Genomic DNA, 72,089 nt, shown 5'->3' with positions numbered 1-72,089 from the left:
CCCAGATCGTTAAACCATCTGAGTTTTTATTAACCTGCAACCTCATGAGTGTCAGTCCACGTGTGAGGGGTCAGAGTTCAACCTCTTTTTTGAGATCTACCAATAAATAAGCTCACTTTGCTCTACTTCTAATTTTTTCTCTTCCTTCCAATTTTTCTTAACCTCCCCCTCTGGGTTTGGTAAGGGTGCCAAAGGTGGTAGGTAGAGAAGACAGGGAAAATGATAAGCTTTTTCTTACTCATTCTAAATTTCTTTTCTATACTAAGAACTGCCTTTTTGGTTCATTGCAATATATTTTATCTGTTCCCCAAATAAGGATATAATATATTGGCTATTTGGAATAAAAGAGTCATAAGATTATATAAATTACTAGAAATGAAAAAATGCATTATAATATCAAAATCCTATCTTATTCCAAGTGTACTGGTCAGAGTTCTCAGGTGTAAGCAACAGAAACCATCTCTAGCTGATTTAAGCAGAAAAGGAACTTATTTAAGAAGCAGAAAACCAGGCTTGGGAAAAAATAAAGAGTTTATACCCAGAATCCCAGGCAAAATTATTCAAACTAACATAGCTTTTGTTGGATAATGAATCATTCCAAAATTTAGTGGCAACCATTTGTTTAGCTTACAATTTTGTGGTTCAACAATTTGAATTGGGTTCTCTCATGGGTCTGTGATCAGAAGCCAATGAACTAGGTGGCTCTGTATCTGATGTTTGGCTGGGTATTGGTGATGCAATAGGTCTATGTGATTCTCATCAATCAGTAGGCTAGCCCAGGCTCACCTACACAGCTGCTCAACAGGGTTCCAGAGAATGAGAAGTATGCCATTCTTTCCCCCTTACAAAAGACAGATATAATTTTCACCCACCTTTACTCTTGTGGTGTATCAGATCCCACAATGCAAACTATAATTTAATATGATGAATTTAAACAACTGGTTTCAATTAATTATGATCATTTTATCCTCCTAGGGTAGAGATGTGCTGTTCAAATTCATAACTTTAAATGTAATCACTTTTAACTATAAAAGCTATTAACCAATTTTTGTGTAATAATTCTCATGTCCATTTTTCTGTTCATTTGTTTTAAATTTTAAAGGACTCCGGGTGGCTCAATCAGTTAAGGGTTGGTGGCTTGGGTCCTGATCCCAGGGTCTTGGGACCTGAGTGGGTGTCCCCGCGCAGGGCAGAGTCTGCTTGTCCCACTCTTGCTGCTTCTCCCCCCACTCACGCGTGTACATGCGTGGGTTCTCTCTCTCTCAAATAACCAAATAAATAAATAAAATCTTTTTTAAAAAGTATTCTGTCATTTGAAATAGATAAGGCATAAATATATGTTTTTACTTGAAGTTAATAGACAAACTCAAAAAATAATGTCTAATTTTACAGAGTTCCTTTTACTCTTATGTAAATTTCACTTGATAAACAAAGTGCTCCTAATTGAATGAATAAGGTATAGTTTGGTAATTTGCTATGTCTTTGTAATATATTTTGATATACTCATAAGAAATTGAGAAAACAAGTGACTGTAATGTCTAATTATCAAATCGTTTTCAAGATAGGCAAAATTCTTTTCATATAAATTTTAAAATCAAATTGTCAAATTCTTCTAAGAAATATTTTGGAATTTTTATTGGGACTGCCTTAAATTTACAGGTGGTTTCAAAGAGAATCAACAAGTTTGTAATATTGAGTGTCCCGCTCCATAAACGTGTATAGCTCTTCATTTATTTAGGCCTTTAATTTGTCTCATTAAAATGTTTTAGCTTTTACTGTAGAGATCTTGCAAAACTTTTGATTAATTCCTATGAGACCTTAATAACTTTTTATTCCATTGTAAATTAATATAGCTATGTCAGTTTCTTTGGGCAAGTTTTTATATGGTGTATTATTTTGCTTCTTTCCATTTTCAAATTTTCAAAATCTTCTGCAAATGGGACATAATTAATTTTTAAATCTGATGTACTAGTCCTCATGTTTTAACTAAAGAGCAGTCAACTTGAAGGCCTGCAATTATATATAAATAATGATATAGTATATACAGTATGCATTATATATTACATATTTACATCTTCCATTTTCCTATGTTCTTTTTATTTGTTCCACCCCATATACTCTTTTTCACCTGATACATTTTCCTTTCCTCTTTTCTTCCTCCTTCAATACAATGAAAGAACCTTAGAACACAATAGACCTATTTGACTTTTTCCTGGCTTTCATGCTTTTTCCATCCTTATGCTTTCATGAGGGTCTAATCAGTTGTTAGACCTATCTGTATAATGTTTCAATTATATAATTTTTAGATAGGTCTTCTTCAAGTCTGTATACTTAAATCCCTTGAAAAAAATTAAGTTTGACTTTTATCTCTATACACAGAATAAGTTTTTTTTACCCTAGTGTGTGTCTGGTAAATCCAGTATCTGGAGTTCTTTTGGGTCATTCTATTGCTCCTGCTGATTCTGGCTCATACAAACTTATCTTATTATATGCCTTGTAATAGTAAATTATATGATGGTCAATTTTATTTGAAAAAATATCTTTTAGATAAAGTGTGTCACTTTGTGTGATATTATATTCTTCAGAAAGGATTTTATCTCCCACTTTCAGTTACCTGTGGACACTGGCAGTACAGGCTCAATGCTTTAAGGCATCTCTGAGCTGCCTAGGGAGTCCCCAGAGTAATCTTTACACCCTGCTTCCAGAGTTCAGCTCTTTGAGGTGTTTGCTCATAACAGGGATGGGTTATTGCCAACTTTGGCAGTTGCTGAGCTCAAGCTCAGTTCCCTGCCTTGGGAAACCTACCCCAAAGCACAGCTTGCCTCTCTGCTGTTTATGGGGTGTTCTCACTCAGTCACCCTAATCCTCTTCACTGAAGTGTGAGTTGCCTCCTTGCCCTGGGCGAACACCTCTGGTGTCAACAACTCTAGTTCACCTCTCTGTGGTGTTCAGCCTCACTAGTCCAAGATTGGTTATTTTTTACTAACTCGTTGAGTGTTCGATGTTATTAGGAAGATATTTTCCTGTATTTTGTCTAGCTTTTTTACTTATTCTCAGCAAGTGTTAGTCAAATCCCCTAAATAACCATTACTGGAAGCATCTTTTTTCATTTGTATTACTAGTGAACAAAGGCAGGTATCAAATCATAATGGCAGTTAGATTCTACTGGACACACATTCTAAAATGATCTCACAGATTTATCTATTATTACCAATACTTACAACATGCCAAAATTATATCATTTTCACTAATTTAAAAGATCTTAAAATTTAAGATACTAACATAAAACGGACAAGGAAAAGCTTTTTTCATATTATTTTAAGAGGCATATAAGAAAAATTTTGAAGGCTAGTGTCTGTTTTCTTTTTTTTATTATTATGTTATGTTAATCACCATACATTACATCATTAGTTTTTGATGTAGTGTTCCATGATTCATTGTTTGCCTATAACACCCAGTGCTCCATTCAGTACGTGCCCTCTTTAATACCCATCACCAGGCTAACCCATATCCCCACTCCCCTCCCCTCTAGAACCCTCAGTTTGTTTCTCAGAGTCCATAGTCTCTCATGGTTCGTCTCCCCCTCCAATTTCCCCCCCTTCATTTTTCCCTTCCTGCTATCTTCTTTTTTTTTTTAACATATAATGCATTATTTGTTTCAGAGGTACAGGCCTGCGATTCCACAGTCTTACACAATTCACAGTGCCCACCATAGCACATGTATAGACACTAGTGTCTGTTTTCTAAGTATTTGATTTCACGTAACTTCAGTTAGTATAGTATAAACTTGTTTAGAACAACAGAACTGACCTCATTTATCTCTACATCTTTAGTATCTGGTATAGTACCTTGTATAGAATAGTCCCTCAATAAATATTTCTTGAATTATTAAATTTTTATTTTTTTCCCAAATTTTAAAATTGTATTGTGTATGATGTCAGTGAGTAACTGACCAGCAATGGAAAACATTATTTTCATTAACTCTAGTCATTTTCTTTTCTAATCAATACAACAGTTGGTTTCAGTATTCAAATGACATTAAGACCAAGGTTCCATCTGCTTTTTCTGAAATATTTTTCAGAAAAATATTTTCTGAAATATTGGTTATTTTACCCTAATTTGCATGCCATTTTAAGTAACCTTGAAAAAACTCAGCACAGATTGAACAAATGAAAGATATTTGTATAATGTGGCTTTTGCCATTTTATGACATTTTAAGGTTTAAAATTTCCTCTGAATAGTATTTACAAAGGCAAACAGATATCTGAAATGTAAATATAATATTAAAATTTTCTCTATTGAATTTTATGGCATATTAGGGAATATTTTTAATTTCTGCCAAATATTTTGTGAAAAATAAACTATAGACTATTCTGTGTGTGTTATTTCTGTGTGTCTGAAGTCATGTCATAAGTTCACAGTTCTCCATGAATTCACATCCATAGATGTAACATTAAAGAGTCAAGACCAGATATTGCAGTGGGGGAGAAGTTTGTTTATGAACTCTGCTCTGAGAGTGATTGGTGAGAAATGGTATATGCAGAAAAAGTCAGGGTCTATCCTGCAGACAATAAGATCAACCACTTGGGCTCAGAGTAAACTCAGAGACTAAAATTGGGAATTAGTGAGAATTAGAATAGATGGGGTGAAGGGAAATTCTGAAGGCTGTTTATATCAGGCGTCAACACAGTTTTCTATAAAGAAACTGAAAGTAAATATTTTACGTTTTGTGAGCTACATAATCTTTGTGACAGCTACTTGACTCCGCCATTCTGCCACTGTAGTGCCAAAACAGGCATAGACAGCACGGAAAGGATATGTGTGGTTGTGTTTCAATAACACTATTTATAAAAGCAGCCTGGGTTTGGCCTGTGAGCTGGTGGCTCACCAACCCCTGCTGAAGAGGGGTTCCAGGACCCCAGGAGCTAACTTTTTGCTAGAAGGGTTCAGTCCACTTTCAATGCCCGAAGAGAGAATCAAAAGCCTTGCTTTTTCTGTGGCATCTTGGCTCCATTTGCTGCCAGACCCTGGTCCTCCATAATCCAATGGAAGTTAGTCCAAGGCTGCTGAGATTCTCTCAGTGACTTGGAACCCTGCAGAGCCTGCAGCATTGCCCATTTGGAACATTCATTAGTCTCAAAGCACAGCACCATGCCAGGGTCAAGTCCAGAGGGGCCTTCCAAACTTACTTACATATCCCTCCAGAACTAGTTCTTCCTTAGCAACTCTTGAGTCCTATTATTTTAGATTTGGGTCATGAAACCAGAGATATTTTCCCTTCTCATGGGTTCCTCTTAGGAATCTTTATGACTCCTCCTACCTGAAGACCTCTTGTTTAGAGACACCACAGATCACCTTGAGAGTTGCCCTTATTTTTTTAATTTATTTATTTTTTTGCCCTTCATTTTTAAATTGGGGTCAGAGTCCGGTTCTTTTTCTTTCACCAAGACCTTAGCTTTTTATAAAGCTGATTCATCTATCAACATACCAGAGAAAATAGAAAAGTAGTCCCCTGGCAACAGAAGTTGTTTGATACCCTTCTGTAAGGACAGTGGGTTCTATTCAATTTACATTTGCCTATGTCAACCCTTCTCAAAGCAGAGATCTGCTCCAAGGTGACTTCTTTCTTTGCCTATAGAATGAATGTGCAGTTTGTCTTTATAAAAAGAAAATTTAGCCCTGTCTAAAAGAAGCTCTTATTCAGGTGTGAGGTCATTTTCTTGGGATGTAAGCAGCTCTTTCTGGAAGAGCTAGATTTTCTAAATTGAATAGGAGCTAAATTATCTAAAACGCAAATTAGACCAACACTACATATCTTGATTATTTTAAATTGCCAGTGCACCACTTATCTTTATTCTGGCATCATCTCACATGGGCTGACCCATCACACAATCTGCACAGTTCACCAACCAAAATCTTTTAACCTCAGTTAACCCCAGTGAGCTCCGTGCATGGACAAGATGTGTATGCCTGCAAGTAGTGAAACTCCAGAACCAGTGCTTAGAAGAGGTTCATCAACACTTTTGTCATCTCCCCTTCTTGCAGATTGTGGGTGACAGCAAAAAAATGCAGTGGTAGACAACTTGCGTTGAGGTTTAATTTATAGTCTATTGGGATACATTTCAGGATGATGGCACGGTAGGACTCTGGCTTAAAATCAATTAGATACTGCCCATTAACACCTCATACTTTATTCCCAGAGAAAAACTCTTACAATATCATTAGTATCAATCTTATAGAGTGTGTATTACAAAGTAGTTTTTGGTTTATAAGTTTATAAGTTTCTTTATAAGAAAAGTAACTTGGGCAAAAGTGGCTTGGAAAGAGGTGATTACTGAATCATGTAGCTGAATCCCAGAGAAGCTTGTGTTGCTGCTGGCTTTGTGGTAATTGAATTCAAGAACTCAAAGCTCTCTTTTATATATTCTTCTCCCTTAACATCAGCTTTTTTCTCTTCTACTACTATAAGACTTTGCTCATTTGGCAGAGGAAATAGGACCATGGGCAGCTTGGGACTTAAATTGGCAAGCCTTGCTACCTAAAGAGAGGGAAGGGCACACTTCCCTCCACCTCTAATTAGGAAGCCCCTGTGAGGGTACTTTGATAGGTTCCTGTTGGTTTTATGACCATCTCTGGACAAATCTATTGCCAGAAGGTAGGATATTATATATGATAGGTCTCACTTCAGTCATGTGCTCACTCTATGACCAATATGCTGAGTACTGAGACAGTAAATGTCCCCAAGCCTTGTGACCACATATTGGCTTGTATGTGGAGAAGAGGTCCTACCTCAGAAGAAAGGATGGATGCAAACCAAAACACTAGATGTTTCCAATGCCTGGAATCTACAAAAGATAAACAATTGATGAAATAATAGTTTACTAAATTATGAATCAGTGACATATAATTCAATGTAAAGGGTGAACCAAAGAATTCTAGCATTTAAATGGGCACCATCTCCACATTTGCAAAGATCTGTCATGTGTGACTCCATACCTGTGTGAAATCAACTTTGTATTAATTTTGTACATCAAAATAAGGTCCAGCATTAATATACCTATTTTTCAAATACCAATGAACAAATCTTTATCAAAGGTATAACTGAAGGGGTAAAAATTATTTTAAGTGCATAATTTTCATGTAGTTTATATATTACTGTGAAATTAAATTGTAATCCTATTTGTTTTATTTTAAAGTTATATAATATCTTAATTTTAAGAACTATCTTGTTTTAGCTCTTTTCACAACTGTTTCCAGAACATACTGAAAGAACAAAAGCGGTGTGAGTGGCAGCAAAGGTTAAGAACTACTGGTTTATCGCATCTTACATTTTTTTCCATGTCTCTTAATAATTCCTTCTAAAATCTTTTGGACTCTTGTGCTAATTTTTTTCATAATTTATTATAAAACATAAACATGGTGACTATAGTTAATAATACTATATGGGATACTTGAAATATTGCACATTTGAAAGTTGTTAAGAGAGTAGATCTTAAAAGTACTTATCACAAGAAAAAGAAATTTTAACTATGTATAGGGATGGTTGTTAATTAGACTTACTATGGTGACTGTTTTGCAATACATACAAATATCGAATCATTAGGTTGTATACCCAGAACTAATTGAATGTTAAGCGTCAATTACATATCAGTAAAAAAAAATCATAATGGTTATTATCATGACATTCAAATCAAGAGGGAACATGGAGAAATTTTAGTTTAGTATGACAAATAAAATATAATTCCCAGTCCACAGAGGAGTTCAGCAGCCAAGGAGACCAGGATAGGTGAAAACATATACAAGAGGCACCTAAATGCACAGGTGTTCAGAGGAAAAAGAGAACAGCTCAACATTTGGATTCTAGAAAACATCTGGAGCTGTTAGAGACTGGAGATAAGGCTGGAAAACTTCACAGCGGAAGTGAGTCTTCAGTAGACTTTAAGAGAATTTGAGATGCTAAGAGAGTGCATGGTTAGCCACACACTAGGAAGAGAAGAGATGAAGATGCAGAGCTGCTTTAATGGAGCACAGTTTTCTGCAGCTCCAGAGAGAGGCTCAAAATTCTCATGTTGGAATAATTATTATAAAAACTCTATGCAATCAATGGGTAATCAAAGGATCAAGAGAACTAGAGTCGCTCTGGACTAATTAAAATAGGTTCTTATTTGTGTGTCAGATGCCTTTCACACTCCTTGTGAAAATTGCCAGTGTACTCGAAGTGTTGAGAGAGAGAAGAGAAAGAAGAAAGAGAGTGCTAATCCCAGTAGGATCATAAATCATGAAACACTAAATTAATCAAAGTATTCACTCAGAATCTTTATTGTTCCAGGGTTATACCAACCAGTGTAGGGGAGAATAGAAATTATGGAATTTAGTTATTCAATAGGTATTCACTGAACTCTTGAAATGTATGGAATACGATGCTAAGGGTTGTGTGTAGGATCTATACAGGGGACAATGGGAGATGAGACAGAAAGATTGGTGGAGGCCAGAACAAGGAACCTTAAATGCCAGGTAAGAGACTGGAGAACCATGGAGTATTTTTTAGCAAATAAGTAACATGATCAAAATTGTGTTTTGGGGGAATTATCTTGCTGCAAAATTAAAGAACTGGTCATAAAATGAAGTAATGAAGCCAGGGAAATTGACCCAGAGGCTATTATAACATCATAGCGATAATGAAGACTGGAACAAAATGGTGAGAGCAGAAATGTAACAGAAGGGATGGATAGAAGAAAAATGACCTGTGTCATTCTCCAAATCCACTCCTACAGGTGGAAATACAAGGTTCGAATATATTAAATAAAACAAAATAATCAAGGTCATAATCAAGTGTTACATCGTGCAGTGCAAAATAGGTTCTGCTGTTCAGACGGAGGTCACTGGAAGCATGGAGTAGCATCAATAAAACTCAGAAATGTGAGGTGTGCGTGTGTTCCGGAATAGGGGAAGACCCTATGAGTGGACTCAGATGCAGAATGAGCATGATCCAAGTATGGCTCAAACAAGCGCATCACAGGAGAGGACGGACACAGTCTGCAGAGAGGAAAGTGAGGCTGTTTAACAGACACAAGGGGTGTCCAGTGGAACCCTTATCTAGAGGTGTGCTGTATGGCAAAAGAGCTTGGAGGACACAGCAAACTTTTGTAGGAAACCAGGTATTAATTGATGCCAGTGGAAATAGAGGAGACACAAGTACGAAAGAACAAAATTTCACTGGAAATTCAAAAGGATTTGGAGACTAAATATAAGGGATGAGAAGCACGTATAAATCCAAGAGGATAGTGAGCGAGATTTTTAGACTGAGTGGTTGGGTCCATCTTACACTTTAATTAGTTGTTGCTTGTTACCCACTGGTAAGATAGTAGAGAACAATTTGCCCAGTGTGACACTGAAGGAAAAGGAAGCATCAATTTATATTCGTGTATTTCTCAACCTTTTGACACATAAAATAGTGTATTCATACAGCACACTAGGGTAAAGTAAAAGAAAATTAAAGGCAGCTATATAAAACTTGGTGGGAAAAATTAATTATATTTTTACAGTATGTAAGCATGAAGACAAATCAAATGAGAAACTCGAGCCTACTGTCATAAATATGATTTTGTACAGGGAATGGCTCTATACAATTAAAAATTTTGATCTCTCTAACTTTGTGATAACTACCATTGAAAAAACTCTTTGTATAGTAGCTAATAAAAATCTAAAATCATTGCTTTACAATCATTGAAAATAGAACAACCCTTGAAATGACACTGAAAGAATCCAACAGCTATGTTTTTGTTGACCAAAGTCATGTTTAAATTTCTTGTGATAACTGCATGTTTTCAAATCCAGTTAAAATTTTTATATCAAATGTCTCAAAACAAAAATTTTGCTCTTATTTCCAAAATGTGCCTGTGTTTTTAGGGCATTCGCACCCCCATAAAAGAGACATTGGTCACCATGGGCAAAATTAACAGACACAAGACAGAGAGGTATTAGTCACTGCTTTTATTTTATTTTTATTTTTTTAAAGATTTTATTTATTTCAGAGAGAGAGAGAGCAAGCACGCAAGCATGAGCAGGGGCAGGGACAGAGGGAGAAGCAGTCTCCCACTGAGCAGAGAGCTCGATCCCGGGACTCTGAGATCATGACCTGAGCAGAAGTCAGACGCTTAACCGACAGAGCCACCCACGTGCCCCGTAGTCACTGCTTTTATCTGTACCCACAAGGAAGCTGCTGGGTCTCTCCACTCTGTCACCACCCCCAACAGACCTGGGGTTGTGCCCAGTGCCCCTTGGGCAGTAACATGCTCTGCGGCTGATTGTCTGGGGGGTATGTCCAGTGGGTTTCCAGGTGGTGGGGCTCCTTCCTGGCTCTGTTCAGTGAACTGGGGTGGAGCAGCTGTTTCTGATGCTCCTCCTCTCTTCCTTTGGCTCGCAGCCCTTTGAGCTTGCTGTCATATGATGCTCTACCCAAAGCAGAATGCTTGCAAACAGAAGCAACCAGCACTGAAGTTCCCGCACAGACCCTGCCACACCCCTGAACAGGTAAATATTTTGTGGGGCAACTGTAACCCATTCTCAACACAATACATATCAATGTACACCCACAGCAAAGCTCAGCAATGCAACTTTTTGTTTGGTTCCTTCTGTCACGGTATGGGATTTCTTAGGATAGCCACTACTCTCAGAGCAAAGGCATGTTCCTGTGGAATGGGGCTCACTAGAACTGTGTAAGCCACCTTTTACCGTGCCCTCATGGGAAATCACAGGGGACCATAGTGGGCAAAAGTCACTGACAGTAGGAAAATGTAAAACTCAATTAAAAAGTCTCTCCTGACAGAGAATACTGTTAGGTGTCAGATTTTTTTTTAAAAGGTCTTAAGTTAATCCTTTAGTGAATAAGTGTCTTTGTATTCATTAGGGGTTTTTGGTTGCAGCCACAGAAGTGGATTCTGGCTAACTTTATGGGAGAAAGGGAGAGGGGAAGAGGGAGAGAGAGACAGAGACACAGAGAGACAGAGACAAGAATTTATTTGAAAGGATATGGGAATTTGCAAAGGAACAAAAGAAAAAAGAAAACCAGACTTCTAAAAGGAAAGGAACAGGTCAGTTCTGAGAATTGAAAGACCAACATTAATTGCTGTTCTCTCTGCACCTGCCATGGATCAATACCAAGAGTTTTCCATCTCCGTATCACTCCCTTCAAATTTCAAATTCCTGAGGAATTGATTGCATTCGTTTTTACTTGGGTCCCCATCCCTACTGCCCCAGTTGGCCTAGAGAGGACTGAACACCTTCACTATAGCTTTGAAGGCAAGAGTAGACAGTTCATCATGAAAATTCAAGACACTGTCACAAAAAGGAACAATGGATCTTGGACCAACAAAAACAACAGATGTTCATTTTACCATTCTAACTCCATTTTTAGGTGAAGAAACTGAGTCCCTGAGGTAAAATGTTCTCCTCAGTCCATGATGAGGCCAGAATTAGAACATCACTTTCCCATCTGCCAGGACTTTCCTCATTTTACTACTTTTTCTCCTTCACACATTCAGTCCTTTTAAACCTCTCTCTTTTAGGAAAATGAAATAAAATCTTACATTGCCTCCCCAAACTGCTTTGAAGTGGGCTGATGTCTGAGAAATACATTACTAAATTAAATACACCTTTTTTCAACCTTAAAGATAAATGCCAGACAAATATCCCAAGGATGCATGGTTACCAAAAAACTGAGGAAGAGTTTGTATTTGGCTGTGAGCACCCAAAACCAACACATAGGAAAACGACTTCTTTCTTATCTCAGGAGTCTGACAGTTTTAATGATCATGTCAAATGCATTTTCAGTCATATTTTTTCCAGGTTATTTGTGCTATGAAGTACTCTGTCTTGGGAAATGTCAGAGTGCTGTGCTTTCAGTAGGTGCCATTTTTCATTTGAATGCACTGGAACAGGATTTCCACTGAAAAATATTCAAGTTCTGTGAGGCACATTAAATTGTTTTTAATGCCGCTATTATTGTGAGAAGCTGCAACCAGCAAACCTGAAGCAACACTCAACATATAAGTTCTGCCCTTGGCGCAAACACGGACATACATGGTGAGTGTGGGGTGGAGCATTTTTAGTTCAGGAATGTCCTCTAGTAGCCTCAGTGCTGGAAGTGGCTCAGAGGTCAACTCTTCCCGAAGCCTTCCTTGGCCACCACACTTGAGAAGTTTCTCCATAGTAATTACAACTGCATCCTAATTGTTTCCTTAGTAGCATACATCACAAGAGGTAATTATATGTTTGTTATGAGAGGCAGTGTGTGTAGTAACCCCTAAGATCATAGAGCTTGGAGGGGTGCCTAGATGGTTCAGTTGGTTGGGTATCCAACTCTTGATCTCAGCTCTGGTCTTGATCTCAGGGTCATGAGTTCAAACCCTGTGTTGGGCTCCACACTGGACATGGAGCTTGCAAAAAAAAAAAAAAAAAAAAATCACAGAGCTTGGAGTAATCTACTGGGTTCAAAATCTCAGCTAATTGCAGTTGTTGCCCTTGCGTACAATAATTAACCTTTCTGAGTCCCAGGTCCTGTAACCGAAAAATGTGACACAGTGCTATGCAGTTCTTAAAGATGTTGTAAGATTTAAATGAAGTTAACTGGTGCAAAGCATTTCTAAAAGTGACTCATCTGTAGTGGGTATCGTGTAAGTGCTTTCTATTGTTATGATTAATTTGTTGTCCTGCGTCTCTCCCCTTCCACCTGCATTAGACTCTGATTTCTGTGAGGGCAGGAACCATATCTCTTATTTTATCCAATGGGTATCCAGTAAGAAAAGTGCCTCCCACATATTAGGGGGGTCAATCAATATTTGTAGGTTGAAAGGATGGATAGATGAATGGATGGACCAATCTGATAATGTCCCAAGTGCTTTCACATATATTGTCACATTCGAGCTCCCAAGTGGGGCTGTCATATGGCACCAATACATCTCTCATTTTATGTATTAAGAAACTGAAATGTTGGGGCACCTGGGTGGCTCAATCGGTTAAGTGTCTGCTTTGGCTCAGGTCATGATACCAGGGTCCTGGAATCCAGCCCACTTGAGGCTCCCTGCTTAGCAGGAAGTCTGCTTCTCCCTCTCCCTCTGCTCGTCCACCACCTTAATCGTGCTCTCTCTCTCTCAAATAAATAAATAAAATCTTAAAAAAAAAAAAAAAGAAAGAAACTGAAATGTGGAGTAACTTGCTTGAAAGCAGATTTCAAATATAAATCCTGGGCTTGAGCTCTGGTCTCTGACTCCAAATTTCATTCTCTTCTGGTTCAATCTTTCATTCCTTCTTAATGTTTTCCACCTCTGAATCCCATCTACAAGATTATTCTATAGAAGAGGGAAATAATTTGTCCTGTTCATTGCATTGTTTTGAACATCAAAAGTTAAAGAAGGTAAAATACATCACACTGTTACCCCAATGTAAAATTATTATTGTGTTTAGTATTTGGGGGATTGCATAAGGTAGCTGGATTGTTTTGTGAAATGACTTTAGAAGGGAAAGAAAATATTTTAAAAGAGGTGGGAGAGAAGAAAAGAGACTCTGGTAAAGGGAGGGATAAAGGATTTACAATAGGAATTGGCTTTGAATTTGAAGTATTTCCTGATCCCAGACCATGTGGTCAGGTCACGCTGGTCAGGCCACCTAGAGAGAAAAGGAAAGTACCTTTCTAACGTTTCAATAATTTCTTGAATTATTGAGGTGTGGTCAGCATGCATCTCTGACATTTTATCGCAGGTTTTCAGCTCTTGCCTAATGACATTAGGGAGCTACAGTTTTAGCCTTCTGTTTCACCTTCCCTTCATATAGAAAAACTGAGTTTCTTGGATGATAAATTCAGAAATCTTATTTTTTACTGCTACCGCAACAGAATCACAAATTCTGTTAAGCTACTAAGAGAGTTGAAAAAAGGAAACATCCACAAAAGAACTTTGGTAGTAATGAGAAGTATAATTGCCGATTAATAGCATGATGATTGATAAACAGAATCGACTAACAATTATTGAACATTTAGTATGTGGAAGAAACTACGTTACATGGTTTTATATGCGTTGCTTATTTCTTTCTACCCATATCTCCACCTACCTCCATCATTTAATTTAATTGATTCATTCATTTCTTCGACAAATATTTACTGAACGCCTATATGCCAGGCACAATTTCAGTTACTAGATAAGACTTACTGACCTTTTAGAGCTTATATTCTAATGGGACATAAAGTCAATAAAAGTCAATGAAAAATTGACCAATAAATACTGGATAAACTATCAGATAGTGACAAATTCTATGAAGAAGAACAAAATAATGTGTAAGGATAAAGAGTAATGGAGGCCTGAGGTGATTAATGCTATTTAGGTGGAGTGAGTGGTCCTGAAGAGTTTAAATTTGGGCAAAGGTATGAGTTAAGGAAGAGGTTAAGCCATACAATGTTGCCAGAAGCGCATTCCCGGAGAAAGAAACAATCAGTGCAAAGTCCCTGAGGCTGTACAAAGCTAGGCTGGGATTTCCAGATCATTAAGGCATAGAGCAATAAATCAGGCAGAGCCCTGGGGTAGGGCTTTAAGGAAGATATGGGGAGGTTGGATTTTCTCCTGAGTGTGATGGAGAGCCTTGGAGGGTTTGGACAGAGGAGTGACACAACTGGATTTACTTTTCAGAAGATCATTCTGGCTCCTCCTGCATAAGAAAAGGTTTGTAGGTTATAGGGCTAGCATGAGTAGAAGCTGGTAGAACAGTCAGGAGGCTGTTGTGCCAGTCCAGGAAAGAGACAGTGGTAGATGTGGAGGGTGAGGGATGGGGGCAAGTAGTCAGCTTTGGAAGGTAACATAGTTCTCTTCTGATTACTTCCACTCTCTGGGTGAAATGAGTTGATGTCATTAGCTAAGAATGACAAGATTTGAAGAAGAAAAAAAAAGTGTGAGTTGGTCCCCAGAGAGTGAGAAAGTGAGCAGACTTTGGAAAAATACTAGGATTGTGGGGTAGTGGGGCCCGTTTGAAATGGTCATCAGTTGAGTGTGAGACAATGCCACATGGTTGTGTGTTTTTCTCTACACACCTTCAGTTGCTCTGGCAAGGGCAGAGAATCCGGTTTAATTGGGGCTGGGATTTTGCTTGCTTAGGAGTGGTGCATAGGGAGGTGGAAATGAAGGTTTGTACAGCTGGGCTCTGGAACCCAAGAAAAAGAGGGCATAAGGTTATACTGCCTGTGAAATGTGGACATCGGTGGATCAGATTGTCTCGCTGCTGCCAAAGATCTACTGAAGTGTGCTGTGGACTGAATTTCTGTGTCCCCTCAAAATTCTTAGGCTGAACCCCTAACCCCCAATGTGATGGTATTTGGAGGCAGGGTCATTTGAGAGGTCATTGTTTAGATGAGGTCATGAGGGAATTGGAATTGGAGTCAGATGCTTGAAATGGAGACCTTGAAGAGATTGGGGCACGTGATCATGGAAGTGGGTTATCTTTATTAGTATAATACAGTATGTACTGTGTTTTATATTTGCTGGGTGTTTTTCTCCTTTGTATCACTTGACCCTTCTCGGTTGTCAGAATAATCAAAAAGTTGAGACCAGCCAAGCTCACAGTCAACAAGGTGAAGGACTTATCCTAGATTAAATGTCTGAAGAGGTGCCTCCTATTACAGTTAAGACTGTGATGTTGGCTTTGTTCTGGAGGTGTGATGATGCGGTTAGAACATGCCCTGGCCTTTGGGCTCAGTAAGAAAGCCCACCACACATCTGCCTCCCTTGATGCAGGGAACCCTCACCATTCCCAGGCAGGTGATGGTGTTTATCAGCAGGAAGGTGTTGTAGGGACCCAGGGAGTCTCCTAGGGGCCCTCATTCCTGGAGAGCCGCCAGCTCTCAATAAGTTCCCACCACGGCCTACTTTTCAGAATGGGATCCAAGTTTCAATTTCATGCAGGTAGAGATCGGTGTGCATGCGGTGGGTCAGTGCGCAGGAGCTGGGCTTCTGCTCTCCAGCAATCCTTAAGTAAGCGCCTGGAGCGGCCCAGGAGACTTTCCAGGGGGGCGTGGGTGTCTTAGCTCCTCAGCCTCGCTGCTGCAATATCCAGGGGTGCGTCCCCCCTTTTCCGATTCTTGACGTCAAGCTCTGACAGCGCGGAGCCGGGCAAGGGCGGTGGAGAGCGGAGGGAGGGTGGCAGGGAGGGGAAGCCATTGCAGCAACAGCTTGTAGGAGGGAGCTGGACGTCTCTCGGTGGAGCAAAACCCGGAGCGGGGGCCAGAGGAGGGGGAGGAAGGGGACCTGCCCGTTTAGGGAGCCGCCGGGTTGCTGCAAAGAGGGGCGGGGAGAGGCGGGGGCGCTGCATGCAACGCGCTGGCTCCAGCGGCGCCCGCGGGGAATGTGACATCAGCGGCGCCGGGCGCTTGCGGCTGGAGAAGGCAGCTCGCCTCGGCTGCGCGGTGTACACCTCGCCCGGGGGAGGACGCGGACTAGGGCAGGCGGCCGGGATGTCGGCGAAGGAGAGGCCAAAGGGCAAAGTGATCAAGGACAGCGTGACCCTCCTGCCCTGCTTTTATTTCGTGGAGGTGAGTTGGTCCAGCTCCTTGGCATAATGCAGATCTTGCGAGCAGCTCCGGAGCGAATTCGGGTCTTGGACGGTGCTGGAGGCGCGGAGACTGTGCCGGGGCGCGCGCCGCTGCCCTAAATGCCCGACCCTCCCCCTTCCCCTAGGTTTCTCCGGAGCTCCCCCGAGTGTGCCTGTGAGTGTCTGCCAGCCAGGGGTGATTATCACTGGTGGTGTCGCTGCTGGGTGGCCTGCAGGGAAGAGATACCTGTGTGAGTGAGTGTGGGGCTAGTTCCCTGGCCCTCCTGTTCTGCCGGTGTGCACAGCGTCCGTGGCCCACGGGGGCCATGATGCCAATATTTCGGGATTTGTGTTTTCAGTCCACGAGTACGTATCTAGAACTCTGTGAGCTTTTGGTAAGAATTCACATACAGCCATGCTCAGGACGTATGAGGTCTGGGGATGTTGATAGAGCACTAGAATTACTGACTGCTTTATTAATACACACACACACACACACACACACACACACACACACAAACGTTCCCCTATTATAATTACTATGGTGCTCACATCTGCTTCTAAAATTGGATCTGCATCTCTAGGCATCAATCTATTGGCCCTTTTCCATGGCTAACAAAAATTATACATACCTAGGTACATATATGTATGTGTATACGGATGTATATATGTATGTATAACATTTTAAAAATATGTGACACAATCTGCTTTTGCATGATTTCTGCATGTACATTTATTTTGTGCTGAGCAGCATTAAGGATAAGCAATTAACACGCAGATGCAATCATAATGAACCTCTAACTTACCAAAATGCAGTATTTAAGAAAGGAACAATTTATGGGAGGGTCATAAAGATTGACAGGTACAGTGATTCCATGCACCGTAGTCCATTGCATTAGGAAGACATTTTTTTGGGCAAGAGGTTTATTAAGTCAGAGGTAGAAAAGAGATACAATGGATAGGGTTAGAGAAATTAAATGGTTTTGGTCATAAAATTACGTTCTGTAATTAAAACCTGGATTGCAATAGAGAATATTAGAGTGTTGCTGAATTATAAATATCTTTCACTGGCCGTCTTTTCAGCCAAATATGGAGGTTTAGCACTTCCAAGTACAGATAGTAGAGTCTGTATTTGATGAGGGTGAGGCTTATCTATATTGAGGGATAGCCATTGCCTTGAAACTTGGGGGAAGGGACATTGTCAGATGGTTCTTGTAGAGGACAGTGTATTTGCAAATTTCTCTAGGTGTCCCAAATTCTAAAAATGGTTTCAGTTTTAAGAAGGATGTATGTGACTTGCATAAGTCTCAGAAAAATGATGGGTGACTCCTTCATCCATGACCCATAGGAAAAGAAGGAAAAGGAAAAAAAAAAAGAGGTATCCTGTTTATTTAAAGTAATTAATTGATTCATTTATTTTTGCCCTTTCTCTTTCACAAGGGATTTTGAGGTCATGGTTTAGATAATTTTGTTGAAAGATTATAATAGTTTCTCCAGAAAAAATGTGGACAGCAGAAGATTCCATGATGAAAAGGGAAAATAAATAGAAAGAAAATGGGATACCTGACTTTAAGCTAAATCATATCAGGTCACTTGTCGCGTTGCTAAGCCACTGTGGTTTTATACTAAAGCACTTTCATCCATGTCCGGACCCCTTATGTGTTCTAGGAGAAATCCATTCATTTCTGGGTTCCACCTCCAGGATGGAGCACACCTGAGGTCAGCTAGAAGCTGACCACATATGGATTGCAGCTGTATGGCTTCAAGGAAAACACTTTTATGAAAGAGGATGCAAACCAGAGAATTAAGGATATGCCTTTAAAGAGTCTATGTGTGCACTTTTGAAGTACCTTTCACAGCGGTACATACATATCACTTAATCTAAAATTTTATAAGCAAAAATGCCTCATAAATGCATTTGAAATGTGTCTCTAGGACCAAACATCTCACAAATGTCACTTCTTTTCCATGAGTGGAAACAGCCCCAAATCATTGCATTCCCTTTGACCCATTCAAATTACCCTCTACAAATTCCTTAGCAGGGCAAGCTATAGAATAATTACTTGAAGACTATGCATGGAGTTTGAATGAGCATTAATGACATTTATATCCTGGGGGTAACAGATTTCAAAGTGAGAGCCACAAAAAGTGGATTACAAATTATGTCCCTGAAACTTCAATGCATGATGAACCACTAAAGAACCTCTAGAAAATTGGAGAAGACATTAGTACACCAATTATGTAAAGGGTTGAAAGGATGCACTACCAAGCTTCTTTGGAATGACTCATTTTGAAGCCAGTGAGAATGAGCTTAGTATCTCCTTTGGAGGATGAATAAATAGCAGGAATTAACATGTCAGTAAAATGCTTTAGAAAAATGACACTTTGTTTTACACATAGTTTCCTAAGACCTTAGTAATTAAAATGGAAAAGTGAAACGTGAGCGAATCTTCCATCACAGACCAGCCCAAAGCATGTATCTCAAGCCTTTCTCTGTTACCTCAGACAATAATTTAAGCCCCCCCTCCTCTCCAATTTCTAGAGGTGGTTCGGGTTCCAGAGCATTCCTGAAATGGACCTATTTTAATGGACAGGAAAAGAGAGAGTAACCAACGGAGTGCTATTTACAGTTTGTACAGTAATAATGACAACCATTTATGAAGCACTTAATAGATACTAGGAATAAAGCTAAATGCTTTACCTGCACCATCTCATCCAGTTTTCAAAGGTTCTCATTAAGAAAAACGCCATTATCATCTATGTTTCAGAGAAGAAGAAACAGAAACTCATGGAAATTGAACAACTTGCCTGGGGTTTACAAAGCCGGGTCAGAGGTAGAGCTGGGTATTGATTCAGAGCATGTGCTCCTAACCACTGCACCAACTGTCTCTCCCCACACACTGAAAGAATATTCACAGGGGCAAAGTTACTGCCTGTGGTCTCCCACTGGTAAACATAGGAATATATAGTTTCAAATAAAGGCACATCGACAAAGATGACAGTTTTTTCCATAGTTTTCTTCCTCAGCTAAGCTCCTCCTCCACAGGGACCCTCAAGACACAAAGGTTGGTGGACAGTGTCCACTCCCCATACTCATTCACTAGTTAGCTGCTAGGGTCCCCTCAACAAGTCCCCATGACCAGGTATAGAGAAAGAGTGGAGACCCTGGCAGTCCAGGTGCCCAATGTCAGAGGGTGGAGATTACATCCTTGTGGGCACTGGGTTAAGTGGTTCAGCCCCTAAAATCAAGTATTCTTGTCCCAATTCACCACCAAACTCAATGTTAAGCAAACACTAAATTAATGGATAGAATTCGTTTCTCTTACATCTTTGGTTTATGCTGCCAGCTGTCTGCTGACAAAGGGGTTATGTTTGACAGTAACTAAATATATTAATATTACATGGTGATTTGAAAAGCACATGATGATTTCCAGCGGGGTACCTCGCTTTATGAACAAGTTTGTTAATTTGGTTTTGCATTGTTCAACTTGAAAGAAACTCTCAAACAAGCATATCCAAGGCCTTATCAGGTTGAACAGAAAAGCAGGTTAAAAAGGAATGTTCCATTGAAGAAAAGGTTTCGTTTGCCTTTAAAAGTTCCAAAGCACTCTCCGACTGATGGTTGTGTCACTTGGTGGCGATTGCAGCTGGCAGCACACCTAGAATTAGTAAAAGGTCCTTCAAGCTTAATCATCCAACATTACGTGTGATAAGCCTGATTGTCTGGGTGCCGAATGCATTTCTTTTATACAAGGCATCATAATGGTTGTGCTTAGACTCACCATTTTGTTCTCATCAGTCATCCTATTCAAAGATATGAGTTCACATCAATTCAGTAGGTAATATAAACAAATGACAAATACTTTTTAAGCCAAAAAGGTATATATTCTTAATAAATAAATGGGAAAGAGCTTTTTTTCATTTAAATGTTCTGTTTTATGACTTACACTTTTATTACTAATCTAATGTTCTTTTTAGGGAGGCCGAAGAGCTGTGTTTGACCAATATGCCAGGATATTTTTATAGGATCACAGAGACAGATCGTTTGAAATTCTTGTTTTTCTACACACACACACACACACACCTGTACACATAGGCAGGCACAAACCCAGGTCGAGTGAGACTATCATCTCTCTCCATTAAGCATCAAATAACAGTATCTGAAGCATTCCAGATTCAGAATATTTTAAACACAACGAACTTGAAATTATACAAAGTTTTTACCAGTTTGAATGTTGTACTTAACAATGGCTATGTTTCAGGATTTTCTTAAGGCAGGTTAATTACTGTAGGGTTGGTAACCAGACAGTATGTTCGAGAATAAAAGCCCTTGTTTCTCGGTTGCTGTCCTACCTGGAGAATTTCCAAAAGCCTTTATTTGAGCACAGATACCCTGGTTAGGTCAGTCTGAACGCCACGCCCAGACATTCTGGTGTCCTGATAAAACGTTAATCTGAATTTTGTTTTCTTCCCACTGGAAAGTGTCCACAGATTCTTAATTGTGGCAAACCTTAATTCACACAATTTCTGTTCTAGCTCATGATCTGTGTGAAAATTATATAACTCACTTGATCTTCTCACTGGGAAATATAGCTAGCTTATTTCCTTCTACATAAACTTTGGCATCAGTAAGAAGTACAAAATCACATTTCTGCATTGCACATACCAAAATAGTACCCGAAGGCTTTTCCCTTTTCTGGATGGCATGGTGAAATAGTCTGCTCAAAGTAGTCCCGCAAACCTGCCAACAGAGATGAGCTGACAAATTTTCCTCCTCTTTTAGAGTCACAGTGCACAAAGTCCTCTGATGAAAAACCAGAAGGAAATAAAGAATAGATTCCTAAATTTTAGAGAGACTAAATGAGGACATTTCCACAAATACCAAGTATTGGTAAATGTGCAGAACCTGCAACTAGGGAATTCTGTGCTGTTCTATGCACCATCACCATCCAACTGGGTGTCCATGGCCAAGTCACTCATAATGTTCTGTGGTCTACTTTTCTCTAACAGAAAAGAAAAAAAACACAACCCCAAAACATTTGGCTTCTACCAAACTCAGAGGAGATTAACAATAACAACAATAATAATAAATAGAGAAGGAACAATTTCAGTTCTCCTTTATGTGACAGACCCTATTCATACATTATCTTTAATCCTGAGAACTACCCTAGAACTAGTATTAATATTGTGATGAGGTAGTACCAAGAAAAGATTACTATCCTTTTGGATATTTTAAATCAGCAAACTGGAGCTCAGAGAGCTAAATGTTTGTGCGGACACACGGCAATGAAGTGAAGCAGCCAGGATCCGAGTGCTGGTGCATCTCACTCTCGCATTGCCATCACACTGCTCCCCATCACTCATGCTCTACTAAATGTAACAAAGCAGTGTGATGGGGATACCCACCTCTACCATGCTCAGGCTAGCTTCATGGTGTCTGAAGGCAGGTCCTTGAAAGATGTCTGGTCAGGGCTCCTTCTGAGTTGTGGAATAAAGTTTTTCTCTTTTATTCGGCTACTGAACTTGGCTCCGTTAGTGCCATCTCCTACTCACAGGAAGAGATTTAATCGTGACTCGAAGGTGTAGATGACACGGTATCTGTCCGCCTAAAAAGGCTCTTCCTTTGGGAAGGCACAGGGCACCCGTGAGTCTCCTGTGGAGACCAAAAGAGCAGCTAGCGATGGAGTGAGGAGGAGTTGGAACTGAAATAAAGCTTAGAAAAGGAGAGTATGCAGGTCTGTGGAAGAAAGAATCACAAAGAGACAACAGAAACAGAGAGAGGCCCGGCCATGGGGGGATTAGGAGAAGATGCATGAGAAAATAGAAGGTAGGCGTGAAATGCATGTGAGGGAATGGGGTTCCAGTCTGTGAACAAACCATGGAGATTCCTTTAGGCATTTGGCTTGTCTAAGCTCGCTTGCTAAATACAAAGCATCGAAGGCACAATTGTCAGTGTTTCTGTCAGGAATGTATTACAGATATCACGCCCAGAAGATTTCCTACCAGCGTGTGTATACAGCCCAGGCTATTTTTCAGGCAAACTCTGTTTTTAAAAAAAGTGAGGAAATGTTGTATCACAGAATTAAGTCTAATAAAATCATGCACTCCAAGAATGTCTGGTTTGGTTCCTCTATCACAGAGGAAGAAATTGGGCCTTGAAAAGGTTAACTGAGCTACCTAAAGACACACTCTGGTTAATATCAGCTCGGGAATAGAACCTGAGTCTCCCGCCTCCTGTTCTAGTGCTCAGTCCTAATTATTACTATTTCTAGAATTCCTCATATTAGAAAATTTCCCCCTGGATTATAACACTAAAAATACAGGTCATTCTAATTGTACATGTGAGCAAATTGTGCTAGTTGTTTGAAAGTTACATCTCAAGACCTAGGGTGCACATTTCATGACATCTCATTGCGTTAGTCGACATGTTAAAGCAATTGTGAATGGATCTTTTGCTTTTCCAAATTGTTGGGCTCTTTGAAAAGCATGGTTGCTAAAGATTGTAAATTTGGAAGTGATATTTTTCTTTCTCATTGCCTAATTGTCCACCTATAATTTCACAACTGCTTCCTTTGACATGAGGTCTCTGACAGACAGGAAAAGAAAGGAAACATTGAAGGAATAAGAATATAATTTACATGACCAGTAACAAAATAACTGAATTTTCTATTATAATGCAATGTAATTTTTCACATACATTGTCTTTTTTGATCCTTTAAATACAACTGAGCAGTAGATACTAACTCTGTTCTACAAATGAAGTAACGAAGACTCAAGGAGGTCCAAGAATATGCCTAAAACCCAAGTAGTACTATACTCCTATGTTGGGCACAAGAAAAAAAAGAAAGAAGTTTGTATTTAGACTGTGAAATGTCTGTCTATTTATGAGCATCTTAGCTTCTATGGTTTCCTCTAGAATTAATTAGCTGAGAAATGTAATTCCAATAATTTCCTCATGGGCAAGTGGATTTTGGAATATGGAAGCCAAGGACAGAAATGTTAATTTTGACACAATTAATGTGGAGGTGTTTTTCAGTAATTAGACACTGAATCGGTTGCCCTGTAGTTCCATTATTCTTTGGTTGTTTTCAAATCACAGAACATTTATGTTAACTCAACATAAAGGAGGATAATTGCTTCCTTATTTGCTGTAACAAGATGGCTTCTGTATATTTTTCTAGAACTGGCCTTAGACCATTGAGGTATAAATTAAAGAGAGGAAGAAATATAGGTAATTAAAATCAACGTATTTAGAGGAAAAGGTAAATGAGGTATCAGATTGTTTAGCAGATTGTTGTTTGGGAGTGGGAACCATGAAACTATGTGTGAATGTGCTGTTTACAATTTAATGTCCTCACCAAAAACCTGGGCTATGTAATTGCCTTAGTGGTAAAACTGCTATTTTATAAAGTCTTAATCATGATTCAGAAACCAGGCCCACGTGGACAGAGCCCAAAAGAGACCAATCTTATATTAAGTAGTCTCCAAAAAAGGGGTGCTAAAATGAAGTACCCAGGTATAATCTGTTTGTACCTTCATGACAGTTCCTTTATTCATTGAATAAATATTTATTGATTGCTTATTATGTGCCTTTTAGTTAAATTAGTGGAAATGATATGGAACCATTACTGGCGTTCTTCCTAGTCCATAGTAGAGTTTCAATAAATTTTCACTGAATGGATGGAATAAAACAGCACTAATAGGAACATAAATTTGTCCTTAACTTTCTTTTTTTCAGCTAATGGAGACATTTTTATTTATAAAGTAAGTGCTGATGAACGTCCCATCAAATATGTTGCTCTGTCTCATGAATTATTGAACGATGGAAGATTAAATCAATCTCCAAGGTCTATATGAGTCCTCAGTTCTTATACTCATTTTATGATCTAAGGCATACCTATGGAGTTTTTGAGATTTGAGACTTCAAATCGGTGTCATTTAAACAAAGAACTAATTGTTTTAATTTTCATAGATAATACTTTTAGGTACATAAGGCACACCTTCAAGCAAACTCTGGGTAACTCACTTTCTCCAAGTCTCAATTTCCACATTTGTAAAAAGGTGCAAAAACTGTGGGTACACTTGTTTTTGTGACTCTTTGATTGTGTACAAATTATATAATGTGGCTAGCAATTTCTAATAGAAACTGAGTGCTTAGTAAATGAGTTTTCTCTTTCCCATTTGCCAACACCCACCCACTCACCCCTCATCTTGTCTAAAGTTAACTTTTTATGTGGCTTCAGACTTTACTAGATTCCCCAGAAAGGAGTTTGTTTTCCTGATTTTCTTTTTTTTGTATCACACATTTTGGTATGTTTTATAATGTGCATATAGTGATAAAGTAATCCGTTTCAATATATAAATACATATAGACTAAAGCTTATTGGACTTTAGTCTATGCTAATTTTTTATTGATAGAAGCACACACCACACACACACACACACACACACACACACAACACAATCACAAAATGGAAACCGCATTTACTGAACATCTTCTATGTATTAGTGTAACACTCTACTGCAAGTCTTCACTCCAAGGATGTTGGTAGGCCTATACTTTGTGAGACCCTGCCATTCTTATCTTTTTAGAATTCTGTGGTACCTTATATGAACTCAGCAGCAGCTATCCAGTGCAAATTACATATCTTCTCATGTTTCATTTCAGCCATCTATGAAATTTAAAAAAAATTATGTTCTACAAGAAAAGATGAATCAAAGGGTAATCTTATCTTCGGGAATAAGTGACCTCACTTAAGCTATTAGAGTGAAATTCATTGGAGTTTTTTTTTTGAGACAGTTGGATACACCCCAAAGAATTAACAAATTTTTTGCCTCCTGTGTGATGATGTGGAGATGCTTGTATTGTAGCAACTGAGATCTGAGTGATTAAAACACAGCTTCCAACTGTAAAGATTTGGGTTTAGATCATGAGTCTTCTCCATGGGAAAACATAAAAAGATAGGCAATAATCTGTTACAAACTGTATACTAGAAAGAAATGAACTTTTGAAACTTTTCTACCCTGGGTTTCTACTTCCAGTTGAATGTTATACATACATGAAGAAATTTATTCAATGATGCTAGATTCTTTGATATTTAAGTCTCATGCATATATAGGTATTCCATGGACAATATTGGTTCTAGTGACTTTTAGATAATTAGACCAGGAGATAATTAAGATAATTAATTTTTTTTTCATTTTTTTTAAACTCCAACCTCTAGAGCGATAGAAATAGCAGGGAGAAGATAATAGGCTCTCATAAATTTGTGTTGCATTAAAGTCACATTGGTCAAGAAATCTGTCAGTTAATGGAGATGGGGAGATAGAGACTGTACTGAGCCTCAGCTTTAGTTGTAGCTTTGGCCTCAGTCTTCTCTGCCTGATTCCAAAGGCTAGTGGTCCTTCTAGTCCAGTTCAGAAACAAGGGAAGAAATCGCTAAGACTTCATCACCCAGATAAGTGTTCCAACATGTCCAAGAAGGGCCAAGTGCAGCACCTCCCAGAAGATGCCTGCTCTCTGGGGCTATAAAATAATTTGACAGACTGTTCATTCCAAAGCTCCCAGCCCACCTGACTCGACAGGCTGTCCCTTCCTCCATCACCAATCTTGCATTTTAAGATTGCAGAGGTCAACACAACAGAGGAGAGGAGAGATGGGTAATAGGAGATGACCGCAAGAAGCACAAATACCTTAGTGAGCTGTGCTTCAGTCTCACATCCTCTCCTGTATTGTTTCTTCATTTTCCAGGCCATATTAAAAACCATAATGAGGACAACAACTTCGAATCTAGACAGAGGCAGTTAAGCATAACAAAGGGGCAGACACTGAGCTTGGGCAGTGAGGCAGGGACCTCCCCTTCTTCAACAGCAAAATAGGGCTGCTTAGCTACACAGACCAGATGGTTGGGTTGCCAAAATCAGAGGCTGCTCAAATCTTGGCATATGTGCAGAGGCCAACCAAATCTCTGATGGATGGCTACTTCTTGAAATGGGTAGAGAGGTTGCTTAAAAATGTCATCAGCCACAACACTGCTTAATGGTCCCTCCAGCTCAGAGACATCCATCCTACTGGGCCACCTTCCAAAAATATGTGCATGGCACCAGGTAAAACTCTTATTAATAAGTCTGCCAAAGGGCACGTGCGCGCGCACACACACACACACACACACACACACACACACACACACACACGATCTCATTTGCTCTTTTGACTTTTGGTTCAAACTATTTACTTTCCCAGGTTTTTGTGTTGGTCAAGCAATCCAGCAGTAATTAGATTTATTCATTTAAAACTTGAGTGATAAAATGTGCCTCTTTGCTAGATGTACTTGTATGCCACGTTACATTGTATTTAGTGTGTATGTTTATTCATCTGACTTTTTGATGCATGTCAAAATGAAACACATGATACAATTATACTTAATTTAATCACAGCCTTAGGATGTTGGAAAGTAAAAGTTATTAATGTCCTGTCCCACGTTAATATTCCACGTTCAGTATTCCTTTCATATTCATTGATGTCTTTCACAGATACATTCGGGTAAATAAAATCCTTAGCAGCCTTGGAAAATCTTTAATCTTGAAGGTGGGCTCATAATATGCATTTAAGTATGCATCTAAGTACATGGGAGACAAGCTTGAAGGAGAGAGTGGCTCTTGAGACATTGTTAGTTCTTATCTAAAAAATAGATTAAAAATCCCCTTGTTGGATAATTGATAGGTCAAATAAAATATATCAGCCACAAAGTATACACTCAATAAATGTTAAGATTTAAATCAGTTAATTATTACATAATAAAAAATATAAACTTTTATAGTGCTTACATAAAATAGTTTAATGATAAATTTGGTTCCTGAATTTAGTGAACAACTCAAAAATTTTTCAAAAGATTGATGTCTCTAATTCAGTAATTTCTGTGTTTATAACATAAAATTATATGTCACTTTAGATCTCAAAATCATAATTTTGGTTTTGTTATTCCATATCTCAAAATTTTAGTAATTTTTAGTTACATTTCATTTCCCTCACATTGCCTGACAATATTTATTTATTTTTCTTTTACTCCTATGTTGTTTCATATTAGGAAATATGTATTGGACCCCAAAGGTACCATGTATTTCCTTTGTAAGACCATTCAGGTGAAAATATATATGTTTTCTCTACATGAATAAAATAATCCAAGTAATGGTGAAAATAATCCAACTAATAGTACAATCCATTTAATCTAAGTATATTAATATTTTAATTTTTTAGGAGATATCAAAAATACATGCATAATACCAATCACAGCAGAAATTGTAGGGAGGCATCCATGGTATATAAAGATAAAATGTACTTTATATTAGTTTACTTTTTCTATTTCTCAATGTCTTTGTGAAGGCAAAGGTCAGAGGTGGAAGTTTTAGCAAAAGGCAGTAAGTACAATGATCACGTACATGAACTCAGGCATTGGGCTTCTTAGAGTTTATAATCTAGCTAACCAGCTGTATAATCTTGCACAAATCCTGTCATATGTCTATGCCTCAGTTCTCTCATCTGTGGGGATAATAATAGTACCTAATAATAGTAAGAGGTTTTGCAAAGATTGTATGAGTTCAGAAATGTAAACTACTTTAAATGGCACTTGGAAAATATTAGTAGCATTAAATTGCTGCTTGTATCCATATTTTTAAAAGTCGGGTATGTGTTCTAAGGGAAAAGAAATTACAACTCTAGAAAGATTTAAAAGCAATTACTTTTAACAACTGAGGTATAGGTCCCCAGCCTCAGGTCTTAGTGTCTAATTTGGTTTAAAGAACAAAATGCTTTCCAAGACAATGCACATATCTCATTGTCTGATTATGTAAGAGGAGCAAATCTTCAAAACCTGAGGTTAAAACTGGTGGTTACAAAGCTTACTACCCCAAGCCTAATGCTGGATCAATATTCAGATAATAAAGGACATGTATTATTATTATTTTAAACTTTTACTGTTTGATCATTGAATGATTCTAATTAATGTTTTTAGAGCTATGAAGATGTAATTTATATTTGGATATAAAGACATAGAACAGAGTTTTCGCATTAAACCTAACATACATATTAAGTCTGGTTGCTCATCCCTATTAACTACCATTGCTATTTGAGGGACTTGGTTTGAGTTTCTTGTGTTCTTCAATGCTTAAAAAAAAAATTGTTATTCGAATTCTAGAAATTTACAGTGGGAGCATGTTCTGTGAGAGAAGTAGGCAAGGATCTTTTAACGTGGGTATTTTTCTTTTATCATATTAACCACATGGCAAGAATTGTGTAAAACACTTAACATCTCTGTTAGAGCTATCCATCCATGTATGTATTTATTCAACACTGAGGCTACTGAGTATGTCCTTTGCTATACTAGGCCCTGGGGATAGAGAAGTGAGTAAGACCATTTCTCTGTTCTCAGGGGTCATATCACTGGGTAAAAGAGAAAAGTGAAGGAACTGCCATCCCATATGACAATCTCTATGACAGAGGCATTCCTCGGTCCATCTCTGTGCAGTTAGAGAAAACAATGCAGAGGAAACAACGAGAACAGGAAAGCATCTGGAGCTTTAAAGGTGCCTAATCCCTGGTATTTTATACTAGAAGTTATTTACAAGGGAAAACAAAAGTGAAGATAGGAGCAGAAAACATCCAAGATATAATTAAGCGTTCTTAAGATATTACCAAAAACCATTAAAATTCCGTTGGAGAAACCGCACGGGGAAGAGCTTTAAGACCTTGGACTATCAGATGATCAAGAGTGTGATTTGAAAGTGCCTAGCACTTTTCACTCTTGGTGCCACTGTTGAAACCCCATCGCACACATGGCCATCTCTCGCCTCTGTTCTCACACGGCATTTCCACGGAAGGCTGGGGTTCTTCTTTCCTGAAAAGCACCAGACTAATGCCAGGTGGTGGCATGTGCCAGAGCAGCAGCAAGGTGGAGTGAGGCTCATGCTTCTGGGAACTGAACAGATACGGCTCCCCACTCTGGCTTGGTACTTAGAAGCCAGGCATGCTGTTTAACATATCTGGAGCAGGGTCTTTTCCTCAAAATTTATCTTACAGTTCCCATAGAGGTCATGATGCTTACATGAAAACCCAATAAAAGCGCTTTTCTTTTTAGATATGAATTGCTGCTCGATAAATTCTACTTTCTTTTGTTTTTATTTTTGTTTATTTTATTTATTTATTTATTTGACAGAGGTGCCCCATAAATTCTACTTTCAGTAACTGAAAGTTAACTGAGCTGTAGAAAAGATAGGTGGTAGATTTGAGCACAAGAAGCAATTTTCATGGAGCACCTGGGTGGCTCAGTCGTTAAGCGCCTGCCTTTGGCTTAGGTCATGATCCCCGAGTCTCAGGATCAAGCCCCGCATTGGGCTTTCTGCTCCGGGGGAGCCTGCTTCTCCCTCTGCCTGCTGCTCCCCCTGCTTGTACTCTGTCTGTCAAATAAATAAATTTTTTTTTTTAAAAAAAGAACCAGTGTTCATGTTTGGGAGCTAAAGAGGTAGAGAAACTGTTTAAGAGTGAAGAAGTTGGTGACTTTTTTTAAATGGCACACATTCCCTGCAACACCCTCTTTCCGTTTGACGATCAGCCTTTGTAACAATGTTGAGGGGAAAGTAGGTTGAGAGCCATGAGCAAAGAAATTGACAGCATGTTTCCTGAATTTAGGCACCTGGGTAGGAATCTGGGTGCTCCCACTCATCAGCTTTGTGACCCCTGGACAATTTATGTAACCAACATCTGCCTCAGTTTTCTCATCTGTAAATTGGGAATACCAGTAGTAGATACTTTATAAGGTGTGGACTGAATGCAGCAATCTGTTAAAGAACTTAACACAGTCTCTGGCACCCACATCCCCAAAACATATGCTATGGGATTGTTAAGAAATTGTTCATGTTTTCTGTTTATTTAATAGTAATGTCCTATTTTCTTTGGTTGAATTCGGTGAACATTTACTGAACACCTAAAACATTCATAGCACTGTGTGAAATACACAGGTCTCAATTTTAAGTACTTAATCTTAAGACTAGGGCTGGTAATATACAAAAAACTATAGTCCCAAGCAAACAGGTCCTACAATAAAATATATATGGAGTACAGGAGTCAGAGTCTTCCGTTCTGAATGAAGAGCATGGAGAAGTTTTCAGGGAGAAAAAATCATGTCATCTTGACCTTTATGAGGACAATTTTTATGGGACACAAATGTGAAAATGTAATGTCAAGCAGAGACCTAGAACATGTCTTTTGAGACGTTAAGTGTAATGGCTGTTTGTGAGTTGGGACAGTGGAAAGTAGGTATGGAACAAAATTAAACAAGAAAGGCAGACTAGGCTATGATATAAAAGGTCATGAGTGTCATTCTAAAAAATTGGCACTTCATTCAGTTATTGGTGGGACACTCTTAAAGAAAACTCAGCCTAGAAGTATTGTGGAGGATGAAATGAATCACGCAGAGGACAGAGGTAGAAGACCTAATACATTATAGAGGGTAGTGACCGTGTAAAAGAAGGAGTGGAATGTCTCTGAAATCATGCCAGCACATGGAGAATTCTAGAACTACATGGCAATGTAAACAGCCCCCCATTTCACTGAGAACAGATGAGGCCCAGGAAGGTTAAGCGACTTGCCCCAAATTCTAGAAGCTAGTGGAATAAAGGAAGGGAGAAAGTGGCTTCTCCTGGCTCTGAGGCTGACACTGGTCTCCTATCACACTGTCCCGTTTGAATTCGTATCTATGCATGCCATTTAAACCACAGCCAGTTTGTTTGTGAAAACTAATTTAGATACCTAGACCTTGAATGGTGTTACAGACTTGTTCTTGACCCTTTCCTTCCCTGAACAACACTACACATGTCAGTGCGTTTTTTATAACCCGTATTTTTGAGATTCATTGTAGTTCATCTAAATATGCTGCAATTAAGATAGTGTTATAAACTATAAAGCCCTATACTATACTATAGTATATATTTTCAGTTATTATAATTGCCAATATTTTAAGGAAACATTACTAGAAATGTCATTAAATATTGCACTGTAGGAAGTGGAAAATTCTATCATCACTGTGTTGACCTATGACAACCTCCTTTGTGACACAAGTTTTAGTAAAATTACTTTGATCTGCTAATATTTCTTCCAGTTTCAACTTGATTTCAATATACTGTATTAATGTTCTAAATTTCACATTTTATATGATTTGGGGATACTTTATCAGAATTGGTTCCCAGGCTCCCACTTAAACTTTATTATTCACAAAAAAATAAATTAAATTAAATTAAATTTGTTATTCCTATTTAAAAATGTTTCTTTTCTTGTAGATTACCTCTTGCATATGAGTGGTATGGATCTACACAATTACATTCTTTGACTTCTTGTGCCATTATTCGTAGTTTTATAAAAGCAAAGTAATTTCTGAAATTTCTTGGGCAAGCGTTCAAAAGCCAGTGTGATGTTGTTTAAATCATCCTGTATCAATCATGTGCAGTTTTTCACTAGCAGCCTTGGTCCAGATTGGCATCTTACTCTTTTCTGACAGCTACATTTTGATACCTAAGAGGCATCTCAACTTTCCTATTTCTAGAACAGAACCTTAGATTTTTCCTACTCAGGCTTCTCCCAGCCTTCCCTCTTCCAATAAATGATGTCTCTGACCTGATTGCTCAAGCCTCAGATCCTTGAAATCAGCCTTGATTCTTTTTCCTTCAGGGACCAGACTATCAATAAGTCCTGTCATTTCTGTCTCCAAAATCGTATCCGGATCTGACAACTTCTCTACATCTCCAGTACTGCACCTGTGATTGTGGCTGGCCTGGCTTGCTGCAGTGGATGCCGCACATCCATTAGTAGGGAAGCTCCTTGGGTGCGGAGAGTTTTCTGTTGTTGACTGAGGTCTTCCTCACTTGCAGAGCAGTGTCAGGTGCACACTACGTAGTAGTCAGTAAGTTTTTTCTGAGTTTTGAAAAGCCTTGTAAATTTTCACTCTGCTTCTACTTTTGACCCCCCACAATTCATCCTCAACCCAACAGCCAGAGTGACGTCTGTAAAATATATTTCAAGTCATATTACACCTCTGCTTAAATTCTCCAAAGCGTTTCCAAACATACTTTGCATAAAATTTTAACTCCAGCCACAGTCTTCAATTCTCGGCAAAGCTTGGCCTTAAATCCACCACTCTGACTTCTGTCACTTCTCCCTTTTGAGTCTGCCTTTTACCTGGTTTTTAGATGGTTAGTTCTTTCTTGCCCCGTGAAGCTGTTTGTTTAAATGACACCTACTTAAGTAGGTGTCATTTTCCTGATCTAAGAGAACAATCCAGGCGCTCAGCTACCACAGCCTTCTCTTTTATCTTCTTTAGAGTCTATGTTCTTTCTCATATTATAATTTTTAAATTGTTATCTGCCTTCCTCAGCGAGAACGAAATCTTCATGAGAACAAAGACTTTGGTTTATTCTGTCTGTATTCCCGGGATGCAGAGCAAGGCCTAACGCTAGCAGGCTCTCAGGAGATATTTGTTGAATAAATAAATAAAGGAGCATTAATATTATATACATTAATTGGCTCTTTGCGACTATGTTCCCACCAGTTTAAGGGGATTTCATAAGACTCTACGTTCCTGATGGCCATGAAAAAGGAAAAGAATGGAACTGACCTGTATTACTCTAGGCCAAGAGCAAAGTAGACGCTCCCAAATGAGAAGGAAAGCTTGTTTTTATTATCAACATGCTAAAAGCAAGTAAGTTATCTGACCTAGATAAAATGTCATGATAGACTCCACAAAATGTTTTGCTAAAATTGATATATACCGTCGATTTGTTTTTTTTTAAATAGGCCTCAAAAAATCAATATTATCTAGCAAATGTAATCTTTTGAAACGCATTTCTTTTGTTTGCCTTGTCCTCTAAAACTGTTGTAATTGTCTCTTAAAGATTGCTTCTATTATTTTTACTCACAAGTTCCTTAGCAGATGGTAATTATAAGAATCAATCTCTTTTAAAAAAAAATTTCCTAATCTTCAGGTAATTTCCCTCCTCTGTATCACTGCATAAAAATAGCAAGTTCATACTTTTTTCTTGGCTACAAAATAACTAGAGAATAAAATTCTTAATGCCTGCCTATATGGATCTTTTAAAATCTCTTTTAAAATCTCATTTTAAATGCAATTGAAAGATGTCTGTGCGATTTTATTATGTATATATATCAATTCTATATCTGTACCCAAATTAGTACATACCATCTGTTAAAATTCTTCCATTCAAAAAGAAGTTTTGTTGATGAGTATTTCAAAAGATGAAAGATACCTCTGAAGATAAGTGTGTTAGAAGGAAGCATTGTAATTTAATTTATTATGTTATCTGATAGTAAAATACAATATAGGACAACAATGTATAAAATTACTTTTTCCTCAAATATTATAAATATTTTGTTCAAATCACTATTTCTTTTTTTTAAGATATTTATTTATTTGTCAGAGAGAGAGAGAGAGAAAGCACAAGCAAAGGGAGCAGTGGGAGAGAGAGAAGCAGGCTCCCCGCCGAGCAAGGAGCTGGATTTAGGACTTGATCCCAGAACCCCAGGATCATGACCTGAGCTGAAGGCAGATGCTCAACCGACTGATCCACCCAGACATCCCCAAATCACTATTTCTTAAAAACAAATTGAAGTAGAATGCAAAGGATAAAAGATTTTTTAAAAATTCAGAGAAACCAATACCAAAAGGAAGAAAAATATGGTCATTATTTTGAAAACAGATGAGAGTCTTGAAACATGTTTCCATAGAACTGTAAAAGCTATTAATACATGGATAGAAAATCGGTGTCACTGGGAAAATCTTGAAAGCAGGCTGATGTCTGAAAGGACTAAGGTGCGTAACATTACTGAAGGAAATTATTTTCACCAAAAAATTAATTTATTATATTCATATATATGCATATATTTTGGAAGTCACTCTGATGTATAATATTAGTGGAAGTGTAGAAATGAGTAAGATTAGGCCCCCACTTTAAGGAGATTTTCATTTGGGAAGCAGAGCAAAGGCTCCAGCTAACTTATAGCAGGTAACTGTAATAAAGAACAGCATATAAAAATTTCCTAAAAAAGAGGGGCCCAGGGGTGGCTCAGTCCGTTAAGCATCTGCCTTCAGCTCAGGTCATGATCTCAGGGTCCTGGGATCGAGCCCCACATCCGGCTCCCTGCTCAGCAGGGAGCCTGCTTCTCCCTCTCCCTCTGCCCATCCGCACTTGGTTGTACTTTATCTTTCTCTCACTTGCACATGCTCTCTCTCTCAAATTTAAAAAAAAAAAAAATTTTTTAAATTCCTAAAAATCTCTGGCACCCGACCCCGTGTGGAGTCTCCAAACCCAGCAGATCCCTGCGGTGCTCAACAAATGGTGTTGGGAAAATTGGACAGCCACATGCAGAACAATGAAACTGGACCATTTTCTTACACCACACACAAAAATAGACTCCAAATGGTTGAAAGACCTAAACGTGAGATAGGAGTCCATCAAAATCCTAAGGAGAACACAGGTAGCAACCTCTTCGACCTCAGCCGCAGCAACTTCTTCCTAGAAACATCGCCAAAGGCAAGGGAAGCAAGGGCAAAAATGAACTACTGGGATTTCATCAAGATAAAAAGCTTTTGCACAGCAAAAGAAACAGTCCACAAAACCAAAAGACAACCAACAGAATGGGAGGAAATATTTGCAAATGACATATCAGATAAAGGGCTAGTATCCAAAATCTAGAAAGAACTTATCAAACTCAAAACCCAAAGAACAAATAATCCAATCAAGACATGGGCAGAAGACATGAATAGACATTTTTCCAAAGAAGACATCCAAATGGCCAACAGACACATGAAAAGGTGCTCAACCTCGCTCGGCATCAGGAAAATCCAAATCAAGACCTCCATGAGATACCACCTCACACCAGTCGGAATGGCTAAAATGAACAAGTCAGGAAACGACAGATGTTGGCGGGGATGCGGAGAAAGGGGAACCCTCCTACACTGTTGGTGGGAATGCAAGCTGGTGCAACCACTCTGGAAAACAGTATGGAGGTTGCTCAAACAGTTGAAAATAGAGCTACCCTACGACCCAGCAATTGCACTCCTGGGTATTTACCCCAAAGATACAAATGTAGGGATCCGAAGGGGTACATGCACCCCAATGTTTATAGCAGCAATGTCCACAATAGCCAAACTGTGGAAAGAGCCAAGATGTCCATCGACAGATGAATGGATAAAGAAGATGTGGTATATATACACAATGGAATATTATGCAGCCATCAAAAGGAATGAGATCTAGCCATTTGCAACGACGTGGATGGAACTGGAGGGTGTTATGCTGAGTGAAATAAGTCAATCAGAGAAAGACATGTATCATATGACCTCACTGATATGAGGAATTCTTAATCTCAGGAAACAAACTGAGGGTTGCTGGAGTGGTGGGGGGTGGGAGGGATGGGGTGGCTGGGTGATAGACATTGGGGAGGGTATGTGCTATGGTGAGCGCTGTGAATTGTGCAAGACTGTTGAATCACAGATCTGTACTTCTGAAACAAATAATGCAATATATGTTAAAAAAAAAAAGACAAAGATAGCAGGAGGGGAAGAATGAAGGGGAGTAAGTCGGAAGGGGAGACCAACCATGAGAGACGATGGACTCTGAAAAACAAACTGAAGGTTCTAGAGGGGAGGGTGGTGGGGGGATGGGTTAACCTGCTGATGGGTCTTAAAGAGGGCACATTCTGCGTGGAGCCCTGGGTGTTATGCACAAACAATGAATCATGGAACACTACATCAAAAACTAATGATGTAATGTATGGTGATTAACATAATAATAAAAAAAGAAAAAAAAATTCCTAAAAAGAAGTACTAGGGAATTGAGAGTGAGGAAATTACTCTCAAAAAGGATTACCATATAAAGAATTATGAGAAAGGGGACATTTGACAAGTATAGTATTATTAATAGTTACAGTAACAACAACAATAATAATAATACTAACATTTATAAGCTATTCTTCATTCTAGGTATTGTTGAAAATTACTTGCAATAGTTCATTTAATCCTTTCAACTGCCTGTGATGATGGGTACGTACTGTCAATGTTCCTATTTCATAGATAAGAAGACGAGATTTAAGGAAACGTTTCCAAGGTCACGCTGGTGGTAGTGAGTGGAAGAGCTGATATTAGAACCTCCCTTGAAAACTATATGACCCCACTGGTTTGACTACAGTATGTTGAATTCAGAGTGTCCCTCCCTGTTTACGCAGACATGTGTACACGCGGACACACGTACATATACGTGTACATGCAGACACGTACATACATGTGGACACACAGACACACAAACACACAGACACTACCGGAATAGAACTTTCATTTCACGGCTATATCTTCATTGGTACAGTAAGCAGATTCTAAAGTAATCATCCACAAAATTCAATGGCAAATAATGTCTTTCCTAAGGAAGATTTGTTTAATTTTCAGACTGGTCATGTTGATTAAATTTTGTTCACCTTTCTGCAGAAGACATCAAACTCACTTTACTGGAGCATTAGTATCTTAAACTGAGATGATCAGATGCCATTTGCGTAGGTATCAAGGGTCTCAGGTCTGACTCCCATTTACAAAATATCTTTATAAGACCTAAAATATGAACTAAAGGCATGAAGGAAAGAGGAAAGAAGATGGGTCATCAAATCTGGTTTAAAAGTGAAATACTTATCAAAAACTAATGATGCAATGTATGGTGATTAACATAACATAATAAAAAAAAGTGAAATACTTAACATTCACATTAATGGAGGGAAAACTTTTACTGACTTTATGGAGACAGTACTTTTAAGATAATGTCTATTTATGCTAAAGTGATACATTATTTTTATCTAAAGATTTGCAAAGAGAAACCCTTAGTTAAACAGAACTTTAAGCTAAACAACACCCCCCATTAATTGATGCTAGTTGTATTTCATTATCCTAAAACTCTAATCCCATTTTTGGAAAAAAAAAAAAAAAACGTAGAATAATGGTTAAGAAATAAGACTTTGGAGTTACAATTCATGGGCTCAAAAGCTACCTCTGCCACTTACTAGAGGAGACTGGGCTTATCCACCTACAAAACAAGGATAATAATAGCACCTATGTTATATCATAATAAAAAGTCTTAAGTTAAATGAGTTAAAAATGATTTAATAAAATTATTTAAGGTTTCTAAGACAGAAAACTGATGGCACATAATAAGGGCTATATGCATTATTTGTTAAATTAAAAGTAAAATATATTTAAGTGGATTTGAGTGAAAAATCTCAAACACGCACATGCAGCATGAAGTGATGCTTTCTTTATTGGTTGAAACTGAAAGCTCCTAGTTGTGTATTACAGGAGAGGAGTGGTGGGGAGAAATGATCAGATATTTGGAGTGATCAAATGATCATGGGTTCTAATGGGAGAAATGTGAGTGTTTTGATGTACTTTTTGTTCTATTGAAAAGCATCAATCTGAAAAACAGGAGGACAATGCCAAATTAATATCTATACATAGTTTTTCTAATAAACCTAATTCTCACCTCATTATAAAAAGACCCGTGGGAATAGAAGGCATAATGCTGTTTTGTAAATTTATTTTTTTAACTGAACAACCAGATATCATGGATGGTCAATAATGTCTTCATCAAAAACCTGCTCTGTTTAGTCATCTAAATCTTTTATCCTCCACAAGTAACAAAGCCTTAAGCTAAACAATTCTTAATATATGTGCGATTTAATCTGAATTTTCAGATTCTGAAAGGTCTACCATCAATGTACATGCAGTATTTTCTCTTAAGTTGAGAGCAGGTGTCTCATAATCTTATGATCCTTGCTGGCCAAGCCCATGCCCTGTTCAACCATATGATAGCTAGCATCCACATGGTACCTGGCATATTGTAGGTTGAGTGAATAAATAATTGAATCCATAATACAAAGTCTCAAAGGTAAATGTGTAATTTAGGTTTAACCAGACAAACTAAAGGACGTCCAGTGAAATTATAATTTCAGATAAACCGTATAATTTTTAGCATAAGTATCCTCCAAATATTGCATGGGACATACTTATACTAATAATTGCTCATTGCTTATCTGAAATTATAATCTCATTGGGTGACCTGTATTTTCATTGCTAAATCTGATAACTCTAGTCTAGTTATTAACTTATTCAATCAGTCATTTATCAACAAGCATTTATTGCAGTATTAAATTATTAAAAGATGTACTACATTACCACCATGTGCCAGGAACAATTCTATGCCCTGACTCAGCAATAAATAAATATCACTGGCAGACTCTCACTTCATGGAACATGTATTTCAGTGGGAGATGGAGAAACGGTAATGAAAAATAAACAGGTGAAGTATTAAACTGACAAGGTAATTTTGGTTAATGATCGATGCCATGAAGAAAATCAAGCAAGATGATAAGGGCAGAGAGGGAAGGATGGATCAAGGGCTACCTTTGTGTGTGTGTGTCAGGGGGAAGCCTTTGTTGATAAATAGTTTACAATGAACTAAATAGAGTGACAGTTTATTGGGAATAAAAGCTCAGGCAGGATCTCCGTGTCTCCACCCCTGCTCTAGCTTTCAGCCTCTGCCTTCCTACTAGCCAGTTTGGACGATGAGGCATTGGTGGGCATGCCCAGCCTCCTCGAGCCCTTGGGGGCCTCTGTCTTCCTGGCCAGGGGTTCACGCACCATCTTAGACTTGCCACCCCTAAGAGGAGCAGCGGCCTTGGCTTTGGGCCTCTCCTTGGCCGCATGGTCAGCGACTTCTTTAGGGCAACTGTCTTCTTTGTTTTGGCTGGAAAAGCAGCACCATTCTTGCCCTTGGGGACCATGGATTTTGAACTCTGACTCCCAGCTTTTGTTTTCCTGTGGGCCTCACCATCTTGTCTAGTCCTTCTGCCTTTCACCTTTGACTTCCCACTAGGCCCGGTGGCACTGGGAAGGGCCCGTGTTGCCTTGTCTGGCTGTTGGGAGACCTGATGACAGGAAGTCATCATTAAATGATGAAAAGAAGCCAGTTTATACAAAGAGCCAGACGAGGAGCACAAAAAGAAGAAGAAACGGCAAACGCAAAGGACACTAAGTAGAAATGAATGTGACTGTTTGGGAAAAGTGTGGAAACCAATTAGATTATAGTGGGCAGAAGGCCGGGGAGTTGTAAAAACATTGTACAAGAAGATGTAAGAAACTGAAACAAGAGCCAGTTCATGCAGAAATTTATACTCCACGGTGTGACATTTAGATATTATTCAGGCAGAATGGAAAGCACTATAGTGGTTAAGATAGGGAGGGATATGATCAAAAATATTTTCCAAAGACCCCTTGGTTTGCTGGGTGGAAAATGGATGGAGGGGTGGGGTGGGGAGAGAAGACTGAAAGTACAACACCAGTTAGGAGGTGATCTGAGAGCAAAGGTGAGGGACAAGACATGGGCTCATGGCAGGCTGGTGACAGAGGTAGGTGAATTAGATGTTCTGAAAGCAGAAGCCATAGCATTTATGAAAGGTTTTAAGTCTGAGATCAGAGGAGAGTGGTGAGAGAAGGGGAAATAGCCATTTGTTTCGTCTTAAAGATGCACTGGTCCTATGTGTGACCCGTGCACCATAATAAATTGCTCTTCTATATCCTTCCTTCTCAGTTGCCTATATTGGCATCATCGGTGGTTAGCCTGTATTTCCTTGAACTCACGGATGTCTTCAAACCTGTGCACTCTGGATTTAGCTGCTATGACCGGAGTCTTAGCATGCCGTATATTGAGCCAACCCAGGAGGCAATTCCATTCCTCATGTTGCTGAGCTTGGCTTTTGCTGGACCTGCAATTACGGTAAGAATTGCCCCCAAATTATGTCTGCCAGTCCCCAAAAAACTAAGAATGACCGCAAGTGTGTAACAAATGGGTTAAAAACAAACAAAAAGTGAACTCAACATCTTGGAACAAAAAGATCATGTCTTTGAGATATTTTGAAAATGTCATGTGACTTAATAGTTGAAAATCACTGGCATTAAAAGTTAAGATTGTATAATTGCAAAATTGATGGATCTCTAATGTTCAGTTTTACAAATCATTCTAAAAAAATGTTTGTAACTGCATAATTCCCCTTGAATAGCTAATATGACATTTCTGATATACTTCCTAATTAATGTGTTGATATGGTATCTCTGAAGTCTGGAAAGCTGGAAGGGAAAAACAAATTAATTATATAGCCAAGAACTTTCTTCTCAAAAAGCATCTTGATATCACTTACAGTTTCATTTTGTACTGGATTAGCACTTTTTATTGATTATGAGCACTGAGCACCAACAGTTACAAGGTAAAAAGGGCACAACTCACATTACTTGCACGTTGGTTCACGCATGTGTGCACACACCAAAATAAAATAGATGCAAGACAGGCGTTTGTATTTTTAAATATATACTGTAAAGAAATGCCCTAACTTACTGGGGTTGAATTTAAAACATAGTTATTTTTAGTTTGCGAACTTACACATTATGAATAAACACATTTTCATTAATCCATTAATAGTAAGACTGGACAAGCCTTTCCACCATCTCTTCTGTGCCCAGAATCCCACATAAAGGACAAGAAACATATTTCAAGGGGGGATGGGTTAGCCTGGTGATGGGTATTAAAGAGGGCACATTCTGCTTGGAGCACCGGGTGTTATGCACAAACAATGAATCATGGAACACTATATCAAAAACTAATGATGTAATGTATGGTGATTAACATAACTAAAAAATTTTTAAAAAAGAAACATATTTCAAGGTTAATAATATTTATTTCTACCAGTAGGAGCTCTTAGTTTGCTTTTATCATGCTCATGAATGTCAGAGGAAGTGGTTATTAAATGAAAAGCTGTATTTGAATGGAGTTTTTACAAGATTCCCTAATGAATCGGCCAATTCTGGTTCAGCACATCAGCAATTTTAGAAAAGTCTATACATAAGCCTTCCAAAGTTTATACTTTTATGTAGCTATGAATTTGTTTTTTCAACATTTCCCCTGCATTAAATAATTACAGCATATGTTTACACTCTAAATAAATTATACAAAACATTTTCAGGAGGTAAAATAGAACTTAATATTCCATACAACTTTATCATACTTAAAAGGTCTCAAAATCCTTTGTAAATTAATGAGTTTTTGAACTCCAGTTAACTCCAGGGTGATTGGAACTATTAATGATGTGCTTGGAAATAGCTGAGACTCTAATAAAAGATATTTAAATGCAGTGTTGCTCAGAATAACAGCATTTTCCTGTCATTTCTCTAATGACTTATTAAAAAATCCATACCATCAGTCATTTGATAAGAGCAAAAAGAATGTATGCTTTAAACTGTTACACCAGAAAGCATTTCTCCTAGTTGGGGTGTAACCCCCAAATTTATTGTAATAGAATACTTGAAATAAAATAAATAAAATTCTGTACAAATGTTCATGTTGAACATGTTGTGTTATTTAACACAAGACTATGTTTGATATTTAATCATTTAAATAATTTGTTTTTTATATGTCCAGAAGACTTTCTTCCTTAGGGTATTTTATTAAGTTATTAGGAAAGCAAGTCTAATTGTGGCACTTGTTGGTGACACCGTTTACCTCACATCAATCCCTTTGCTGACACTGTTACACATCCTGGGGACAATGACCTTGGTCTCATTGCTGTGTTCCTGCATCTGTGAATCCTTCATTTCCTTAAAAAATTCTCAATATGCCATTTAGGGATGTGTTCCAGGGCTTCCAGGCCAAAGTTTTCTTCCTTGAACCTTGAGAAATGACAGGGCAAATCTGCCATGGCTGCCACTCACCACGTTGGACCTCGGGAGCCCAGTGCCAATTCCTCCTACAAAGGGCCCACTAAATCTCAGAGTCTCCACAGGGCCCCCATAGTGGCTGCAAGCCTCTTAATAGAACAAGAGGCAAACTAGGGAAATATTTATATTCTGGGGTCCCTAAGTTCCTCCATATCACTTAGAGCTCCACAATACTCCAGGAAGTCAGTGGTTCTTTTCTTCCACAATGGGTTCATAGCTCTGGATAACCAACTCAGTGGTAAAACAAATCTTGATTTTGCTCACATCAAATACTGCTTTCACACCCTTCTCTCCAAACATATGTCATACTTCTTCTAGATTTCTTTCCAATTTCATTTTCTCCTCTATCTTTAAGGACTTCTCCCAAAACATTCATTTTCTCAACATTGGTCTTATGGGGTCTATAGTCTTCTTGTTCCAGATCCATAACTCTGTCTCTAATCTTACTACATAGTTACTACTCTAATCTCTTTCTTCTCTGTTCCTGAAGGTGAAAAATAACAAGTAGACTCTAATTGCCAACTTTCAAGGATGCTGTTTTCTTTTTATCTATATGGTAGCATAAACCTGTTACAAAATGGGGTGGTGAGGAGGAGGAGAACAAGAAGAATCCTTCTTTTGGAAAGGGTTTTTAAAGCCCAGTTCTGATGGGCATTAACGAGGGCACTTGATATAATCAGCACTGGGTGTTATATACAACTGATGAATCACTAAATTCTACCCCTGAAACTAATGATATACTGTATGTTAACTAAATTATATTTAAATAAAAAAATTAAAAAAAAATAAAGGCCACTTCTGTGAGGAGAAGCACTGTATTCACCCACTCATCTGACAGAAGAGCAAGCAAAACAAAAGACCTCATGTCAGCAATATTTTTTAAAAGAATCTTTACATGAACAAAAGAAGATCAACTGATTTTTGATACAGGCATTTAAATATAAATCACTTAGTGTTTGCTTTTCAGATTTCTTTTTCACTTTCCTGAACTTTATTAAAGAAAAAGCAATGATGGTAAATCTCGAGAACAGTCAATTTTCTAGGATTTTTCCTTGAAAATGTGACATTTGATTTCCAAACACATGCCAGAGCGTAAATGGTTCCCAATTGTACTAAGTAGGTGAGAAGCTGAAATCCTAAAATGTTCATCTTCCAACTTTCCCCAGTCTGTGGTCTGTCTTTGGATCAGCAATAATTGCCTGAACAGCTACTATGGCTTCATTAATTTTTGTCTGTAGCTCTCTGAGCTCTTCTATATGCAGCAATCGCAGAATTTGAGCAGCTTCATTAAGAACTGCATCTCCTGTGTCAAAACCAAGAATATGTTTGTCTAAAGCAACAGGCAAGCCCTCTTTCATTTGATTTGCTTTAGCAACTGCATCCTGGGTCAGGCGCTCCTGAACCAAAGAGCAAATTGCCTTAAGCATTACCAAGTAATCATCATGACGCTGAATCTGAAGAAGGTTAGCCAAAGCCATTACACCAGCCTTAAAATCAGGATTATTTACGTCCAAGTTGTTCAATGGCTCTGCATTTTTAGCTGCATTGTCAGCATTTTTTGTATTATCAGGTACCAAGTCCTTGTATTTTTCAGCATTATCTCCATATTCAAGTCTAACAGCTAAACCAAGAAGCCAGTCAATTGCTTCTTGTCGCTCTTGAATCTTGAAAGGACAGTTAACATCTTTGAGATACTTTTCAAAGAACTTGGGCCAGTCACTGCTGTGGATGTTTCTTAAATTACCTCTGTCTTCAGTCTTGTAGTGTCTGATTTTCTGGTCTTCAAGCCAAACGATAAAGTTTCTAAATTCTGTTTCATCTTTGCAATTGAAGCCAGCCGGGTTGTGGTAGTCGAGGGCTGTCAGCTTGCGTCGGAACATGGTCCCCGCGCCTCGCTCTGGTCCCCCGGGTTCGGCTGGGAGAGGACAGGCGAGGAAGAGCGAGCGGCGCAGGCACCGGCGACGCGGCGAAAGGCTGCTTTTCAGATTTTTTAAAATGCTTTGAGAGACATTTTAAAAATATAACCTGTCTTAATGATCTTGTACCAGAAACTGTAAAAATTCCTTTCATGTCTGTGAAATACATTTTCTTATGTCTCTGAAATTGCCCTTAAATTGGAAAATTTCATCCTTAATACTCACTTTTCATTTACTTTAAAGTAATAATGAAACAAGCATTTTGTTCAGTCCTTTGGAGATTGTGTCTCAGGGAAAACAACACAGGATATCATAAATCTTCATGTAATCTATATGAACAGAAATAATGTATACTTTCTCTTTGCTGGAAGTAAACTTTTATTACATTTTATTAAAAAATAAGTATATCTAACTTTATAGGAGGATTCTATTGGAATTTGATTATAGTTCCTAGACAGTAACCTTATCTTTAGGACAATCAAAATGTACAATATTAAATGTATTAGGGTTTCCAAAAGACGTTCACTGCAAATTTAAACACTGAAGATACTATGATAAATATTACACTTTTTGTCATTCTCTTTTGCTGTTCTCAAAACAAAGACTTTTCTAAAGATTTTATTTATTTATTTGAAAGAGACAGTGAGAGAGAGAGAGAGCAAGAGAGAGCATGAGCTGAGGGGAGGGACAGATGGAGAGGGAGGGGCAGACTCCCACTGATCAGGGACCCCAATGCAGAGCTCCATTCTAGGACTCCAGGATCATTACTTGAGCCAAAGGAAGACACTTGGTGGACTGAGTCATCCAGGCGCCCCAACAAAGACTTTTTGATTGTGAGTTCTCCCTGTGGTGGCTATTCCTAGGGCAGTGCCCATATGATTAGTAAAAAGAAATATATTTGTCACTGTGTCTCCCCTGAAGCAGAGCCACTTCAGAATCTCTTCCAAAAACCTGCCCATGATATTCAACAAGCAAAAAAAAAAAAAAAAAAAAAAAAATTCTTTTTTGGCCTGTATACAGATTAAATAGAATATTGTGAAAAGATCCTTGTCAGAAATTGTTTCCTATTTACAAATGACAAAAGCAACAAATAATTTTATTGTCAAAGCCTAAACTCTGAAACCGTATTTTAGCACAACCGGGATGCCATTTAGAATGAGGAAACGAGCAGGCGTATTTAGAAATACATTAGGAAACATCTCCCCCCCACCCCGAGGAGAATTCCATCTTTGGACAAAATTGAACCACTTTAAAAATTCATGCAGTGACATGTAGATCAAGGTTAAATGAATAGAAGTGTGAGGAGAAAATTAATGTTTCTTAGAGAGGACAGTTGGGTGATGTCAAAATAATGACAAGAAACCTCTATCTATAATCAAGCCAAAGAGTATTAAAGCACTCTCTTGACATATGAGTTTTGAGCATATTAGAAAACTAAAATAAAACTTCTGAAATCTCAAGATCATTTGAGATAATGACTATTGTGTTGTATGATAAGACACATTTCCCTAATGGCACTACACAAATAGATTCTTATATAATTTAGCATTCATGGACAAAATGTGAATCATTACATATATAATTGAAAAGAGGAAAAAAATTATTCACAGAATTATTTTGAGGAAGTGAAGATGAAGTCAATATCTTTAACCATACAACAGTGCATTTCAAGGATGAGTGGTTAATTTTCTTGAAATGATGAATTTGAGATAACCATTATCTTATTTTATGTGTGTGGTATATCATGTCACATCTATCTATGCAGAATATAGGACCTATTGTGTTTCTATGTCTAACTTAAAGTGATAATGTAGGATGATATTTTTCAAGAAGTACAAATTAACTCACTGTTCAATGATTTGAAAAAAAAACTGTCTTTTGATGATTTCTATACAATTGATCTTCAGGATATTTATCATATATGCCACATGATTTTCACACATGTGTGGTTATTGGTAGAATTCCATTAAGAAAGTTATTTTTTATACAAATTAAAGTTCTTTATAATTATATACATACCATAATACCTACAGAATTAAATATAGCAGATTGAACACTCAAAACAGAAGGTCGTAGGCTTACTGTCATTAGTTTAAAAAAAACTGTAATTTTAAATACTTCATAAAACAAATGTTTAAAGCTAGTAATGAGAACTGGGAAGTTTCCCTTGGGAAATCTGTTTGAGCCCCTTATCGTGACTATGACCTTTAAAGTGGCATCATCACTTGTATCTAAGAGACTGCCAGTATCTCCTATAATTTGACTCTTCTCAGCTCCACACATTTCTACAAGTCAATGTCGCATTTCACAATAATCTCTTAAGCATGATAATCTTAAAAATTTGAAATTCTTTTACATAAATAAAACTTATAATTTCAAATCCTGTTTCTCTTGTACAGCATAACTAAAGGCCTGAATGCCCACGGTAATTAGCCAATAAGCATCCCACAGTGAAGGTAACAAATGCAAATCCCACAATGCCAACCATTGTGCTAGACAGTGAGAATAAAAGGTAAATAAGAAATGGCTCTTCCCTCAGGGCTTATAGTCTAGTGAGAGACAAACAAAGGAACAACTGAAGTGTCCTTTAACCAAGCTATGCTAAAAAGGAAGGATGATGTGCTAAGGAAGCCACAAAGGAGACATAATTCAACTTAGGGTGATGTAGGGTGTTTCAAAGAAAACTTCTTGAAGGAAATGATGCCTAAATGTATTGGGTCTCTTTCTTGATGTCCTATGTCTTAGAATCCTACAGCAAATACACTTTTCTTTATCTTAACATCTTCATCTAACATGTTAATCCTTCTGAATCTACAGTATGGCTCTCAGTCCATTGTAAACCCTTTTTTTTTTTTGAGAGAGAGAGAGAAAGCACAGGGTGAAGAGGGTTGGAGAGAGAGGGAGAATCTTAAGAGAGAATCTCCATGTCTAGCACAGAGCCCCACGTGGAGCCCAGTCTCACGATCCTGAAATCATGACCTGAGCCAAAATCAAGTCAGACACTCAACCGAATGAGCCACCTAGACCCCTGTAAACACATTTTCTAATCTTATACCTAAGAAATAGTACCCAGCATTCTTCAACAAAATCGCTACCAACCACATGTGGCTCTTTCCATGTTAAGTCTAAATTGATTTAAATTTTAAATACTTAATTAAATACAGTGAAATGAAATAAAAAATTCAGCTCCTCAGTTGTAGTAGCTAAACTTCAAGGCTCAATAGCCACATGTGGGTAGTGGCAACCCTATTGGGCAGGATGGAAAATATTTTTATCATCATAGAAATTTTTATTGGACAGCTTGGCTTTAGATCACTCCTTTCTAACCTCATGCATGCTCTCCGTGGATTGAAACTTCTGTTCAATTCCGGATTGATTTATTGAGATAACATGCTAGTAAATTTTCTAATCCTAGCTCGGGTGTTTTCTTTATTCCTCCCCAACCCCCCAACCATCTTGTTTTTGTGCTTTAAGAGATGAAATGCCATGACTCTATGAGTTAGGGCAGAATCAGTCACTGCGCAATTAATCAATAAGGCATCATCCCTGGATGTTGTTGAGCAAAGGTCCAAAGACTGAGCGCTGCAACAGCAAGAAAATGCCAGGACGATATCACACCCTTGACCAGTACATAGGCACACAGAAGATTCAACCTGTGCTCTCCACAGTGCCCTGATTGCTTCTTCTCACTGCTCGCTCAACTACTCAAGAGAAATTGCTCACATATCTAACGCTTTTAAGAAAAATACATCTTTACCTTGTTGAACTGATGATATGTTAAGAAATAACTTAGAATTCATTTGTACACATCGAGTCCCTTCTGAACACCATCCTGTCTTTGCAGATTATGGTAGGGGAAGGAATTCTCTACTGTTGCCTGTCCAAAAGAAGAAATGGGGTTGGACTGGAGCCCAACATTAATGCCGGAGGCTGCAATTTCAACTCCTTCCTTAGAAGAGCCGTCAGATTCGTTGGTGGGTGTGGGGAACCACAAAGAAAGGAAATGTTGTTTTTTTTCAAAATAGAAATGTTATATTTAATTACAGATATTAAGATTTTAGAGCTATAATTTAGATGTATAATTTTGGGTACATGATGAGTTTTACATTATACAAAAAACTGTTAAAACACTAAGACTAGAGCTTTGTGTCTGTAATGTGTTACTTACAGTTATAGTCCTTGTTTTGAGAGCTAACACACCATGCATTTCAGTATATTTTTTTGTCTTAGCTGTGGTGGAAGCATAAATTTACTTTAAAATGGTTTCTCTGGATGTGTGTTCATTTTTTAAAATGGAGAATAAATGTCAGCAGGCCATTATGAATGGATAACTCTTCAGAAATTAGTTTAGCCACATCAATGATTCCATTTCAATTCTCCTGGAGTGTTTTCATCCAGAAGTTACTGCACATGGAAATGTCACCATAGAGAACTGAATCATGGCTTTTTCAGTGGTTCTATCCTCTAACTTTACCTCCTATTTTTTATCTAAACCCCCATCTCTTCTGACTAGTCTGGGACCATCTTAATGTTTGAGTCACAGACCTCTTTGTTTTTTTAACCAAGTTGAGAAGTCAAAACACAGTATACCACACCAATATGAATGTTTTACATTCATTCCCAGTAAGTCAGTAAAATTACTTTACCTGTAACCTCTCAGCTCAAAAGAATAGGTAATTTTATCTAATATCTAGGCAATAATTAAATACAACCTTCTCTCCCACTAGAGGAAAAGTCTGGTCTAAATCATGCCCTAGACTCTGCTCCACTAATCAAGGTACTTGGAGATAGTAAGCCAAGAATAGTCCCCTTAGCAGGGGTCACAAATTGAAGCAAAGAAAGAAATCTTCAGAACACATAACAGATCTCAGAGAAAAATTTCGCTAATGTAACAAATGCTTTGGACAAAGAGGCATACAACCTCTGTGAAAAGCTTTGTGCCCGTGAGGATGGTCCATCCTACCCTAGAGAACAGTGTCCCAAAGTCAGCAACCTCATCCTCTGAGGGTCTGGAGATTCTCATTCTCCAAAGGTAAAAATGGATGGGCTTTCCCACTGAAGCATACTCTTCTCCAAGACCTTGCATGATGCTAGGAATTAGAATGTAGAAAGGTTCTATGTCTTGAATCCCAGGTGATCGGGTGGAGAAGGAATTGGGAGAATTGTTGCTAGGTGGGGATAAGCAGAAAAGGAAAGTGGAAAACAGGGTAACAGGCAGGCTGGCCACCATGGTCTGGAGGAATTTATTGAAGAATTATCCAGCTGCCTCTTGTATTGGTTTCTATGAGCACATCATGAATCAAAATCCAGACTATCAAGTCAGAGTGAATCCAGGGTGTCGAGACAATGTAGAGGAAGCTGGCGAGTTCAGATCATGTGTATGTGAGCAGAGCTAGATTCCCATGCAAGGCACTTGGAGCAGGAATGGAGTTCAAGTGAACAAGCCTGAATCAGAGTTTGTGAGTTTCTGGTTTGAGGCTGGTCCCAGGAGACAAAAGAAAGAATTTGGACAGGGAGATACAAGAACATCATCTCTGAATTCCAAATATGCAGGAAGTCTCCTACAGCCCTGTACCCAAGATATGATTATTATTTCCGTGATGGGGCCCGCCTGCCTTCTTCTCTGTTTTAATTAGCATTCCCGGTATGACTACAGCTTGTGGAGAGTTGGAACCAGTTCTGTAAAGCTTGGCAACTGTGGCTGGAGTTAAGGAGTATGGGGAGAGAAAGCCCTGGAAGCTCAAACATGCTAAGCGATTTTAAATTATTTTGAATTTTGCTTCATTCTGCCATATTTAATCCTCCTCAAATCACACAGTTGGTCATCTTTACATGTCTCAGGTGTCTGACAAGTGACCTATGGTAATAATATTAAGAATGGGTCCTACTTAACCAAACTGACAAAAAATACCCCAAATGACTACCTTGGATATACTCATTGCCCTTATTTTGGAATTAAGTATCTGGTTTAAAGGTTTAGGAATTTTCTATCCTTATTTTCTCTAAATAAACTCAGAGAAAATGATCATGACAGATTTGCAGGTCATCACATTAATGTATAATAAACGTGGTTGATGATGGCACAATGTCGACATTAAGAACTAACTTGGTAACAATTTCTTTCCCTTTGCATATAGGTGTTCATGTGTTTGGACTGTGCTCCACAGCTCTCATTACAGATATCATACAGCTCTCCACAGGGTATCAGGCACCATACTTTCTGACCGTGTGCAAGCCAAACTACACCTCTCTGAATGTGTCTTGCAAAGAAAATTCCTACATTGTAGAAGACATTTGCTCAGGATCTGACCTTACGGTTATCAACAGGGGCAGGTCAGAAATTGAGATTTTAAATTTTCCCATGTCAGTGTTTCCATTGTTCATGAATAGCATGAGGTATCATTTTAGACATACATTTTTTGGTTTTATTTTTGGTTTTGGTTTTGTTTTTGTTTTTGGTTTTGTTTTTGATAATGACATAATGATTTTAGTTCTTATTTTTCTTTTCTTTATTTTCAATCCAGTGATTTCTTTAGTGGTTACACCATAGAAACTCTTTGGTGGCTCATTCCAAATCCTTCTGTCTCACAAATTTCAGCCTCACATTCTTGCCACTAATCTTCATATCACCAAATCCTATTCATGTTTTGCGATCTACCTTAGACCTCATTGTGGTTTTAGGTTCTCACAATTGGTTCATTTTAGGATGTTTATAAATAATCATGAATTACAGTCAATATGTGTCCTGTATTGCTTAAGTGGAAAATTAAATATTTATATTTACATCTCCATTGTATGTTGTATTTTTAAAAAATCATGTGAATTTTCCTTTTGGTAGAGTTTTATACGTGCATCTTCTTTGTATAAACCCAGTAGATCAGTATAGCTTCTAACCTTGCATTTTAGAAAATAAAAGACAGAAAAACTCAAGAAAATACCAATGCATTAAGTTTTTTTCAAGCAATAAAGTAAAAATGAAATTATTTGGCGAGAGATAATGTTTTGGAAATTCAAAAGAAAGAAATTTACAAAGGACAAAGGGCAATAAGTGATTGCTATAAGAATTGCATTTATTGTTCAGGGAATTCTCAAGATTAATTTAAGACTTGAAAATACGTTAATAAGTACCCTTGAAGAAGCAGAACCTGATATTATGTAATTATACACATTCAAGTTCTCATGGTCCATTCAATAATTTTGACGCTACATTTAAGATCTATGTCCTCTATTCTTTTGATCTATGTCCTCTATTCTTTCTCAATCTTTGTACATATCTTGTCTGTGTTAAATGGTAATCCTTTTTATTGGGTGCCAAATAATTAGGAGGACATTAATATAACTGAATTTTATCTTTTTAAATTTTTTATCCATTAAAAGAAATCTCTATTTTTCTTCCTTCACCTGTCCTTTTCAGTGTTTCTCCCATGTCCTGTGTTCCACCTCTCTCCCAGCTTTCTTCTTAAATTATTTAACTAAATAAGATGCTCTGCAATTCTCAAGAGGATAATCACATTAAAGTGGAATATACAGAGAAACATTTTGTTAAAATTGGACTTCTTGTGTTTTCTAAAGTGTACAAATTACATTTAGACTCATTGCTGTGAGAAAATAATTTTGTCTTTTCAAGTTTTATGTAAATGCAACCATATATTTAGGAGCATAGGAAAAGTTTCAAAGCTTTAAAATCCTAGGTTTTATGGACTTTGACTTTAAACTGACATAATTTGAATATACCAAAGAACAATTATAATGTTTTCCAATCCACTTCCATTTTCAACCATCATTCCAATGGTGTAACAAAGTTATCCCCTCCAAAGCCGGCACTTTCTATTGGAAAGTGCATTGCTACTATTCTTTAATTCTAATAGTTGATTAGCAGTGTTTATTTTATCACTCAAATCTTTTCCCAGAAAACTAAAGAGAAATTAAAGTTATCACGTATTGCCTCAAGGCTCTTAAGTTAAACATTTTAACCACCCAGCGTTCTTGAGATGATTGTTAGCAGTGGATCTGAAATAGAAGGCATCATTTGACTGTCTTCTTTTGGCAGAAAATCATTTCCTTCTCAACATGCGACCCTGGCTGCCTTCGCAGCTGTGTACGTTTCGGTAAGTCTCTGGCTCTTTTTCTTCAGTCTGTGTCCTAGAAAATATCAGACAAACCAGTGTCATCTCCAAGTGACTAATTAGATGATATAGCCATGTAATAACAGAACAGTGAACTTGAACACAGCAGTCCTTCAACACAATTGCATCAAAAGCAGAAATTCAATGATACTGTACACAATATTACAGTAAAAGAAATTTCTACACAGTCAGAATATTTATTCAGCCTGGTATCGGTTCAGTGTAATATATCTCATGGCAAGGTCTTATGAGCTATATGAATGTTATAAATTCTCAAACTGAAAGAATTGTGTTAAGCACACACATACACACACACACATATTTGCTTTACTTTCAGTATTTATGTAACAGTGAGTTCAAAGTCAGTGTAAACTTGATAAGTAATATACAGTGAATCCTCATAGTATCTGATTAATACAATAGTCCATCAGGTCTTATGTGAGAAAAGTTGACAGCAATTATGTGACAAGTAACATGGAAACTGAACAGTTATCTAGCTAATTCTACTGCTTCAATTTATCTTTCAAGCTTTCCTGTAATTAAATGAGATCTGTTTTTTATTGATGAGTTTTGCTATGTACTTCTTCTTTTTCAGGTATAGAATATAGCCATAGCAGGGGGAATGGAGCAGTAAAGTTGATGTCAAGTGTACGAATTAGACTTTGAGTCTAACTTTTTATATGATTATAATTTAATAGTAAAATGACCTTTCTAACATACTTAGCAGATTGCTTTCATTTTTCAGATGTACTTCAATTCCACATTAACAGATTCCTCTAAGCTTCTCAAACCTCTCTTGGTCTTCACCTTTATCATCTGTGGGATCATCTGCGGGCTCACACGGATAACTCAGTATAAGAATCACCCAGTTGATGTCTACTGTGGCTTTTTAATAGGAGGAGGAATTGCTCTGTACTTGGTAAATAATTTACTATTCTCATTTGAGAATAAAACCACAGTTTAAATGGAAAACATGCATAGCACATTTTTACACTGGATAGTGTAAATAGTGGATAGTGTAAATAATTTATTTGCAATGTAGTTTATATTCGTGAGAAAATCTCTGAGTGCATCTTCATTCTAAGCCAAAACACATATCCCACTTTTAGCAAAATAATATTTTAAACCCTTACCATGGACTAGCAACTGCAACTTTAAGATTATTGCATTTTATCCCATACACACACACACACACACACACACACCAGAAAGAGTCAGAGACTATTTTTGCTAGTATAATTTTACAGATGAGGAAAGTGAGTATTAGTGAAAGTAAAGTTCATGACAGTGAAGGTTTGGTGGAAGTTTATAGAACATGCCCAACAACACAAATGTAGCACCTGGATATATTAGCACCAACTAATACTGAATTCTTCAACAGTACTCTATTTTCAAGCCCAGTCTTCCTTCAGAGGTAATATTCTCAGCAGAAGGAAACTGAGATTGTCCATTTCATGCATTCATTCATTCACTCATTCAATATCTGATCTGTGCCAGGTACTAGACTGAGCATCCATACAGTGAGAAATAAGACCCAGCCTTAAGGAGTTTTCAGTGTAAAGACTAATAAGAATATAGACAGTTGCAGGATGTTAAATGGTATATTAGGGTGTGAACAAAATGCTTTGGGAATAGCACACTGAAGAAGGAGGTTAGAGAAGCCTTCACAAAAGTGATGTAGTTTTTAAGAAATAAGAAATAAGAAATTTTTTTCTTAGGGTAAGGAAAGGAGGAAGGACATCCAAGCAAAGAAATTGCACATGCACAAAGACAGACATATGAAAGAGCAAATATAAGTGGAAGGTGAGGTAACAGAAGGAATGAGAGATAACGGCCAGGTTTCTAGCTTGGAAGACAGGGCAGATGGTGACTTCATTAGCAGACCAAGGAAGGAGGAAGCAAGTTGGTGGAGGAAAAGGGTTTGATGAGCTCAATTTAAGGATCGATAGGCAGTTGAAGAGTTGCATCTGGAGCTCAAAAGGGCAATCTGTAGTGGAGAAATAGATTAGGAAGTCATGGAGAGTACTGGTGGAAGTAACATTATGGTTATGGAGGTATATGAAATTGCCAGGTCATAAGAATGAAAGGAAGCCAGGCCACACCCACACACCAGCAGCGTGCAGAGAAACAGGCAGTCACCAAGGAAACTGAGAGAAACTGACAGAGAAATGAAAATCATCTATTGCAGCAGTTCAATCATGGGATCTTGATGCCCTTGTTTGTGGAAGGTGTTACAAGACAATGATGACAAAAAGTTGTAAAAGCCCTGAAGCAAGCGATGATTTATTTTTCACTTTTATAAACTAGCATGGTCAGGATTGTCACTTTAAATCTCCTGCTTATGCGCGTGCTTTCTTCAGTGGAGGAGAAACTGATCAAAGTAAAGTTAGCAGGCCAGGAACTGGGCATAAGCTTGGGTTTCCCATGAGAGTGTTGATTGGCAATGTGTCTTACAGAATAGGCAAGGAGGACTGAGAACTACCTCTCTCAAGTTCATTCATTGCCTTTGTGTGGGTGTGATTTCATGGTGTCCTGGAATTAGCCTGGGCTCCGTAGTCCAAAGGATTTGGGCTTGAATCTCAAGTCTCTTACACTTGGCCAAGTTACATAACCTCTCAGAAGCCTGTTTCTTCACTTATTAAATGAGAATAATAACTGGCTACTTCATATCACACCAAGGATGAAGCAACTATATTTATTGAGCACAGTGTTGGGCACTGCATGTCGAACAATATGGCAGAGTTTACTTACAGTCTAATGGACGATTTTCCCAAACTTAGACCTTTAAATACAATCATTAATAGAGCATTAGGTAGCGACTGCTCATCCTGAGAGCTCTGGCAGTGAGAGCAGAGATAGATACTATTTAGAAGAAAGTTTGAACCAAGAATTAAAATAGAGAGGCAGAAGCTGGACTTACTTCATTTCTGTTTCCACTCTATGCCCTGAAATTGGAAATTCATCAGTTCCAAGCCAATGCTACTATAAATTGTTAAGCACTCTATAAAATGTTAAATCCATGGGATTCTTTTGGTTTGATTTGAAAAGTGGCTGCCATCTATGGACATTGGCTCCCAAATAGGTATCTGTTGCTTTCCCATTATCTCTAAACTAAGCATCTCAGAAGATGAAAATCCAACAGGGATTTGGTTGTCCATGTGTAAAAATTGTAAAAATTCTGAATCCAAACTTTACCTTATCCAAAGTTTTATCCCCCAAATCTAAAATAGCAAAAATTGGTAGGTTGAGTATAAAGACAAGATTAAATAAAGTTCAGCTCAAATTTAGTGTACTAGCACTGAATTGATCAAATATTACTTCCAAACTTAAGACCAAGCTAAAGGAAAGAATGTGGGTGCTCCAAACTAGTGATGATGTCCAACCTCTCTTTTGAGAATTCTCTGTGCAATGCTGAACACACAGGGCTGTGCTTGATCTGAGTTGTAACAACATTCGTCTCTGACCTCACTGCAAAACCTGATAGCATGCTTTATGAATGATTCGTTGTTTTATATTTTTCACACCTCCCCTGCTTTCCATCAGAAGGTGTGATTGAAAATGGAAGGTAAAATAAATCAGTTAAGCTATTCAAGGTGTCATTCAACAAGAGGCTCCTAAATCCAGGAAAATGAATTGCTTTGAAAAGCAGAAGAATGTCCTCATTTCTCTCATTGTCTGTCTTTTATTCTCAAAACATACAGAGGATAAGATTTACAAAAACATTCAGTAGGATGGAGAAAGGAGAGAAAATCCAACTAATAAAAAATAATGGGTTCTTGATTTCTGAACAGTTAGTTCAGTGATTTATGATATAACTTACAAATGATTTCCTGAGTAATTGTAGTTTGGGGTTTTTTGTTATTTGTATTAGCCAATGGTGTATAGAGAGCACATACCTTATTTATTATATGCTTCAGTGGGTCCTCTAGGACAAATTCTTAGTAACCATGTCTTCTAGTGCATGCTGTTCATTGTTTTTCTTCAATACTAGGGCCTGTACGCTGTGGGGAATTTCCTGCCTAGCGAAGAGAGTATGTTTCAGCACAGAGATGCCCTCAGATCTCTGACAGACCTCAACCAAGACCCTAGCCGAGTTTTAGCCGCTAAAAATGGCAGCAGCAGTGATGGAATTGCTCACACAGAAGGCATCCTCAACCGAAACCACAGAGATGCTAGCTCACTGACAAACCTCAAAAGGGCAAATGCTGACGTGGAAATCATCACTCCACGGAGCCCCATGGGGAAGGAGAACATGGTTACCTTTAGCAATACCCTACCTAGAGCCAACACCCCATCTGTTGAAGACCCTGTCAGAAGAAATGCCTCCATTCATGCCTCTATGGATTCTGCTCGATCAAAGCAGCTTCTCACCCAGTGGAAGAATAAGAATGAAAGTCGGAAGTTGTCCCTGCAAGTTATAGAGACTGAGCCTGGACAGTCACCACCCAGATCCATAGAAATGAGGTCAAGTTCAGAGCCCTCCAGGGTGGGGGTGAATGGAGACCACCATGCTCCCAGCAATCAGTACCTCAAGGTCCAGCCTGGCACTGTTCCCGGGTGTAACAATAGCATGCCTGGGGGACCCAGAGTGTCCATTCAGTCACGCCCTGGGTCCTCACAGTTAGTGCACATCCCCGAAGAGACCCAGGAAAACATAAGCACCTCCCCCAAAAGCAGCTCTGCTCGAGCCAAGTGGTTGAAAGCTGCCGAGAAGACTGTGGCCTGTAATAGAAGCAACAGTCAGCCCCGAATCATGCAAGTAATCGCTATGTCCAAGCAGCAGGGCGTCCTCCAAAGCAGCCCCAAGAACACCGAAGGCAGCACGGTCTCCTGCACTGGCTCCATCCGCTACAAAACCTTGACAGACCATGAACCCAGTGGGATCGTAAGGGTTGAGGCTCACCCAGAGAACAACAGGCCCATCATACAGATCCCGTCCACCGAGGGTGAAGGTAGTGGCTCCTGGAAATGGAAAGCCCCTGAAAAAGGCAGCCTTCGCCAAACTTACGAGCTCAATGATCTCAACAGGGACTCAGAAAGCTGTGAGTCTCTGAAAGACAGTTTTGGCTCTGGAGATCGCAAGAGAAGCAACATAGATAACAATGAGCATCACCACCATGGAATCACCACCATCCGGGTCACCCCAGTAGAGGGCAGCGAAATTGGTTCAGAGACGCTGTCCATTTCTTCCTCCCGCGACTCTACCCTGCGGAGAAAGGGCAACATCATCTTAATCCCTGAAAGAAGTAACAGCCCTGAGAACACTAGAAATATCTTCTACAAGGGAACCTCCCCAACACGGGCTTACAAAGACTGAGTGATGAAATTCAGTCACTTGAGCAACCCCCAAAAGACCGCGTGTTGATTCTATCTGTGCTCTGTTCCAGCGGATTGAGAAACCTTCTCATCAAACTGGGTCATCTACCATCAGCCCGGAGCTCAATGACTCTTGAGAACTACTACACTCAAGCTTGTAGATTTCACACCAAGGAGAGGGAAAAGCACAATGAAAGAACCTAATTAATGTGATAATGTGAAGAATCTTAAGACCTATCTTCAAACTCAAAAGGTTTGCAGAAGGCAGTGTCAGAAGAAAGTGGTTTCCTTCTGTGTATACTATTTTACTTCCTGAATGTGCCAACTTTAGGGATTTTTCTTTATAATTAGCTGTGGGAATCCAGAACCCATGTTTCCCTACAGCAGAGGCCATGCAGTATTATATATTCATTTTGCAGAATCTGCACCTAAAGCTCAGTAAGGGTGGTGCTGATTATTATAGTACATATACCATGTAAACTCTCAAATTCTATTTAGCTGTGAAATAGTGGTGTGCAATTCCTTGTCAAAGAAATGCTACTGTATTAAGAAGATGCTGGCTGCTTTGTGTTAGAATAGGACACCCCGCAGCTTCTCTGTAGTGGCTCTGTCACAGTCAAAAAAAAATGAAAAGGTTTTGTGCATTTCTTCAAAATTATGCTTTCTTCGACAACAAAAATTGTGTAGGAATATTTTCAGTGAGAGGGAATAACTAGTACTTTTCTACATAGGTTTTTTGGGGGTTTTTATTTTTTGCTGCTTACTTTTTATTTAAGTATAGGTACTATTACTGATTCTGTTTTTTAGTGAGTAAATTTGCATCATTTTAAAAATACATCATTTTAGAGTCTTTTGAAATTGTTGTGATCATATTTTGCATTTTATGGCTCCTCATTTATTTATTAATTAAAAACGTTTTTTGATGTTATGGATATGTTTTTCTATTTTTAAAGCAAGAATAACAGTTGACATTCCTTGAGCAAAATATATCTCTGTGAATTTATAAACAACCAATCTGAACCAACACTTGACATTGTGGGTTACATTGCCAGCAATATTGGTTGAGTCTACCCTTGGATGACTCCAACCAGCTGGCTTTGGTTGCTATCTTAACAAGTAATCCAAAAACTTCATTTTGTTCCAGATTATTAATTTTTGATATACTAACAACCAGAAAATTAGAGCAACAGGGGTTGGGTTTTACCTTCTTCCCTCAGATATTTTTGTTAATTGGACATCAACAGGAAGAATCTGAAAAAAAAATGCAAATTGATAAGTGAAAATATCTCACAGTATAAATTAAGAATGTATTTCTTCAAAATCTCTAAATAGGCACTATTTTGTGCTTAATGTGCAAACAAGTTTCGCTACCTATCCTGAATAAAGCCTTCAGCCTAAATCAAAGGAAACCAATACTATCAATGAGAAGAAGATAAAACCAGAACACTTGGAGGTGTTTTCCAACTTAAAAATTTAAGTATGGAGAAATAACTTGGTTCTTGGAACTTAGTATCAAACCTTTTTTACACCATTTCTTAAGAATTCTAATATACACTCAATGATTGCCAAGGGGATAGGAGGTAACAACAAAGCTGGTTGATCTGATCTGTTTCGTTTTCCATGAGAACAGAAGGATTTGTTTAGAGATAAAGACTATCATATCATTATCAACTTCTACAGGAAAAGGGCAAAGCTTTCTAGAGTCACCAACCTCCTAAAAGCATAAAAGCATTAGGGATTTAGCTGAAACCAGCAGAATTGAAAACTCTGGCAATAAAATATGATTCAACTATATCCCTTCTGGCAATTTCCTCCTCAGAGAGGGGAGTGGGAGTAAAACGTTGCCTTCCCCACTTCTCACCACTACCACCGTCACCACACTCCTACTGGCTTCTGCCATTTCATAGAGAGAAAGGTGGACTGGTTTTAGTACTCTGAAGAAAAAAAAAAAGCTGCAGCATTTCAGGTGCAGTAAGATGTTTCCTAATCTTTCCTATTTCTTAACAAAAGATTTTAAAGTACTTCTCTAGTCATTGAGGGTTTTTTTTTTCTTTACATAAATATTGATATATTCTTTTTCTACTCAAAGTGCCAAAGGCTACAGTTTTTAATGACTGAACCAATTGTACCACATTGTTAAGGAAATATAATGATAGTCGCTAGAACTCAGACCTCTGCATGTATATTTGATAATACATCTTTTGTAAAAAAAAATTACAAAAAAATATTTGTTTACATTCCACTGGTACCTTAATTTAAAATAAATGAGACTAACAGGTGGTATCTCTTCTTAGTGTTCTATTTATCTGATTTGCTAATGAGAGCACTTCTTCCTTTGTTAGGCTGTGCTTTACTGAGAAAACCAAGTATTGAATAAAGAGAGTAATTATCTTTTTAAAGTAAATAAAATTATGAAAATATATATAATATATATAAAGTATTGTGTTTAATAAAATGTTATGCAATGTTTTCCAAACTGATAAAGTTTGTAAAGTGCTATAATGTATTTTGTTAAGTACAGATTAAAGCTATTGTGTGAGTATATTGTGCTAACATCATAGAAATAAAGATTAGATTTCTTCATCAAAATTGGAACATCTTGGTTTTTTACTTCAGAGTACGAATGGATAATAACTTGGCTTATAGAAAAACAGCTGAAGAAACAAGAATGAATCAGAGCTGATTATATTCATAATTGTTTAGAAGAAAGAGTGTTGCACTCACAAAGAAAAGTTTGTCAAACCATGCCATAATGTTCCCGCATCACTTAGAATTTTGATTTTATGCTTATCACAGGCGCTCTTTCAGATTTACTTAGACATAGATTTCTCACATATCAATGTTATAAAGTGTAAAGATGAAAATACGTCAGGTCCAATTGCTCTGAATCAATTTTTGACTAAAAGTAGTTGATGGGCCTCTTTTCCCCAATATTATTGCCCTCTGTGGCAGCTTGTCTTTAAAAGAATGCTCTACTATTAACTCCAGGATTGTTTTCCAAGCCATCAGCATCTGATATATGAATTTTACGGCTGATACTCTGTATGTCTCACTAGAAGGTACTAACACAAGTTTTTAGACCTCGACCAGGAATTATGCTTTACTCAAATGATCCTGAAGTGGCCCACTTACTGAAACATGAAGTTACAGTTATCCAGTAATGCCATCAAGTTCATGCATACCAGGCAACTATATCATGATTGCCACCTGGCCAACAACCACAGTACAATGCAATTCATTATAGAAAACACATTGATTTTAGAGATGCTAACATATGAATAATGATGTATATCTTATCATGGCTGAAATGCAATATTAAGACTCTCTGGGTCTTGATTTTTCATCTCTAAAATGGGGATGTTCGGCTTTATTATCCTTTCTAAAAGATATCCTAAAGTCTTTTCTAAATTTCTATAGATAATTATTAAGTATTTTATCCGGAGAGCAAAAACTAATGTCGGGAGAACAGGATAAATAGCTTGCTGGTCTAACATGACTAACTAATGAGTATTGTCATCTTTGATCATACGGTGGATATAAGCAAGACAATGGGGTTACGAAGAGTCTACATCTACCGTATCATTACATGATATGTCAGAATAAGTGATTGGTATGCAAGTAACCCTGATCCTAGTACCTTTCTCAGCAGGTGTCAGGTGCGTGCATTCTGGATCATATACACAAGAAGCTATCATTAGAGGACCATATCATTTCTGTCTTTTACAGGTCAAGTCTTTACTGAATATCTGCAGGTCATTTCTACTATAGTTCAAAGGGAATTGAAAATTTAAGCATGGTTCAGAGAGTAATTTAATTAAAATAATATAACTGAAGGAAATCAAAAGGAATTGAAGTGGTTTCCTCCAAAAGGAAAATGGATAAAGGTCTGTTTGTGACTGGACATTTCATTTCCTCTGCTTATTGAATGTGTCTCCTGCCTTTAATCTGTAGAAAGTTTTTAAAATGTCCTAAGATCAAATGCTCCAGTTTGAAGAAAATATAGTTTTAAGTAATAGTATACGATATTACAGGTGAGATCCAATTATGGGAAATCCCCAGTGACCATACTTTTTAAGTGCAAAAGAATATCTAGATGAGTCCTCTGATACATAAATGACTTTTATTTCACTGTCCATACCATTGTTAGTCAATGAAAGCTCCTAATTGTTTGTGATTGTGTGCTGTAGTCAATAATAATGAGGGTTGCTGGAGTTGAGGGGGTGGGAGGGATGGGGTGGCTGCGTGATAGACATTGGGGAGGGTATGTGCTATGGCGGGTGCTGTGAATTGTTTAAGATGGATGAATCACAGACCTGTGCCCCTTGAAACAAATAATACATTATATGTTGATTAATAATAATGATAATGGTAATAATGAGGGCAAACTGAGCACATCTATAGTTCTACCACTAAATCTATTTTATGAATTTGTTTAATGCCCGTTATATCTCCTTTACTCCCCCTACTTTAAGATTCTCAGTCATTGCCTTCGAGGAAAATCCATCTAAACTTTAATGTTAGCTTTACAAAATAGTACAACTGACAAGTGGGAAATGGGTTTGGAAAAAAAGTATGAGAATGGTATTCCCTTAAAATCTCCTTTTTTCCTTAATCACTTCAGGACACTTTGTACCCAGGTACCGCCCTTTAGAAAAAAAGCTAGATACTCTCTATACTAGAAACTCTTTCTTCCCCCCATGTCATGGTTTATACCTTTCAACCTGAGATGTCCCTCTGAGAAAAGGTACATCATCTTTGTGTTCAGGAAAATCTAATTCACTCCACTCCCAGCTCAATCTTTCCCATTCCACATCTAATTTAAATAATGGCAGATATTTCCAGAAGCATAAAAAGAAGTATTTTAAAAAACTAACTCAAAATGGGTTAAAGACTTAAATGTAAATATAAAACTATAAAACTTCTGATAAAAAAATACAGGAGGAAATCTTCAGGACCTAAGACTAGGACGAGCTACTAGTCCTTGGTTAGATATGTGGTTTGCAAATATTTCTTCCAGCCTGTAGTCTATGCTCTCATCCTTTTAACAAGGTCTTTCAAAAAGCAAATGTTTTACATTTTAATGAAGCCCAATGTGTCCTCTCCCTTTGGCCATGTTTTTAAAGTCAAATCTGAGATATAGAAAAAATCCTCAGAACTCAACAGTCAAATGACAATAAATGCAATAAATATTAAACAACAGTAAAATAACAATAACACAGTAAATATTAAAGAGCAAAACAGTAAAATAAGAAATGAACAAAGGTATGAAAGGACATTTTGCCAAAGAGGATATAGAGAGAGCAAATAAGAACATGAATGGGTGTTCAACATCATTAGCCATTTAGGAAATAGAAATTAAAACTGCAATGAGATATTGCTCTACACATATAAGAATGACTAAAATAAAAAATGGTAATAATACCAAATGCTGACAAGAATGTGGAGGAATTGGATCATTTATCCATTACTAGTGAGGATGCAAAATGGTATAACTACTCTGGAAACAATTTGTCAATTTCTTTTTTTTTTTAAGATTTTATTTATTTATTTGACAGAGAGAGACCCAGCGAGAGAGGGAACACAAGCAGGGGGAGTGGGAGAGGGAGAAGCAGGCTTCCCGCCGAGCCGGGAGCCCGATGCGGGGCTCGATCCCAGGACCCTGGGATCATGACCTGAGCCGAAGGCAGATGATTAATGACTGAGCCATCCAGGCGCCCCAACAATTTGTCGATTTCTTTAAAAAAACAAAACTAAATATACACTTCTATGACCTAGGAACTATATTTGGGGGTGTTTTCCCACAGAAATAAAAACTCGTGTCCACACCCAAAATATGGTACCTACATATTCATCTCAGTTTTATGACTAATAGCCCCCAACTGGAAACAACCCAGATGTTCTTCCATGAGTGAATGGTTAAAAAAAAACATGGAATACTACTCAGCAATAAAAATAAATGAACTATTGATAGCGCACTATTTGAATAAATCCCCAGGGAATTATGCTGAAGGAAAAAGCCGCTACCAAAAGTTTACATGCTATTTGATTCCACCTCATGAGACAGTCCAGATATGGGCAGCCCACATATGGAGAAGTGGTTTTGTCATCTTTACCACACAACTTCCATAGTTGTTCCAGTTGGAGTGGGGTGGGAAGGAGGAATTCAAAGACATGCAGCTTTGTCTTTAAAAAGAAGACATAGAAGTTTTATATGTCATGTGTAATCTACCCAAGTGGCACAAACTAGATCACCTTACTGCAAGAAAGGCCGGGGATGTAGTCTCTAGCTGAGATGCCCTGGGCCCAGCTAAAAATTTGCGTCTTTTCTAATTAGATGAAAAAGGATGAGAATGGCTCCCGGAGGTTGATGATCATTTTCTGTCATACCAGCTTCAAGACCCTTCACAATAGCTATAGAGCCTTATATTTCACTGCTTCTCCATACAAAGCTATTTGCTGCAACAGGTCGGTTTCTTCATTTGTGTGTGAGGGGAGGGGAGGTGGGTGGGCAACTGAGTGTGGTTTATTTTTAACTCTCTGGAAAGTCTTTGTTCCCCTTTTTAAAATCCCCTTTGTCCTTCAAGACTAAATGTCAATATTCCTTTATTTTCAATTTTTCCTTTATTCTAATTTTAGGGCTGGAAGGGACTTGAGATATCACTCATCCTTTTAGGTATAATCACCATAATTACCTACGTTTCACATATGAGAAAAGTAGAACATGTGAGAAGTGATTTACTCAAAACCACACAGGTGGTAGATGCAAGAAGGACACTGAGGGCAGGGAAAAATACCTCCTGTTCATTTTGTAATCCCTAATGTTTAGCACATCACCCACTGCATAGGTTGGACACTCAGTAAACATTTGAAATGAATGAATGAATGAAATATTCATATTTATAAATCTTTGTTCTGCATGACCAATGTAGTCACTTACTCAGTTTGTATTATTAATCAATTTGATTAATGAGGCATTGAATATTTACTACACATTAAATTATAAGCTTTCATAAGCAGCTCCTAGCACAATAGGTACTCAATAAATATAAGAATAATTGAATGAGTACAGTATGCTCCATTTACTATAAGTGAAAAAATTGTAGAAATGAGTAAGAGAATTCATCACATAAAGGAAAATATGAGAGGATTAGGAAAAGAAAGAAATGGTCATCCATTTGATTGTGCCCCAAAATCCTACAGTTCTCAGAAATCACCTCCATGACTCTGAAGCCAAGTAAGTGTTATTTATATTTTTCTCCTTTTTCTTATTTGAAGCATCTTTTTCAAATGTTGACATTGTGTAAGCCAGATTGCTTGGAACAAACTGTCTCCTCACAATAAATATGATTTTGCAACAGTTGTTTGTTCAAATGTTCCCACTGCCACAGTAATCTTGGTGGAGGAAGGTGTCAATAAAGAGTGCTTACTTAATTCTATCATTAAAAAAAAAAAGAAATCCCTCTTTATAGTCAGTATTCAAGCTTATTTTTCAAATTCAAAATCAGATATCAGAGTCCAGGGATTATAGCAATTTCTTTATATCTGACATAACCACTGGTCTCTTATTCCCACCCAATCTGCCATTTAGGATACCACAACTATTTTCACAATTATGGAGTAATGTCTTTTAACAATTCCATCTTTTAGGCAAAACAGGGGCACCTGGGTGGCTCAGTCACATAAGTGTCTGCCTTCGGCTCAGGTCACGATCCTGGAGTCCTGGGATTGAGCCCCATGTTGGGCTCCCTGCTCAGTGGGGAGTCTGCTTCTCCCTCTGCCTCTGCACCCCCCTTCAAATAAATAAATAAATAAATCTTGAAAAAATATAGGTGAAACATTTGAAATACTGTGCGGCAGTATACAAGTATTTGTTCCTATTCCTGGGCAATGCTGTGTGACTTCTTTATCTCCAGTCTTTACCTCTCTCTAGAAATATATAACTGCCTGCTTGATTGATATCTATACTTAAATATCTATAATTATCTCAAATTTAACATTGTCAAAATACTTTTCCTGATTTCTATTCCCAAATGTATTCTTCCATCTTAGTAATAGTAAACTGTTGACCCCCACTACAGTTGCCAAAGCAGAAAATCTAAACTATATACTTAATCGATTCCTTCCCCTTACCATTCACTTCTGAACTAAGTCCTATCAGGTCTCCCTCCAAAATAAATCCTATGATCTCTTTCCCCCAGTCTCATTGTCTTTAGCCTTGTCCAGACTACCATGGACTCTTGATACTCCTCTCTAGGCTTAAGGCTTCCATTTTTGCTGCCCTATAGTCCATTCTTCACATGGCAGCCAGAGAAAACATCTTAAAAACACAAGTCAGATAAGATGTCCTCCTAAAATTACCCAAATGGTTTATGGAAATTCAAGTTCTAAAAACAATGAAAACTTTACACATGGGTATCCAGTCCCCTTCACTGGCGAAGAGAAGTTTCTTTTTTTCTTTTTTTTTTTTTTAAGATTTTATTTATTTATTTGAGAGAGAGAGAATGAGAGATAGAGAGCATGAGAGGGAAGAGGGTCAGAGGGAGAAGCAGACTCCCTGCTGAGCAGGAAGCCCGATGTGGGACTCGATCCCGGGACTCCAGGATCATGACCTGAGCCGAAGGCAGTCAGTCGCTTAACCAACTGAGCCACCCAGGCGCCCGCGAAGAGAAGTTTCTTGATGAAGGAACCCCAATCTTCAGAGATGGTACTGCTCCTCCACCAACTTGCCCTCTTTCTAAAATAAATAAATAAATCTTTAAAAAAATAAATATATATGTGCTTGAGCAAAACGGTTATAAATAATTTCATATAAATCAGTGATCATTTCATAAGAAAGCCATAATGTGATCTACATTTTAACAATTTCATCTTTTAGTAAATACCTCAGTTGATGATTATTCTCACTAACATGTGGAACCATCTGGAAACCATTGCAATAGGCCATACTCACCAAGTGGACAGGGACTGTGTTTTACTCGCCATTGTATTCCTAGTGTTTACTACAGTGCCTCAGCATTGAAGAAACTCAAAATCATCTATATGACTTTATTAAGTCCTAACTGTTCAAATCTGAAAAATGACTGGCAAAAACTCTAAGAAGTTAAAGGACTTTGTCAAGCTCACTAACTAGCTCTTGACAGACCTGATTTTAAAATCCAGGGTTCTGGGATTGCAGCTGTCTGTGATGGCGAGCCACAAAATATTTTGAATTTTTCCCCTTTTTGGTGAATATCAGGCTCAAAAATATCCACTCATTCAGCCTGGAGGAGGCATCCAGATTTGCCCATCCAGAAAGTGGAACAACACATTTAATTCACCAAAATCCCATCAAGGGAATTTAGCCTGGAAAATTCCTTATCAATAGCAAAAAACATATATATTCATTTTTTTTAAAGTAGGCTCCCTACCTAGGGTGGAACCCAGCATGGGGTTTGAACTCACCACCCTGAGATCAAAACCTGAACTGAGATCAAGAGTCGTATGCTTAACCAATTGAGCCACCCAGGTGCCCTTTGATTTTTTTTTTATAACACACATTTGATCAGAAGCCTTGTTCTAATATGAGTTTACTTTATCTTTTAAGATAAAGGTAAATCAAATTACTAATTCTGTTTTTTTTAATTATTTTTTTTTTTAAGAAACACTATAGCTTGGGTGCCTGGGTGACTCAGTCAGTTAAGTGTCTGCCTTCGGCTCAGGTCATGATCCCAGGGTCCTAGGGTCCAACCCCATGTCAGGCTCCCTGCTCAGCAGAGAGCCTGATTCTCCCTCTACCCTTCCCCCCACCCCCACTTGTGATTTCTCTCTCTCACACACTCTGTCTCTCTCTCTCTCTCTCTCTCTCTCTCTCTCTCTCAAATAAATAAATAAAATATTTGTTAATAAAAAAAACACTATAGCTTATTTTAGAAAACTTTAGATATATCTTAGAGAAAAAAATAAGGGCCTCTTCCAAAATCCATGATGAACCAGGTCATGATTATTGTCTCTAAACTGAGCTTTTAATCTATTCTAATGTTTTTGTTAATCAGTAGACGCCGGGTGTGTGGCAGGAGCCTGCACACTCACATTGTCTCAAAACTAAAAGGTTCAGCTCGGTTAAACTTACTCTGTCCACTTCACACATGCCTTACAAGACCTTGGAGGATCATCATTAAGTTGCCTCATTACCAAGTCAAAGAGATTCTTTCTGTTCCTGTGTTCTAGGTTGTTAGACATATATAAATAGGTGGCATGTGGGTTTGTATACACAGCCTATAAAAGCAAACATACACATTTATGTTAGTCAAAACTTCTAAGTAGTGACTGTACGAATATTTCATGTTTCCTCCTGGCCATTGCTTCTGTCACCTTTTTTTAAGTGATAAAAAGAGAGAGAGAATAGTGCGAGAGAGGTCAGTTTCCATAGGAACAAATGTAACAACAGAAAAACCTGTTAGAGCTAGAGCTTTGCCTCCCGGTAAGCAGAGCTCACACCACCAGTGTTTCATGAGCAGCACATTGCCCTCATTTTATTGCATTTTCCAAAGTCATCCCTAAAAACCTTCCATAAGTAGTAAGTATTTACAACTTTTCTTTTCATTAGGCATCTTACTTTATTTTTTACAAACTGGTCTTTTGAATGTCTTCAGCTGGGAAGTGAAATAGATTTACCAAAGCCTGAATCCTGTCTTATATCTATACTGACAATTTTTTTAGAGAGTAAACCCAGGACACAGCCTTACCAGTAAAACAACAACCACCAAAAAATACTCCCCCAAATCATAATATATAACGAATAATTATACACATGAGCATTATTAGTTTAACATAAAATATGTAAAGTAGGTGTTATAAACATGGACTCTCTGGCCTCTGAAATAAAAATATTTTAAATCAGAAAATTAGCTATATTTTTATTTGGATTGGTATTATTTGAATATAAGAGGAAAAAAGCCAGCTAAAGCATAAATATTCTATGAGGAAAATTAAGGCAATACAAAATAATTACTTTTTCTTAAATACTAACTGTAGTACATCTATTGTTTTTTTTTTTTATTTTATTTATTTACTTGACAGAGAGAGAGAGGGAGAGAGAAAGCACACAAGCAGGGGGAGCAGCAGGCAGAGGGAAAGGGAGAAGACTCCCCCCTGAGCAGGGAGCCAGATGCAGGACTCGATCCCAGGAATCTGGGATCATGACCTAAGCCGAAGGCAGATGCTTAACCGACTGAGCCACCCAGGCGCCCATTAACTATAGTTAAAATATACTAGCTACTTGACATAGGGCATGAAGAATCAAAAAAATAATAAAGTAATAAGCAACTTATAGAACTTTTCTAAATTTACAAGGTGAATTAATATGAAATAATTCAACTTAGAAAAAAATTGGTAAGGGGCGCCTGGGTGGCTCAGTCGATTAAGCTTCTGCTTTTGGCTCAGGTCATGATCCCAGGGTCCTGGGATTGAGCCCCGCATCGGGCTCCCTGCTCCGCGGGAAGCCTGCTTCTCCCTCTCCCACTCCCCCTGCTTCTGTTCCCTGTCTCGCTGTGTCTCTCTCTGTCAAATAAATAAATAAAATCTTAAAAAAAAAAAGAATAGCAAAAGGCTTTAAAAAAAAGAAAAAATTGGTAACAAATAACCTCTCATTATCAACATAACATAAGAAAGGACTATTCTGCACTATATTCTAAGGGCCCAGAGGAAATATTCCATTTTAGAAAAATCCATAATCATCCTGTAACTCTAAGACTTCTGTTTATAGCTTTTGAAAAGGGGTTTAAGTATTAAAATACTTACAACAGGTAAGGTCTAGAAATCTCAGGTTTATCTTTGAATTCTTATTTCCTCTCTCTCCATCCAACTTGTCATAAAACTCTGTGTTCTGTCCCTTCTCGACCTTTCCCCATGACCCCAGTCTAGTACTTGTATGGCCCCAGCAGCTCTAGGTCCCCACCCTGCAAGTTTCCAGGGCTCCAGTGCACTCTCCCTTTTTTGTATTTACTTGTCCACATTCCCATTCCTAATGGGCAGGTTTCTCATAGGTTTGCCAGAAAAGTCTGATTAAATTATTTTGAAATATAATGTAAATGACTGGTGGAAATGTCAGTCTGTTGTACTTCCCAGGGTGATGTGCATTCAAAAGGGAAATTTATTATCCCCAAGAATTAATTTGTTGATTCAGATCCTTTGGAAATGAGAAGAAACTCTTTTTTTTTTTAATTTAACAACTGAATACTCAAAGGAAGAATGAATCTATAATGTTAGAATTTCAGCAGTAACACAGCTGTTGACCCCCACAGACTCTTAATTTGCATAATTTTGACAAGCATCAGCTCTGTAACAAAACATTGGAAATTTAGAAGCTGCCTGATTTGTTCTTTACCACTTGCCCCACAATTCGGAATTTGCTGCACCAGGTAACTTTAAAATGGAGATAAGGGTGAAGTTAAAACCAGCAGGCTGTTTGAGTCACAAGAGCCTCCAGATTATCTTCTTCACTGTCCCTTCCCCACCTCTGCAGAAAACTGAAGATATGTCCTTGAAATGGTGAGACAGAGACTTATTTAGAGGATAAGAGGTCTGTCCCTTTGAAACATACACCACAGAACAGGGCAGGAATCCATATTAAAACCTCAAAGTTCAGTGGAAATCTATCAGTCACATACTGAATTTTGAAAACGCAATCTTTTTGTCCACTGAGGTCACAGAATGATGACAGGTAGGCTAATAATCTCCAGGTCAACTGTACAAAAATTCATTTCAGAGTATTTGACTGGTCAAGAGAAAAGAACTAAAGATACTGGTATCAGCCCAACTAGATTAACCAGCCCAGAGATCAATGAATCAGGAAGATATAATAGTCCTAAGTGTGAATGCACCTATTAACAGAACTTCAAAATATATAAAGCAAAAGTTAATGGGACTAAAAGGAGAAATTAAATTCACAATCAGATGTGGTGAGTTTAACACCCCTTTCTTTCTAATTGATAGAACAGGCAGAAAGAAATTATCAGTAAAAACATGGACATTTTGATTAAAACTATCAAAACTTGACCTGATATTTATACTTCACACACAACTGAAGAATATACATTTTTCTTAAGTGCACTGAAACACTCACTACGCAGATGATAATGCTGTGCCATAAAACCAGTCTCAGTAAGTTTAAAAGGATTTGAAATCATATGTTTCTATACCATAACTGCATTTAACTAAAAAAATCAATAAGATATCTAGAACATCTCCAATACCTGGAATTTAATCAACTTATTTCTAAATAACTGATGGAGTAAAGAGGAAATTATAAGAGAAATCAGAAAATATTCCTTATTCAATGATAATTAAAACACAGCATACCCAAACTAGCAGGATGCAACTAAAGTAGTGTTGATGCAATACTTAGAAGGAAATTTACAGTTTTACATATTCATATTAAAAAAAAGAAAAGGCAGAGCCAATGATCCAAAACAAGGCACAGGGCTAGACACCAGAAACTCAATGGTAACTAAAACACAGTCCATGTCCTGATGGTGAATATATCCTAGTGCATATTGGTTGCCATATATTCCATTAGTAATCATCATCAGGAGTATATATTAAAATGTAGAGTCATTAGGATGTAGACCAAATTACAGTTTTCCCTAATGAAGCAATCACTATTTTAATATGCCCTTCACAATGAGGAGCTCCATGTGGCTAACAAACATACGAAGAAATCCAATTTCATTACTATTAGAAAAGTGTTAATTGGAAACAATGAGAATTCACTACGCACCCACCAGAATCACTAAAGGAAAAGGGCAGAAAATGCCAAATGTTGCAAGGATGTGGAACAACCGAAATTCTCACGTACTGTTAGTGAGAATTTAAATTGGTAAAACTACTTTGGAGAACCATTTGGCAGTAACGGCTAAAGTTGAAGGTGTAGAAACTACATGACTCATCAATTTCCTTCCTTGGTACACACCCTACAAAAATGCTTACATGTGTTGACCAAAAACCATGTACAATCGTATTCAGAGCAGCACTATTCGTAAATAAAGACAAATAAACACTACTTAAATGTCTGTCAAGAGTAGAACAGATTTAAAAAACGGTGACATATCCACATAATTAGAGACTGCATGACTTTAAATAAGAAAGAAGTACCAATATATGCAAAATTTGGATGAATATCATAAAGGTAACATCGAATAGAAGGAGCAGCATTAATAAAACGGTATATACAGAATGATTCTATTCATACGAATTTCAAAAGCAGACAAAACTATTCCACAGTGGTTGAAGTCAGAATGATGTTTAGCTGTGGGAGAGTGTGG

General features: G+C 37.9%; 1 protein-coding gene and 1 pseudogene across 1 annotated transcript; one reads left to right on the top strand and one right to left on the bottom strand.

Moving 5' to 3' along the window:
• Positions 1-16,222: 16,222 nt before the first annotated feature.
• Positions 16,223-60,378, top strand: PLPPR4 (phospholipid phosphatase related 4). The gene is made up of 7 exons (XM_025872577.2): positions 16,223-16,570; positions 40,255-40,440; positions 48,192-48,321; positions 50,485-50,680; positions 52,398-52,455; positions 53,219-53,392; positions 56,465-60,378. The coding sequence occupies exons 1-7, from the start codon at positions 16,349-16,351 to the stop codon at positions 57,788-57,790; spliced, it is 2,292 nt and encodes a 763-aa protein (XP_025728362.1). The 5' UTR covers positions 16,223-16,348; the 3' UTR covers positions 57,791-60,378.
• LOC112824616 (RNA transcription, translation and transport factor protein pseudogene) lies at positions 43,461-44,390 on the bottom strand (annotated as a pseudogene).
• Positions 60,379-72,089: the final 11,711 nt, after the last annotated feature.

The sequence above is a fragment of the Callorhinus ursinus genome, unplaced genomic scaffold, assembly GCF_003265705.2.
Source record: "Callorhinus ursinus isolate GAN/ISIS: 27379988/994484 unplaced genomic scaffold, GSC_fseal_2.0 scaffold9, whole genome shotgun sequence".
NCBI classification, from domain to species: domain Eukaryota; kingdom Metazoa; phylum Chordata; class Mammalia; order Carnivora; family Otariidae; genus Callorhinus; species Callorhinus ursinus.
The sequence above is the reverse complement of the archived record's forward strand: the minus strand, read 5'-3'. Positions and strand labels throughout refer to the sequence as shown.

Coding starts and splice junctions, on each gene's coding strand:
- PLPPR4 (XM_025872577.2), top strand. CDS start 16,349: ATGCAACGCGCTGGCTCCAGCGGCGCCCGCGGGGAATGTGACATCAGC. Junction 40,441..48,191: donor TTGCTGGACCTGCAATTACG/GTAAGAATTGCC, acceptor CTGTCTTTGCAG/ATTATGGTAGGGGAAGGAAT. Junction 53,393..56,464: donor GAGGAATTGCTCTGTACTTG/GTAAATAATTTA, acceptor CTTCAATACTAG/GGCCTGTACGCTGTGGGGAA.